Source organism: Rhinopithecus bieti, unplaced genomic scaffold (assembly GCF_001698545.2).
Source record: "Rhinopithecus bieti isolate Rb0 unplaced genomic scaffold, ASM169854v2 scaffold_2524, whole genome shotgun sequence".
In the NCBI taxonomy this organism is placed as follows: Eukaryota; Metazoa; Chordata; class Mammalia; order Primates; family Cercopithecidae; genus Rhinopithecus; species Rhinopithecus bieti.
The window spans coordinates 271,231-332,301 of NW_016803991.1; the positions used below are offsets into that span (position 1 = coordinate 271,231).

A 61,071-nucleotide genomic window follows, 5' to 3' on the forward strand; every position below is an offset into this window, starting at 1 on the left:
GAGGGTGTGTGGGGAGAGGGTGTGTGGGGAGAGGGTGTGTGGGGAGAGGGTGTGTGAGGAGAGGGTGTGTGGGAGAGGGTGTGGGAAGAAGGGTGTGTGGGGAGGGTGTGTAGGGAGAGGGTGTGTAGGGAGAGGGTGTGTGAGGAGAGGGTGTATGGGGAGAAGGGTGTGTGGAGAAGGGTGTATGGGGAGAAGGGTGTGTGGAGAAGGGTGTATGGGGAGAAGGGTGTGTGGAGACAGGGTGTGTGGGGAGAAGGGTGTGTGGGGAGAGGGTGTGTGTGGAGAAGGGTGTGTAGTGTGGAGAGAGGGTGTGTGGGGAGAGGGTATGTTGAGAAGGGTGTGGGAGAGGGTGTGTAGGGAGAAGGGTTTGGGGAGAGGGTGTGTGAGGAGAAGGGTGTGTGGGGAGAGGGTGTGTGTGGAGAAGGGTGTATAGTGTGTGGAGAGGGTGTGAGGGGAGAGGGTGTGTGTGGAGAAGGGTGTGTAGTGTGGAGAGGGTGTGTGGGGTGCCCTCTCCTCTAGATCAATCCTAGTGTGTCGGATGTTTCCTTCCACATGTTCCCCACACAGGTGGCTAATCTGGAATCCTGGTCAACCAAGTCTGCAGCCCTGCAGCCCACTGCGATGTTTGCTGAGCAGCAGAGACAGGTGAAGAGTTGTTCTGATAACCCCCTAATCGGCTGCAGCTGTAGGTGAAGGAGCAGCTTAGGATAGAAATCAAGATAAGAGCAACAAACCCAGGCTCCCGCGAGAAGCCAGCGGGTGTCCAACTTGAGGGCGGAGGAAGGCCTGCGCTGCCTGTAGCAAATTCACCCCAGGGCTGGGGGTCCACGTCCAGCCAGAACGCAGAACTTGCCAGGGTGCGCTGCTCACACAGGCCCTACTGTCCCCGCCATGAGGATGCTCAGCTCTGCATGGTCTGACTGTGGGCCCTCAGGTGTCCTTGTCCAGGGCTCAGCCTCCCCATCCTCTGCAGCGGGGGCATTCTAAGCAAGTGTCTTGTTGAAAAAACAAAGGTAGTAGAAAGTGGAGTGTGAGGGGTTAACACACTGGCTCCTCCTTTACTGTGGGGGATCCCTGGCAGCTCCTCTGTTGAAGGACGCAAGGGGCATCTGTGCTGCTCCCGCAGGGAGGTTTCCAGGGCCCCATGTGCACTTGTGAGCGGAGCAGCCAGGGAGACCGTTTGTGGGGTTTTCCAACCACAAACCATGGGGTCTCTGGAGTCTGATGTGCCCCTCAGCATGGCCACATGTGCCTTTTTCTCCACTCCTGACCATCAGCTGTCACCAAGAAGTCAGCCACCCCCGCAGATGGACAATGAGTGCCCAAAGCAGGAAGGAAGGGCTTTGTGGGGGGAGCTTGGTGTAGGTGTCTGCTTCGTCAGGGCCTCAGCTCTTTCCTGGTGAGTCCTGTGGGCCGATGTGCCCATCACGGGGCACAGAATGGGACCCGTGCCATTCCCGTCCTCCCTGCAAACCACAGCCAATGTTCAGGCCCCGCCTTTCACTTGAAACTCAGTCCTTGTTCTGGCTGGGGGAATCTGGTGCATCCTGCTGTGTCCAAGGTCCTTGCTATGGTCCCTGGAGTGGTCTCAGGGGCTGCACCGCACCGCAGGGACCTCGGATGGCCCCCATGTCTCACTGAGCAGACAACCTATTTTCAGTATGTAAGTGACAAGCAGGAAGTGGTGTCACCCCTAAACCTTGAATTTCTTTGCCAAGCAGGAAGTGGTATCACCCCTAAACCTTGAAGTTCTCCCGTCCTGGTCATCCCAACTGCCTCCTTCAGGGTCACAAAGATAGGGAAAGACCCGGAGACTCCAACGTATCCTCCAGGACCTGCAGATGGGCAGAGGCAAGTCCAGCACCCATACTATGCACTGGAGACCCAGAGATCAGGCCAGGTGCCTGCATCTGTGCCGGCCACGCCACTGCAGCAGTGCTGTCCCCAGACACCTGGAACCGTCCGTGTGCACAGCCCGTGGCTGCCCTGGCGGAGGTGTCCCATGCACCCCCTTGTCTGATGTCAGTTACGCTCCTGCCCCAGGCCAGTGCTGTTGCAAAGCTGGAGTTTGTGTTCAGACTGAGTATCTTGAACTTGGCTTTATGTCCCATGAAGAGAGTCTCTATTATCTGATTCATTAATAAAGGGCCCATTTATGGCTCCCTGGTCAATGGGACCCACTTGTGCCTGGGATGAGCCCTGTCCACTGTGGGTGAGGGAAGGCCCTGTGTGCTGTGAACACAGGGGCCTGGGCAGGAGCAGGGGGCAGGAAAGCAGGGGAGCCCCGGGAGCACAGCCATACACAGAGAGCCCTCACCTGCCCCCTGGGAGCCTGCAGGCTGCATTGAGCTCCTAGGCTCTGAGGCTGGGAGTGCAGTGGCGGGGCCCTAGAGGAGGGTGAGCTGGCAGGCGTCATTCCCTCTCCTGGACTGTCTGAAACAGGAGGGTGGTGCATGTGAGCACCTGGGGGCTTCATTCCGGAGAGCAGCAGCCTCTGGGGAAGAGCAAGCTCGGGTCCCAGCACTGGGGGGCCCAGAATGGCTGAGCTCCCGGGCACCGGTCCAGGGCTGCCTGCTGACACCTGGTCCCACATGGGGTGGGGCAACTCCACCATCCTTTCCCCCAAAAAATGAAATAGGCCCAGGGTCCTCTGTAGGTGCAGGCCTCTGATGGTTCCTTCCAGCCCACTCTGAGCCTGCAGGAGGCTGTACAAAGAGCTGTGCATGTGTGTGGGTGCATGCACGTGTGTGTGTTTTGCATGCACATGTGAGTGTGTGTCCCTGCCCTGAGTGCTGCATGTATTCCCACACATGTCCTATGCGCTGCATGTGGTTAGTTTTGGTGTATGTGCATGAGAAAATGGAAAGGGACACATGGAAAACAAAGGGAGAGAGAAGGGGAGTGTTAGTGTGAGTGCATGTGTATCTGTGAGTGTGTCAGTGTGAGGTGCATGCATGTGAGTGTGAGTGTATTATGAGTGTAGTGCATGCAAGCCTGTGTGTGTGAGTGCATGCCTGTGTGAGTGCATGTTGCCCCCTTTTGGGGTGAATGTGTGAGTGCATGCGTGCCTGTGTGAGTACATGTGTGCCTGTGAGTATAGAGTGATGTGGTTCCTAGATGTGGAAGTGCCATTGTGGCCTGTGTGGTGATGTGAGTGCATGTGTACCTGTGTCAGTGTGTGTGAATGTGAGTGCATGCATGCCGTAGTGTATGTGTGCCTTATGTGAGTCATGCATGCCTGTAAATGTGTGAGTGTGAGTGCATGCGTGCTGTGTATGTGAGTTGCATGCATGCCTGTGAGTTGAGTGCTGCGGTGCATGTGAGTGCATGCGTGTCTCTGAGTGTGAGTGCATGTGTGCCCTGTGTGAATGCATGCATGCCTGTGAATGTGTGAGTGCATGTGGCCCTGAAGTGAGTGCCTGCATGGCCTGTGTGTGGTGAGTGCATGCGTGCCTGTGTGACTGCATGCATGCCTGTGAGTGTGAGTGCCCTGTGTGCCTGATGTGTGAGCACATGCGTGCCTGTAATGAGTGCATGCATGCATGCCTGTGTGTGTGTGTGAGGTGTGGGGTGTATGCATGCTGTGAGTGTGTGCATGTGGTGCCAGTGAGTGTTGTGAGTGCCTCTGCGTGCCTGAGTGTGGTGTTGAGTGCCTGCATGCCTGTGTGTGCATGCGTCCTGTGAGTGCCGAGTGCGCATGTGTGCTGTGAGTGTGTGTGAGTGCCTGCGTGCCTGTGTGTGCATGCGTGCCTGTAGGTGAATGCAATGTGTGCCTGTGTGGTGTGTGTGAGTGCCTGCGTGCCTGTGGTGTGAGTACCTGCCAATGCCTGTGAGTGCATGCGTGCCTGTGAGTGTGGAATGCATGTGTGCCTGGTGTGTGATGCCTGCATGCCGTGAGTGCATGGCGTGCCTGTGAGTGCATGTGTGCCTGTGGTGTGGTGAGACATGCGTGCCTGTGTGAGTGCATGTGTGGGCCTGTGGAGTGCATGCGTGCCTGCAGTGGTGTGTGGGTGAGTGACTGCCCGTGCCTGTGTGTACCTGCATGCCTGGTGAGGCATGCGTGCCTTGAGTGTGAGTGTGTGGTGCCTGTGGGTGTTGTGAATACATGCATGCCTGTAATGTGAGTCATGTGTGCCTGTGAGTGTGAGTGCATGCGGCCTGTGAGTGTGGTGTGTGTGTGCATCTGTTCAAGGGGTGTTGCACATACAGACAGTGAGAAAGGCATCCTCTGCAACTCGAGCCCTCCCTGGTGGGCCAAAGGGGCTGGGGCTGCTGCCTTGTCTAGCTCTTTCCTGCCCACTCCTCTGTGCCTCTCCCCCTCCTGCCATCTGCCCTGGGGGACAGCAACTGCGCCTGGGGACCTTGATAACTAAGGAGAACTTCGCCCTTCCCGGCGCCTTCAGATGCAGAATCTCACCTCACTCCCATGCCTACTCCCTTCAGCTGGGCCACCCTAAGAGCAGCACAGAGCCTACAGGGGCCCCTGGCCCGTCACCCGTGGTGTGGTCAGGAGGCCCGAGACGCACCTGGCTCCATGCTGGTGCCCTGTGTCTCCTCTGACCACACACCGATCTGGTGCTCAGGAAGGCAGGGCACACACTGCCGAAGCCACAGGAGAGCGAGACCTGCCCAAGGGCACCCGCATGCCAACACACATAGTGGTCTCTGTTTCGTTGTGACCACGGACACCCCCACATTTATTAGCTTAGCTCTGAGGCTTCCTGACACAAAAACATAACAGGTTTCTCCTTGCCACATCCAGTTAGGTGCCTAAGGGGTGTTAAATATCACAGGATCACGAGGTTAGGAGATCAAGACCATCCTGGCTAACACGGTGAAACCTCATCTGTACTAAAAAATACAAAAAACTAGCCGGGCGAGGTGGCGGGCACCTATAGTCCCAGCTACTCGGGAGGCTGAGGCAGGAGAATGGTGTAAACCCGGGAAGCGGAGCTTACCGTGAGCTGAGATCCGGCCACTGCACTCTAGCCTGGGCGACAGAGAGACTCCGTCTCAAAAAAAAAAAAAAAAAAAAAAAAACAAGAAAGCAACCTTTCCTCTGTCTTTTTGCTCCTTCTAACTTCACACAAGTGGATTATTGGATATTTTCTTTCAACCTCTCGCTACCCCATGCCAGGGGAACCTCGCCCGTTTGAGCCAGCCACCTCTGCCTGCTGCAGCAGCCCTGACCGGGGGGCCTGGGAACCTCACTCCAGGGGCTGTAGCCAAGTGCTTCCTCCTGGAGACCTGAGCCGGCCCAGGCCCCCTTCCAAGTGTGCCCATTCCTTAGATGCCTTTCCTTCACTCTGGGGTCTCCTTAAGGCTCCCTCCAGCCCTGTCACTGGATGGCAATTGTCTACACTGCAGACTGTTCCACAGGCAAGCAAGTTGATGCTAACCCCACCTACAGGATCTCCCCAACTCCAGCCTACATGACTTCCTCAGGGCCCCTGTCTCCCCTCATCCCTGTGCTCCAGTTAAAGTAAGCCTTGCCCTTCCCAGTGGCCTGGCCCCTGCTCTGGGCTCCGCCCACCCCCCCACCCTTGGATGACCTCCCTCCTCTTGCTCTGTTGGTCAAAATCTTACCTGACCACCAAGACTCAAGCCTGGGGCCATCTGCAGTGCCGCCCTGCTTACCACAGCCTGGGGCATGGTTTCAGCAAGGACTAGTGGGGGTGGGTGGGGATGACACAAAGGCAGGGCCTGTGTGGTGTGCTTGACTGGCTCCGGTTTCCTGGAAATGCTTCCAGAATCCCACAGGGACGTTCTGGTGCTCCTGCCAGCCTGGAGGTCGTATCCTCAGCACACCCTGCCCTGCTGCCTGCTGGGCCAGGGGCAGGGACAGCTCAGCCTTGCTCAGGGGCTGGACCAGCACCTGCAGGCCCTGGATGGAGCCCAGAGAAGGAAGGACATGGTCCAGTGGAAATGGGGCCTCACACACACGCAGATGCACACATAGGGTTCATCTGCTCTATCCTTCGCCGGCCTGAGGATGCTATACATGTTATGAACACGCATCTTAAAATCATGCAACACGCTGAAAAAAAAGGACTTAAAATGAGCTCAGCTGATGTCCTTGCCAGGACACCACTCCTCTTTGGAAGGTCCCACCTCTCCACCTATCATTGTCATTAATGATTTCTCCATGAGCTGACGGTCTGTGGTCATGTGGCCAATGCTTCTGAGCCCAGGTCTGCGCCAGAGCAGTGAGTGGAAATCCGACGGGGGCCTTGAAATGACCACGTCACTGTCACAAAGACAGAAGGAGCAAGGGGTGCTCTGAGCTGCCTGAGCGTCTCACCTGGGGAGAGTTCAGACAGAACTTAGAAAACCCCTCATTCTTCCATTCAATTATTTGGGCATTTGGTGCCTTCCTACACTTTGGAGGGTTCAGTTCAAATCATGAAGGCTTTTAGGGAGAGGTAGCTGCCTCCAGAACCCACTCTTGTTTTTTTGATGTTGTTGGAAGGAGCAGTGGCTCTCAGGGACTCCCCCTTCTTAAAGCCCAGAGCGGGTCTGGCCGATGCCCAGGAATCTTTGGGGAAAGTCCACTTCCTTCCTTCCCTAGCAGGAAACTGGAGCGAAAGCTCCTGCTCAGGGCTGGGCCAATGGGCAGAGTGTGGGCTCAGTGGGAGAGCTCCGGTGCCTGTTCCCCGTCTGCTCTGGTGTCCTGCAGGATCCTGCCTCCAGAATCCTCTTGGGAAAAGACATTTTGCTCCCAAGTATTTCTTCATAAAGCTGAGGCCCTGCATCTTGGAAGACGGTGCCCCTGCCACCTACCACTAGGTCTCTCCTCCCCTTAGCCTCCCCTTCTCCCCTGGCCTCTCCCCATCTGTCCCCCCTGCCCCTCAAATTGCCCTCCCCTCCCCCACTTCTCCTTCCCTCTACCCCACTGTTCAAGGTCCCTTCCAGCTGGGACTTCCCCAGGGGTAAATTAAAGGGTGTGGTGGTTCCCTCTCTGGGCCTGGCTGCCTTTCACAGCATGACCCTGGGTAAAGGGCTTTCTGGTTCCCTCCGTTTGGTGGCTCCAATGGGAAAAAATTCCCAGGTGGGCATCACCTCCATGGAGGTGATAGTAGGAAAGGGATGTGACTGCTCCCAGAGCAAGGGTTTCCCTAGAGGGACCCCAAAAAGCTGGCAAGAAGGTGGCAAGGGTAAGGAAGTGGTGGGGAGCCCCCGCCTCAATCACACCAAGTGGAGGGGTTCAGTGCAGCTCCCAGCTTCTCTGTTGTTAACTGTTTCCCCCGCCCCATCCCCACTTCACCCTCTCCCGTCTGCTCTGTCCCCAAGCTGGAGGCCTGGGAGCAAGGCCTGAACCCAGTGAGAGACCACTGTGGGGGTGCCTAGGTAATGGAGAAACTGCGGGCCAGCGAGATGTCCATGGGGTGGGGGGTTGAGGCTCAATTTCCCTTAATCTGCCATTCTTCTGATGGGGCAGGTTGCCCATCTATCAGGAAACCTGCAGGGTCCTTGCACGGGGAGGGGATGGAGCAGGGGGGACCTGGCTACTTCTCTGCCTTCTGCTATTCCCTTTATGGAGGGTGGGGGGAGAGACAGAGAGGGAGGAAGAGAGACAGAGAGATTATTCTAGACAGAGAGTAAGGGAGAAGGGGAGAAAGAGGGGAGGGAGAGAGGGGAGCAGTGGAGTTGGGGGGAGACGGTGAGGGACTGAGAGAGGGAGACCGGGATGGGGAGAGAGCGGGAGGCAGGGCTGTCTCCTCAGCAGCAGGCGTGCCCAGAGAAACGCAGGTGGCATACATCGCATGCATAATCTCAGGAGACGGCCACTTTAAATCTTAATTGGTTGCCTTTTAAATATCATTTAAGGGCTGGCTTCCCTGCCTCTCTCTGTAGTTAAGAAGGTGTCGTGTCAAACTCTGTTACCTTGCTGGACGTCTCTCCCTTAAGTTAAAAAAAAAAAAAAAAAAGGAAAAGAAAAAAGAAAAAAAAAATGGAATCATCAGCCGCGGTTTGAGAGGTCGATAAAGCTTTTAGATTTGGAGACGTTTTCCGGGAGCCCATTTCCTGCGGCTAAGAGTTGTTAATGGAGCTTAAGGAATTATCTTAGGCCGGGCGGCAGGGAGAGCCGTATATTTCCCGCGCCTGTTCCCTTGTCGAGCCTGAATATGCTGCTGTCAGACTCGCTTAATGAAAAGTAACGCACCGCTGATTACAGTTTTATTTGGGCTCTATGTAAAGAGCGCCGTTAATTTAGCATCCCCTCCTTGGTGTGTTTGAATTCGCCACGCCTGAATAACTGAGCGCGCCGGCCCTGCCGGCCTCCCGGCGCCTTCCCAGCCCTTCTCTGACAATCTCCCTGGGAGCGCAGTCGCCCGCCCCGACCCTTCCCTGTCACGACCCCGCCCCACTGACAGCGACCTCCCTGGCGCGTCCACTCAGACACCTAAAATTCACCCCCTACGTGTCACCTCTTTGCAGACGCCCCCACCCCCACCCGCGCCCCGACTTCGGGACTGACCTGCCGGACACCTCCCCACCCCACAAGATCAGCCAGAGGGTGTCTGGGGGTGCCTAAGGCAAACCTGCCGGACTGTGCCCCAAGGGAAGGGTTTGGGGGAAGAGCCCAGCTCCAGCGAGGGGGTGCCATTTCCTGCGCGTCCCCTTGGAATGTGGCTGAATCGGCCTCCCCACCTGACGTCTTTATTTCACACAATCTCGCAGCTTATTCAAATAAGCCAGCTTTGTCAGCCAGTTCCACCAAGACCCGGGGGCTCCAGGGAGACGGCATTTCGATGGCCAGGGCCTTGGGAGGGGCTGGGGTACCGAGGGCAGCAAGCTTGGCTGGCGGCAGGAGCCCTGGGTCCTCCCCAGGAGAGGGACCCAGAGTCCAGACCAAGTCCGACCCGCCAACCTGCGCCACCCATGCGCGCTCTGGGGGCTGCAGAGCCCCGCCAGGCTGCCCGCAGCCGGGAGTGTAAGGCCGGGGTCCAAGCCTGGATTTTCAGAGTCCGCAGCCCCTACCCCGCCTATCTGCGACGCAAGGCCAAACCTTGTTTTTGCGGAAAATGCCTGGCTTTGTCTAGGGCTGGGGTGGGGGCGCCTGGGCAGCCGCCCTCGGCCACATTAAAATTCCTGGCGCCCCAGTCTAGGGCCTCAACGCTCTCCCCCGAGACTCCACTTTCGCTATTACTGTCAAGTACCCTTGACTCTTTATTTTTGCCCTTTTATCTATTACAACTAATTCGAGTTCTTTTGCCCTTTTCAGTCTAAGACGTGGGCTTTCTGCAAAGCCTCCCCCTGCCAGCGAGCTCTCGGAGCGCGGAGCCTTTAGAAATTGAGGGGTTTACTGTCAAAATGAAAATTTCACTTCAAATTATCTTGGCTGATGCTCGCTCGCCAGGCCGGGGGCTCCCGCCGCAGCCTTTTGACAGGCACATCAGCGGCGAGCTTCCGAACCTCGATAATATCATCTCGAGCGCGAAAGTCAATACGGTGACAGCGCGCGGCCGGATACAATCCAATTACGCGCGGCTGCCCGGGCGGGCCTGGGGCTCGGGGTCCGGCGGCCGAGGTTCCCCCTCAGGGCCCGGTCCAGGTCCTGCTGCCAGGGTTCAGGGCAGGCCCCACCACGCGGGGGACCTTGGTGGCCCAGGGGTCCCGGTTCCTCTCCCTCGGAGGCGCGAACTCTCTCCAGCGCTCCTGTAAGGCCCCTGGGGCCCCCGTTCCAGGGCCTTTCCCGGGGTTAGGACCCCACGAGGCCGCAGTCCAGGCCCGTTCAGCCCCAGGCTCCTAGAGGAAAGCCCAGCCTTAGTGAGTCCCTCGAAGGCCGCCCGCCTGCAAGACAGTCCCGCGCCTCCGGCTGGGGTCTCCGGCTATCCGGCTATCCTGTCCCAGGCAAGGGCCTGTGATCGCCTCCTCGCCGCCCCCGGGCCGCTCCCATAGTCCTTGGGACACCTGGGCCTTTGATGAGCCCAGCAGGGCTTCGGGCGGAGGGTTGGCGGCGGGGAGTGGGGAGCGAGAGGAGAGTCCTCAAGTCGGCCAGGCGCCTGCTGGGGATGCGGAGCCGCCGCCGCCGCCGCCGCCGCGGAGATGGGGAGGGGAGCCGGGGTTTCTGAGCGTAGCCACGGCTCGGCCGGGCACCCCTAGCTCCGGATCGCTCCGCGGGTTCCTTCCACACTCCCTTCCCGCCCTGCCCCGAGGCCCTTCCTCCCAGTCCCGCCTCCAGTCGGCGGCCTATGAAGCTCTTAGCATTTGCCCCCGCGGAGCCGCGGCTCGCCAGCTTTCGGAGCAGAGCTGATTGCGGAGCTGCGGGTCCCTGCAAAGAGAAGAGCCGAGGTTAGGAGGCGACAGAGACGGCAGAGGGGTGGAGGCCGCCCAAACTCCTGCTTAGGATGGGCAGAGGCCACTAACAGAGAAAAGCAACGATGGGCTCCCACGCCCCCCGCCCACCCCAGGACACGGTTCTGCGAATCTATAAAGTTTAAAATCTAATCAAAGATATCTCTATTTTTTCACACTTCTGGAGCTGGGTGATGGAAAGTATGATTTTTGGGTCTCACACCCACTTCTATTAGGGAGCTCAGCAGAACCGTCAAACTCTACAACCACGGTTCTTTTAAAAGTGGTTTGAAGTCTTGGGTTGAGCCAGCTGCTTTTGGGGAGTGGAGTCTGGGTCAGTTCCTGCTCCCCACTCCTTCCCTCCCGGATTAGCATCGCTTTCCCTCGGGAATTCTCAACTCCCCTGGTTTTAAATGTGTTCATTTTGCAATACAAACACCGTCACTCGGTTTTATTGGTTTTGTTATATTAGCCTCTGTAGCAGGCAATTATTGGTGTGAACATACATCTTAAAAAGCATCATATTATGGAGTCAAGAGTGTGCAAGAGTCAACTCAGTGCAAGTGCTGTTGGTGAGCATTATGTGCTGAGGATGAAATCGGAGGCCCGACAGGCCCAGGAGGCCTCCCAACCAACACCGCATGCCTCACGCCCAGGGGACAGCAGACCACGCTTCAGAACGGAACCGCCTTCTCCATGTAAACTTTTGACGTAAACTTTACGCTTCAGGGTGGCTGGCCTCTTCTGCTCCGAAAGCCTCTCCTTCCGCGTCCCAAATTTGAGAATGCCCCAGCCGGGCTCAGGCTCAGGCCCAGGCGGTGGAGGCCCCGGCGTGGAAGCCCTGGGCTTGTCCATGTTCCCAGGAGTCCGAGTTCAGAAACTCCTTCTCCGGGAGATTGGCGGCTTCGCGGTGGCCGCGCTAGTTGTCCTCTGGAAACTCAGTAAAAAAAGAGTCGGCGCCGTCCGCCTGAGCGCGGCTTCCCCCCTGGGCTCGGGCCCGCTCGCCTCAGGCGCAGAAGGGTTTGCCGCCGGCCTTGGGCAGGGCGAGCAGCTCCCTGGAGGCGCCCGCAGCCGGGGCGTCCTGGGGCGCGGTAGGCGGAAAGGCGCGGGCCAGGGGTGCAGTCAGCACGTTCGCGCCCGCCCCCAGCGAGCGTCCCAGAGGCCCGGGGTCCAGGAGGGCGCCCTTGGCGGTGGCCCAGGCCTGGTTCAAAGTGCTGTGCCTGAGGATGGGGTCGTGGAAGACCCCGTCCACCCAGTTTCTGAGACTGGTTACCGGGGAGTCCTGGTGCCTGTCCAGGGCACCAGAGCGGGCAGGGGCCACAGACGGGGACGTGGCGGACGCGGAGGACACAGCCGCAGGGGCCGCGGGACCCTGGCGCTTGAGCATGCACGACGGAAACTCAGTCTGACTCAGGGCGGTGGCGGCGGCGGCGGTGGCTGTGTGGGCCAGGGACCAGATGCGCGGCTTAGCCTCCAGGCCTGCCGACGCCCCCGCCGGCCCAAACCCCAGCTTGGCCTCGCAGACCTGTGGGCCGCCCTCTGCGCTCGGCAGTGGCTCCGGCCCGGCCGCCGCGCTGCGGAGACAGCTCCTGGCCCTCTCCAGGTCCTCGTCCAGAGCAGCTCGGCCACCCGCGGCCAGAGGCATCCGGAGCGCGCCTGAGGCCTCCTTGACCCGGTCGTCAGGTGCGGCGGGGACGCGCTCCAGACCGCTGTCCAGGGACTGGAAGGGCGGCTTCAGGTCGCACCCCGGGGGATCTGCTTCCAGCGGGTCGAAGTCATCCAAGTCACTAAGCTCCAGCTCCTTCTCCTCTTTGCCCACGGGCTCTGCGGGAGAGAATGCGTGGTCAGTGGAGGGAGAGGGGTGGCAGGTGAATCAGACCCCCTGTCCCTGTCCACCATTATGAGGCCTGATCCCGACGCTAGGAAAAGCACTCGGGGCCTTTCTTCGAGTCTCCCATTTCCTCCAGAGGCCACGAGGCCATAAACTGGCAACACAGGGGCCTCCAATGGGGGAGGGAGCCATCTAATTTTTTTTTTTTTTTTTGAGACGGAGTCTTGCTGTAGTCCAGGCTTGAGTGCAGTGGCGCTATCTCGGCTCACTGCAAGCTCCGCCTCCAGGGTTCACGCCATTCTCCTGCCTCAACCTCTGGAGTAGCTGGGACGACAGGAGCCCGCCACCACTCCAGGCTAATTTTTTGTATTTTTAGTAGAGATGAGGTTTCACCATGTTAGCCAGGGTGGTCTCGATCTCCTGACCTCGTGATCCACCCGCCTCTGCCTCCCAAAGTCCAGGGATTACAGGCGTGAGCCACCACACCCGGCCTAATATTTTCAAAGGTGATTTGAGTTCCTTTAAATGCTCAGGGGTCACCACCACAGTCCACACTTTGGTAGTCTGAGTCGGAACCAGTTTGCATGGTGACCTCCTTGGCATGGGGCTCAGCGTTTGGGACCCCCAAGACGTCCTAGAACTGCAGAGAAAGCAAAGGAAGGCCCCAGCCTGCACCCTAGGGCCTCAGCCCCCAGAGACAACCTCCCAACCCACCTGCGTTCTTGGAGTTCTTTAGGGGCTCCTCCCGCGCCTCCTCCTCGCCCCCTTCCTCCTCCTCGCCCTCCGTGTAGGGCCGCTTCTCGTCTGCGCACTTGTTCCGCGGCGGCCACGTCATCTTGTTCTCCTTCTTGAGGCGACGGCGCGCGTTGGCGAACCAGGTGGAGACCTGCGTGAGGGTCATCTTGGTGATGATGGCCAGCATGATCTTCTCGCCCTTGGTGGGGTAGGGGTTCTTGCGGTGCTCCTGCAGCCAGGCCTTGAGCGTGCTGGTGGTCTCTCGCGTGGCGTTCTTGCGCCGCGTGCCGCTGTCCATGGTTCCATACCTGGAGACAGGCTCTGCAATGGGCTCAGGCTGGGCCCTCTGGGCCCCGGGCATCGCAGGCATAGGGGAGGGGGTTGGCCAGGGGCACGCCAGGATAGGCTTTGCTTCCCCGTCGGGGTTGTGGTCATGGTCATAAGGCCTAGGTAGGGCCCAAGCCCCAACCGGGTGCTGCTGCCCGCTGGCACTTGTCTTCTGTGGCCAAAGGGCAAATATTATATTTGACTAAACTTACAGGGAGCCTGGACTCCTTCCGAAGCCAGAGAGGTCCAGGCCAATTCCTTTATAGGGATGACCACCTACCCCTTTGATCCCCAAACCATAAAAAGGTATAGACATGTGAGCCCACACCCTGATATGTAACACCTGTGGCAGGAAGGGTCATTGCTGCTCAGGAGGAGAAAGCGCCCAAGGGGCCTAAGTGTACTTTCTTTGGATAAATTTGTAATGGTTGCATCGAGGAAGGTGGGGCATGCTGTTCAAAAGTGGGCCAGGAGAGCCAGGAGGGCCACCAGGGGCTCCCCGCTGTTCCCACTGTAGGGGCAGTGTGCACACTCGGAAGAAGGTGCCCAGAGTTTGCAGAGCAGGCTGCCCCGTGAACTAGGCCTTCCAGATTCCACTTCCCTGAAAGCTGCCGCACATCGAGGACTTCTGGGGCCCAACAACGTGGGGGACAGGGGAGACTGGAGAGCATTTTAATCATGGCTGTGCAGGAGCAGGTTCCACAGGAGGCTGGACCTGATAGACCAGAGTCAGGTCAGGCCTGACCTAGGAGTGTCTCTCTTCCTGCCTCCTGCCTTCCAGAAAGGGGGCGTGATGGTGGAGGGGAGTTGGTGGCTGACAATGCAGAGGGCCCCTGGGGCTAGCGCTGGTTAGGAGGGGTGGCTCCTCACCTGTCATAGGGGTATTGGCCCAGAGCCGGCTCATAAGGGTAGTAGGCTGCTGGCGCCAGGCCCGCATGCGCAGATCCCGAACCGTCCTTGGAGTCAAAGCTGTTCTGTAGGAGCCAAGGATCTGGGGTCGCAGTTTCTGGGGAGGCGACCCCACTCCAGCCTCTCTCCTAGGAGCTCCCCAACTCCCAAAGGCTTGGCACGGATTCCTGGGCAGCCCTATGCCCCGGCAGGAAGGAGCTGATTTCCCCCTCGCTTTAAAATCTGATCTCCCAAACGTGAAGTGGGGACGTTCTGAGTTGCCGAAGCAGTGTGGGGGGAGGGGGAGGAGGGGCGGAGCCGGGGTGTGGAGTAGAAGGAAGGTGGAGGGAAGGGAGAAGGACTGGGGCCGGCAATAGGGGCAGCTGGGAGAAGGAGTGGGGTTGAAAGGGCTGGGGTGCCCTGGGGAGGTACTCAAGGGGAGGAAAAGGGGTGGGGAAAGGGGAGGGACTGCTGAGGGAGGGGATGGAAGCCAGGAGGGGAGGAAGGAGGAGAGAAATGGGAGGAGCAAGGGTGGGGGAGGAGCAAGGATGGGGAGGAGCAAGGAGGGGGAGGAATGAGGAGGGGGGCGAAAGCAGGGGAGAGGGAGGAAGAGGGAAATAGGAGGAGTGAGTCAGAGAGGGGCTGGGAGGACAGGAAGAGGGAGGCCAGGAGCCTGAAGGAGGCGGGAAGAGGAGAATGGGGTCGTGGAATGAGGGAGGGAAATCTACCAGGAGGGAAGAAGCGGGGAACACACGCAGACTGAATCTGCCAGCTGAGGAGGATTTAGCAGGGAACCAAAAACAAGAAACGCAGTGGCCACCTGCCGGGTCATCCCGTCCCAGTGGGTGGGAGTGGGGTTCTGAGGGTCCCGGCTGGGAGGCGCAAAGTTGAAGGGAGCCAAGGTGAGCGCCTCCCCGCTGTGACAGTCCGGGGACCGGACTGGTGCGCCTACTGGGGGAAAAGTGGGCTTGGCAAATCGAGGGCCAGGGGCAGGGCAAGGGCTAGGGATGCCCCCCTTACCAGCGAGTAGAAGGCGGACGCCTCTGAGCCGTAGGTCACGTAGTTGCCATAGCCCTGCGATCCTCCATAGGGACCCCCGTAGACGCCCAGCGCCGCAGCCGAGTTGAGCTCGTGGCGCGCGGTGGCCAGCAGCCGGCTCTCGTAGACCGGGCAGTAGACCGGCGCTTGGGCCGAGGCGGCGGGCCCGGAGTCTGCCAGCGTGCGGCCGCTGGACTCGCAGCACGTGCTCAGAGAGTTGGTGGCCATCAAGAACTGCAGAGAGAGGCCGCGAGGAAGGGCGGGAAACCGGGCTGCAGGCTGGGGCCCTGGGCCTTGACAATCCCGTGCACCGCCCACGAGGGCGTGCCCTGAGTCCCCAGCGGCCTCCTGTAGGCCACACCAGGCCCCTTTTCACGAGCTTGCGCGCGTCTGGCCTTCTCCACCACGTGGGGCCCAGCCGAGCACCGACACTTCCCGGGAGGATTTCCAAGTCCTCTGACGCCATTTGCTCGCCAAGCCTCCTTCCCCAAGGGCTCCTTGGGGTCCTAGGACTCCCCTGGGGCACAGCCTGAGCCTTGTGGGTCAAACATCAGGGAACCCGGGCCTGGCCCGTCGGATCTTCTTAGCGCCTCGGCCTTCCCCCGGGGGTTTGGGGAGCAGGGGTTGGGCGTGAGGGGCGCGCGACCCAGGCCTTGCTAGCTCGGAAGCCGCAGGCAGTCGTAGGTCGAACACCCTCCCCCCGCCCCGCCTCCGCCCGCGCCGCATCTGCCCTGCAGGCACCTGCGAGGGCCTGGGCGGGGCGGGGCTCCGCTTACCTGGGGAGCCGAGGAGTAGGGGTATCCAAACTGCGGGTAGGACATGGCGGGCGCGCCCCGGGGCGGACGGGCGGGGCCTGCAGGGTTCTGCGCGCTGGGGCCGGCGTGGCGCGGCCACTGCTCCGGGGCTGCAGGCTTTTAGGTGCTGGGAGGGCGAAGCAGGAGAGCTGGTTAGTCCATCCCTACGCTTCGCAAACTTTCCTAACCGGGTAACAAAGTGAGCCGCGGTGGCAGCAGCGATTCTTTTAACTTCACATTCCGGAGGCTCGAGGGGGCTCTGGGACCGAGTGGCCTCGCAGCGGCGACAGAAATACATATTTTACGGAAAAGAAAAAAAAAAAAAAAAAACGAGTCGCGCGAACCCGTCAAGTCAGATGTACGCGGCTTGAAGCGGCGGAGGCTCTGACGTCAGCCCCACCTCGCGCAGCCCGGCCTGGCCGCAGACTGGCCGGTCACTCGCCGGCGGCTCAGGCCGGAAGGGGCCGGGACAGTCCCGGCCGCGCGGTGGACGGAGGGGCCATTCCTCGGGGCGTTAGCAAATGAATTCCATCCGAGTCAATATCGCCCAGCGAACGGCGTTTCTCTTTAGTCACCCGAGAACGAGAGGCACTTTTAATTAGAAATTAATTAATGAGCAGCTGCTCCTTCCTGCCCCACTGTAATCATTCGTCTCAATTACAAATGAGACCTATGAAAGGACACGCTGAAGATGTAATCAACAGTTAAAATTAGCCCGGCGCTGCGCAGGCGGCCGGCCCGGCCTTTCGCTGGTGCGCTCTGCTCCGAGTGGCAGGAAGGGGCACGCAGGCGCCCCGCGCGTCTCGTCACTATTGTTTAATCGGGAATCTGCAACGCCTCCTTCGGTTTCCACCCTACGCCGGAATGGACTTTCAGAACCCACTGCGGCCGCAAGAGAGCCCGCAAGAGCCGGTCAAAATGCCCTCAGGTGCGTGGGGCTTCGGGGCCTTAGTCAGAGCCCGACACCCTGAGACTGGTGGCCCGAGGGCTGTAGGGCCGCCCCGGGCGCGCGCCCACCGGCTTCGCACCTCTGGACAGCCAAGTGTCGCGGAGAACGCCCCATCCTCTCCACCCGGATCGTTTAAGTTCCCCGCTCAGCCCACCGCCCCCGCCTCGCCTCCTCGACTTTCCTCCCCCCATCCCCTTTCCGCCCGCCGCGCTCCGCCGGCCTCCCCCTGCCCCTCGCGGCTAAGCCGGGGACTGCCGGGCGGCCCTGCACGCTCGGAAGAGCAGGTTCCTCAACCCAGGCCCCGGCCCCTCCCGCTACGCTCGCCCCTCCCGGCGCCCCGCAGGGCTGGCTGCGAGGGAGGGGGCGTTGGGTGCCTGGCCGAGGCGCCCTACCCCGTCCGTTTTGCCCAGCTTTCTGCCTGGGGCGCACGGAGCAATCGGGAGAGGGGACCCAGCGTCCGCCCCAGGACTCCCCCAGCCAGTGCCCTCCCTGGGACCTTGCCCAAATTTAAAGCAGAGGCCAGTGAGCAGGCGGCAACCGGCTCCCGCCTTCTGTGCCACAGCCCTGCGGGACCTGCGCTCGCCCCTGTTGCCCTCGCCCCCTGGGCCGGCCTCCCGTGGTAAGTTGGGAAGGAAGCCGTGCAGGGCAGCGTTGTGCAGACTTGCTCAGAAAGATTCCTGGGTTCAGACCTGTGAATCGCCCCAGGGTCACCCTCTAATTAATGATGACGTCCTCGCCCTCTCCCCAGCTGCAAGCCTGCCTCCCAGAAACGAAATCTGCCCGCTCTTTTGACAGCTCCGTTGAAGGTGATTGATGACTATCTGGAGACCACAGTACACATCATATAATATCTGCTGCGTAATTGCTTTAATTTACAGACGAAAATACGAGTTCTCCGATCGCGTTGGACCGGAGCGGGCCAGGTCCGAGCTGCTTGCAGAGGGAAACCATCGGAAATAATGAATAGCCGCTCCATGCAAATTATTCAGACAGTTTAGCGTCGGTAGCCGCGAGAAATATATAAAGAACACGAGTCAAATGACATTAATAATTGTTTCTGAATTCTGTATTGATTTCGCGGCAGACCGTGTTTATTTCTTTCTCACCTGAATCGCTAATATCACCTTCCTGTAAATAATAAGAAACTAGCCACCGGGGCTTCTCGCTAGAAATGAATCTCTCAACCCCTTTCCCTCTCCTCCAGCTCCTCCCCTCCCCCACCCTCCTTCCTCCCCTCTCCCACCCTCGCTCCTCCTCACTCCTTCCAGTTTTCTGGCTTCTCCCGGAGCATCCTCCTACTTCCCATTATTTATTGTTTACAAACAACTCGCTCTCTCCAGGTAATGAGGCCCGGCTGAAGGAAGGGCGCGAACCCAGACGGGCCAAGGGCTCCGAAGGGGAGTCCAGACCCCCAGAGGGGAGGCATTCAGCGGCGGCTTGTCTTTTCCACCTACTCGTCACCCATTCCCGGGGACCTGGCCTCGGCGAGTGTGAGCGCTCAGCCGGCTGAAGAGGAGAGCCAAGGCCCCCGGGCCCAGCCACCTACGCCCAGCACCTCTGGGCTCTAGTGGAATGGCTCAGCCCACCCAGACCTGAGGCTGGTGCATTTCCTTCCTTCCAGACCAGGCGGGGCTCAAGCGGAGCCGAAGCCCCAGAACAGGCGCCATTCATCTTCTGAGCAGAGTCTGGGAGAAGCAGCCTCCACTTCCCAGTGCAGCCAGTCCGTGGGGGCCCGTGCGGGAGGGTTTTCGGGGGCTTCTTTTGAGCACCACCGCCAACTTCTCCTGTTCTCTTTTGCCTTTCAAGCCTGTGTGCATAAATCGACGCTCTAGTCCCCACCAGCGGGCGACCCTTTCTCCCTGACCCAGAAACCTGGCCTCTGAATCGACTTTCCCAGCCCGCTGCACACCCACGCTCCACTTACCGCCCGCCAGCAGGCCCCAGAGCCTGGGGTCTGGGCCCAGTCACAGTCACCCTGCCTCAGGAAGCTCGCAACTGCCCAGGAGGCCTCCTGACCTGCGCAGCCTCACCCAGGCCCCACCACTCATTCCGGGACACAGGGTCAGTCCAGCCTGTCTCCTGCAGGCCACCACCGGGACATCTCGCTGAAACCCTGTAGCCTGGCCTAGGCCCGCCTGCCCAAACTGGGGATTCTCACTGGGCCACCCTTCTCCCATAGATAATACTGGAATACTGTTTAAGTGCCTTTACCAAAAGGCCAAGCCTGGAGCGGAGGCACCCAATGTCCCTTTCACCAGCAATAGGACTGTCAGCATCTCAGGTATCAGCTGAACGCGTTTGCATAGACCCGGAGTGCTGAGCCTTCCTCCCTCTAGGGACCCCCGGTACTAAATACACCCGTGTGCAGGTGGGCCAGAAGTCACCCGGCTCCCGGCCTACACAGCACCAGCTCAGCTTCAGGGAGGTGAGGTGCTCCCGCTGGCCTGGAGCGCTCCAAAGCAGCGGAGGACCAGGGCTGGAGCAGGCCGCAGGGGAGGCGGGGGATGGTCAGCCCCTAACGCGAAGCACAGGCGGGCCACCTATTTTGACGGGGTTACTGTTGGCTGTCGCAACCATGGAAGGCCTCCGGGGAGACAGGCCGGGCCCTGGCTCTTCCTCGGCCAGCCTAGCCCTGGTGCTTCAGGAGTTACCCTAGGGGCCACCAGTTCCCCGCAACAAGAGCTCGTCCGGAGGGAGCTCCTTCCATCCCAGAGGAGTTGACACCAGCCAAAGGCGAAGCCGGGAGCCCGGGGCACCGGGCAAGGGCCTTTCTGAGACCTGGGGCCAGAAACCTTGGGGACGCCTGTGCCTGCTCACTGCTCGGGACACCCGGGTGGGGTGTGGGGCTGAGAGGCCCCACGGTCGCTGACGCCGCATTGGCGAACCTCGAGGTTGGCAGGTCGTTTCTTCACGGCCCATCCCGAGACCCCCTCGAAGCCAGTGGTAGGAGTAGGAGCCACAGGCACAAGCTTTGAATCTCTGGATTCCCAACCGCCCTCCACTGGAGCCCGCAGCCCTCTCCCTCCGCTCTCCCCCTGCGCCCCCGCCGCTTGCTCCCTGGGCACTGCCTGAGGCTGGAGGGAGCGCAGTAGGGGCGTCCAGGACTCAGACCTGGCCACTCCGAGCCCCTCATCCCCCGCCCCGCGCCGGCCCGCGCATCCTGTTTCCCGAAACTTGCGGCAAACGCAGCGGCCTCTGGAGAGCCCACCGGCGGGTAGCAAACTTTGTCCCCTCCAGCGCAAGAGCAATCCTCGCAAAGTTTGTGCGGAGCCCACTCCCTACCTGAGCTGGGGAAGCTCCGGCCCGCGCCGTGTGGCTGCCAGGGCCGCGGGGAGCAGAGCAGAGCGCAGCACGGGACGCACCGGAGTAAACCCGCAGCGCCGCACAGCCCCGCGCCCTCGGCGGCCGCGCGGAGCTCCCTCTCGAAGAGGGGAGGGGTCTCGGAAACCCCGGGGCGGGGGCGGGAGCGGGGACCTCACCTACCTGCGGTGGCGCTGGGCCACTCCCGGCAGCCCGCGAGGGCTCCGTGCGGAAGCTCGGTGCGCGCGCTCCAGCGGGGAGCCGGCGACAACTAATGGAGACATTTCCAGGCGGAGCACCTGGCGAGCGGAGCGCGCCGGCGTCCCCAGGCGCCGCGGTCGTCAGCCGAGCCCGCACCGGCGTGACGTGGGCGAGCGAGCGCGCTGCTCCCACCCGGCCGCCCATTAACGCTTTCTCCCGCGGGGTCCGCGCTCTTGCCAACTTTCCCCTCCGTCCGGCCGGCGCGCGGCGCACCGGGTGCAGGAGCTGGGGTGAGGGCACCCCGGGTGCCAGCAGTGGCGCTGGGCGCTGTTTGGGCGGGGACGCAGGGCTCCGAGAGGTCACTCAGCCCTAACAGGACAGTGGGAAGGCGCGCGAGCCAGATTTGGCCAAACGCTAAGCTCGCTGCGGCCTCGGGCCCTCGGCCCACGGGGACCCTCTCCGCGTTTGGGCTGCCCCACCCAGGGACGCTTGTACCCGGCGCGAAGAGCCGCGCCCGGAAATGGCCACGCTTGTCGTCGGCCTGGTTTCCCTGAGTCCCTCCGAGGTCTTAGTATTTCCCCCCTCCCCCACCCCCCCAGGGCCTGTGGAGGGCGAGGCTGCTGCTCCGGCCTGAGCCACCCTCGGAATTGGCTGCGGGGAGCTCAGGTCCTGCCTTTCTCCCCCGCCCCTCCCCCCAACCCCTCTGTGCTAAGCGGCGCAGTTCTGGGTTCTCTCCTGGTGCCCACACTAGTCCCTACCTGGCTCACTTTCAGAACAGCAGGAGGTGGCAGGGGCGGAGCCTAGGTGCGGGCACCAGGACCCCGACAAGTGGGCGTGAATGGACCACAGTGATAAGCCGCCTGGGGGCCCATGAGTCTGTGACTTGCCCGGGTTGAGGAGGGGCATGCCCTGGTGGGGAGCCTGGTCCCAGTCGCCAGGGTTGGGGGAGGGCATGGGGGCTGGACCTCTGGCCTGGGGTCAGGCTGGGGCTGGACAGTCTTCTGCTTCTGCAGCCTGAGGCCGGGACCCAGTCAGGGAAGGTGGGCCTGAGTGCCACTCGCCCTGCCCCTCCCTCGGGGAGCTGGGAGCCCCCTACCCTGCCCGCGCTCCCCCGACCCCGCAGCGGGGCACAGGTCTGTTTGTCATCCACAGAGCTGCTGCTCTGCAGAGGTCAAGACAGGCCCCGAAGGGAAGCTGGAGCAGCAGGTGACAAGCTGCCCAGGTCAGAGCCAGAAGGGACTGGAGGATGATGCAGCCGCAGGGCTCCTGGGGGATGAAGGAACTAGGGCCACTCTCCCAGGCACTGGCCAGGTCGGGCCTGCAGATGACCCTCCTGGTTCCCATGCTGCCCCCATTAGTGGCAATGTGCGGGACGGGGCAGCCTCACTCCTACCTGGAGGATGTCCTTTTGGGCAGTGCCATGGGGTATTTGGGGCAATCCTCACATATATTTACTTTCTCCCTTTATTCTACCCTCCTCCCCCATCATTTTTACTTCAAAGAACCATGAACTTGTTTCTTGTCATCTGTGGTCATGAGATGACATTTGAGATTTGTTGACTTGGACAATCTCTGAAAAAGTTATTTGCATTGTTTTCTTCAGCCCTCTCTGCAGCTGCGGGAAAGGGAACAGGCATCTGCTTGCCTCCGCATTGTACAGGGAACCGTCCTTGTCTGCAAGCCTAGCTCATCCTTCTTTTCCTCCACCCGTGGGGCTTCCACGGGGAAAGAAGAGGGCTCAGAGCATCCAGCTCAGGTGCTTCATCCAGAGATCCAGGGGCTCCCCTGGGAAGGATGAGGCTTTGGTCTCTGGCCTGCTCTGACAGCGGGGAGGTGGAGTGGGCTGTGAGGCATGGCGTGGACCGTGCATGTGAGTGGCCAGTGCAGCCCATGGGCGGACCCGGCCACAGGGAAGGGGGCTCTGGTTCTAGGTCTCTTCCCCCCAGCTTGCTTCAAAGCTTGCGGGACAGATGGGCAGAAGCGGGAGTGCGCTCCATGTCATATGGAATCATCCTCCTTGGGAAGTGGGGAGAGCGTCTTCGATTCCAACCAGAAGGAAGTTGAGGCCCAGCAGGCTGCACCCCAGCAGGGAGAGGAGGCCCCTCCGTGCCGCACGGGTGATCTTGGCAGGCCTTCGGGACCAACAGGGACAGTGCATCAGGACTGCCTGCAAGCTCGTGTGGACTTACGTTCTTGTTAAGGCTCAGTGTAAGCAAAGAGTATGTGCCTTCCCAACCTGACTTCACGCAGTGAACTCCTTTCATAGGTGCTGTGGCCTCTTCAACAGCAGCAACAGTGGCTGAGAGACCCTGAGGCCCACAGATGAGGAGCTCAGGGTCACGGCCCGCCAGCAAGGGCTCCACTGCTAGGATCTTCATAGCTCAGAGACTGTCAGGCGTCCTCTGAAACAACCTCGCCTCCCACCCATAGTGAGGCTTCATGAATGACTTTGTCCCCTTCCCTGGAGGGCAGGGCCACCTGTGTCTTCCTCCACCATGGTGCTCCATCCTCAGCACAGGTCCTCTGCACACTGCCAGGCCTGTCCTTACCCTGATTTCCTGACTCAAGGGACCGTGGGCATCAGCAGCTGCCCTCTGCCCCTCAGCCCTTGACCTTGTGGGCAGGGGAGCTGCTCCCACCCCTCTGCTGCGTTTCCAGGCCCTCCTGGGCTGGCGCTCTGAGGAAAGCATGGAAATTCCCAGGTCTTGGCCAGGTGGCCTGGCAGGGAACATCTGTCTGGGGCCTCCAAGCAAGCAAGCAATCCAGAAAGCCTGTCTGCAGCCTGGGCCACCCCTGCAGGGGAGTGTCCTCCAGGGCCAGCTGTGCCTGGCCTCTGCTCCGTATCCCGCTTCCCCCGTGGATCCTCTTTCAATCCCTCTTTTGTTCTTCCTGCTGGCAGGGCCCCCAGAGTGCAATCTGAAATAGAAGTCTTTGTGCCCCCAGGGCTTGGCCATGCTGCTGCCTCCACCTCCTTACCTGGATGGTGCTGTAACATGCATAGGCATCTGGGGTGGAGAATACCAGGCTGGATTGTCCTGAGGCCTGGTCCTAATGTGGCCCCCGGTGCCTGTTGTCATCCAGGGCCCCACAACCTCGTCCTCTCCACCCTTTCCAGAGACCCTGGAGGGGAGGGAGGCCCTTCCTCAGGCCAAGGAGGAGGCCTAGGAAACCTGTCTGAAGTGATGATGGTCCCCAAAGCATCCCTGGGCACTGGTTCCCAGAGATGCTCTTGTCCTTGGAAGGCTATTCCTGACGTAGCAGAAGGGCAATGTTTGCAGGGCGCAGCTCCCTAGGGGTGTGGCATGCACTACAGTGTCTTTCATCTCCAGAAGCTTCCTGAGCTCCTGGCTGCTTCAGGGGGTCCCCAGCCTTGGGTCCCAGCCAGCGCTACAGGGGCAGCCTCCCTTGTACGGCACAAGGGCAGACACAGTGAGTTTCTTTCCCAAGCACAGTGGCGTCTGGGTGGACACAGCGCTGTGTGGCCCAGGATCAGTGGTGCACGTGGCTGCTCCAGAGTGGCCACCAGTGGCTAGCCAGGAGTGGAAGCTAGAGCCCCTTTCACTCTCTTTCTCCTGCTGTCCTGTCCTCCTGAGGCTGGAATGAGGCCAATGGAGCAAAAGTTGGAAAGTTATTTGTTTTTCCTCATTTCAGGATGACGAAACTGTGTCCATAATACTGAAATGCAGCAGCACATTTTAAGAAGACCTCATTATTAAAAGCGAAAGGCTGTTAGTTCCAGCAATGTCTGTAGTCTGTATATTCTAATTTGAAATGTTTACCTGGCACAACCTCACATCATGAGAGCCCCGGCTAGAAGAGACATCCACATGAGATTAAGTTATTCTAAATTGCGGGAAAAGGCAGCAGTATGCACGACTGCCAAGGGACTTGAATATTGTTTTGAATTATTTGAGGTAGCATTAAGAAAATCTTCAGTAGGTAGAGAAGAAATGTAAAAGTGTATCTTAAATGCAGTTACTATTTGCGTATTGCTATATGTGGTAGGAACCTCAAAAATACCGAACTATATATGCAGGAGAGGCCCTGAAACCTGGGAGCTCGTGGGGTCTCCTGCCTGGAATTTGCAGGGAGGATACATTGCGGAAATGAGAATGTATGAGAAACAGCAGAAATGAGAAACAGCATCACTGCTTCCTGAGGGCTCTTACTGACATGAATGATTCTCTAGTATTTGGATGCAAAATGTACTTTAATAAATAGAAGGTGACAAGACACCACGCAGCGTCTTCATGGGTCAGTACGTAAATAGGCGAGAAGAAGAGGCAGAGCCCTCCTTAGGGTGACCTCCGTCAGCCCCAGGAACACAGGTCTGGGTACCGCCCTCAGGCCGAGTTCTCTGATACTAGTCCTGTCCTGCCACGGCAAGGCATTGTGACCTCTTCCCTATACTCCCCAGCAGGGCTTTGCGGGGGGTCCATGAAACTCACCTCCACTTCCGTGATGCCGGGAAAGAGACAGGAAGTGAGGGAACAGGAGTGCAGGTCAATGCACCACGTTTTGTCATTTGTGGTGAGGAGATGGCCTCTGTCTGCACCTGGCTGCCCTTTGAGCATGGGCGTGCTGCCTTTAAGGGCTCATCCAGGAACATGCGCCAGCGACCCAAAGACAGTCCTAAAAATTAAAGCGTTTTCCCTGGTCTCACAGTCATCTGGGGAGCATTCCAAATCCTGAAGTTAAACCTCGGTGCTGGTGGTGGCAGTGCGCCTGCAGTGACCAGTGTAATGCACCCAGCATTTAATTACCGTGGCAGTAAATCTTGCACGAATGTCCTCCAGGAGTTAGCTGATTTTTATATAAAAAAATTTCAGAGTATTTTTTGACATTCAATTAATTGAAGGCCCCAGATAAAAGGAACACATTGTTAATGGCTACAAAATAACCCTGAGGGAGGAGAAGGAGCGCAGAGCCTGACTTCAAAGTGTGGCAGACATACTTACTGTCTTACTTTAAAAGTATTCAGATCAATGAATCAGTTAAAATTGCTTATATGCTTAGCAACCTTTTCATTGACTGTTTGAAAATGACAGAAAGAGAAGCTCTTATTGTCCGTGATATGAAAGCTTCGGAGGAGAAACTGTAATTTTACCAGTTGGTCGGGAGCAGCTTCAGGACCAGACCTGGAGGCTCAGGGCTCTGTGAAGTGGGCATGCCTCTTCCCTTTCCTGCTAGGACGTTGTAGGAGAGTCCTAGGGCTGTCACAACGAAGAATCACAACTGGAGACTTCAGCAACAGAGCCTCATGGTCTCCCAGGCCTGGTGGCCAGAGGTCTGAGATCCAGGTGTGGGGAGGGCTGGTGCCTCTGAGTCTAAGGCTGGGACAGAGCCTCGGTTCCAGCCTCACTTCTGCCATGGTGGCTGCCGGCAGACTGTGGAGTTCCTAGTGGGTGCATCGCCCCAGCCCCTGCCTGCGTCGTCGCAGGGCGTTCCCCCTGCGTGCATCTCTGTGACCACACTTCCCTATTTCATAAGGACCCCGGTCATCTTGGATTGAGGCCCGTTCTTCTGCAGTAGGACCCCATCCTAACGGATGACATCTGCAGTGACCTTGTCTCCAAATAAGGTCTCATTCTGATGAAATGGGGTTAGGACTTCAACACATGAGTTTTTTGGGGGACACAATTCAACTCAGAACAGAGAGATCCCCTGTGATGACACCTCTGGGGCAGAGTCCATTTTTTTTGGCTTGAACTCCCTTTGTCCCTGACTTCCTGAGGGCTTCCAGGTTCCTGGCATGCCCTGCACAGCCCTGTGGGTAGTGAGGCCCAGCATGCTTTTCTCCTTCCTTCCTTTCTGTTTTATCTCTGGCCGACATGCTGCATGGTTGATTGGCTGTCCTCGCCTCCCTCCTCCGCTGGAATGAATGCTCCCTGAGGGCTGTGTGTTGCATTTCCCTGGGACAGTGCCCTGCACCACCCACTAAGTGGGCTCTTAGTGACCATCGCACGAGGGAAGAAGCGTATGTGGCATCTCCAGGAAATGAGACCAAGAAAGAAGGAAGCAGCCACACCTCCTTAAGGCAGAGACTCTCGGGAGTCATGGATGGGAGCCCGAGACTGTTCATTCAACAGGTGTCTATGGAGTGCGTGCATGTCCTGGGCACTCCCACTGCCTCTTGGATACATCGACGAAGGGACAGGAAGCAGGAACTCATGGGCTCTCAAGAGAGACACATAACACTATCAGCACCATGAGCGAGTGAATGGGCTGAGCAACTCAGCGACTGGATGAACGGGTGATGCCTGGCACCAGTTGTCTATGGCTGCACAGCTATCCAGCCTCACCACACATAGCATCGGCACAGCCACCTGTGTCCTGCATGATGTCCTGAGCCCCGTGCTCTCCACCCGGTCTGTTCTCTAGATTCTGTCCATCCCTGCACAAGCTGGTGGGATTTTTGCTGAAATTACTTTCTGGAGAAGTCTGCGCCACTTCTGTGGCTTTCGCTGGGGTTCACTCCATTAGATTACATACATACTGCAGGTCTTTCTGAGATGAGCCTTCTGTCTTAACCTCCTGCTGAGATGGCTGAGAAACAACAGACGCTTTGTGTGACCAAAATTCTCTGACCTTGGCTGTTTCTGAGGTCTTCTTAGCTGCACCTTGCCTTTTTCACCAGATGATGTTTCCTGACGATGCTTTAAAGTCATCTCTGAGCTTGAGTCTTTTGCCATCTGGGGGCACTGAACGTGTTCTGTTGCCAGTCCTGGCTCTGTTTTGCCCTCCCCTCTGGCATTTCACCAGAAGCAGCAGGAGGAACCACGTGGCGCCTTTCACATCTCAGAAGTCACCTGTGATGCTGCTTCCTGCATCATTGCAGGAGGTGCTGCAGCTGCCACCCCGTGAGGATCCCAGCACCACGCTCCCCATTCCTGCGGCATGCCCACGTCTGCATTTTTGTCTACATTCTGCTTGAGGTTCTTCTGGCTTTCTCCATCCTGGGCCTCAACCTTTTCTGGCTTCTGCCTGCTGCTAGCTCCCAAAGCCACTCCCGTAGCTCTGGGATTTGTTACAGCAGCAGACCACTTCTGGGTGGTGCATTGGTTGTCTATTGCTGCATGACAGTATTACAAGAAGCTTGGCTGAGAAGAGCACACATTACACATCTGATTTTTGTGGGTCAGGGATGCAGGCATGGCTTTGCTTGATCCTCCCCTCATGCCTCTAAGGCAGCAATCGCCACATTAGCCAGGGCTGGGCTCTCAGCTGGGAGCTTGACAGGGGAAGGGCTCCTGATATGGTTTGACTCTGTGTCCCCACCCAGATCTCATTTTGAATTGTACTCCGATAATTCCTACATGTTGTGGGAGGGACCTGGTGGGAGATAATTGAATCATGGGGGTGTTTCCCCCATACTACTCTCGTGGTAGTGAACAAGTCTCAGGAGATCTGATGGTTCTGCTTGGCTCTCATTCTCTGTCTTGCTGCTGCCATGTGAGATGTGCCTTTCACCTTCCACCATGATTGTGAGACCTCCCCAGCCACGTGGAACTGTAAGTTGAATAAACCTTCCTTTTGTAAATTGCCCAGTCTCGGGTATGTCTTTATCAGCAGTATGAAAATGGACTAATATAGTAAATTGGTACCAGTAGAGTGGGGCGCTGATGAAAAGATACATGAAAATGTGGAAGTGACTTTGGAACTGGGTAATAGGCAGAGACTGGAACAGTTTGGAGGGCTCAGAAGAAGACAGGAATATGTGGGAAAGTTTGGAACCTCCTAGAGAATTGTTGAGTGACTTTGGCCAAAAGCCTGATAGCGATATGGACAATAAGGCCCAGAATGAGGTGGTGTCAGATGGAGATAAGGAACTTGTTGGGAACTGGAGCAAAGGTGACTCTTGTTATGTTTTAGCGAAGAGANATAAACCTTCCTTTTGTAAATTGCCCAGTCTCGGGTATGTCTTTATCAGCAGTATGAAAATGGACTAATATAGTAAATTGGTACCAGTAGAGTGGGGCGCTGATGAAAAGATACATGAAAATGTGGAAGTGACTTTGGAACTGGGTAATAGGCAGAGACTGGAACAGTTTGGAGGGCTCAGAAGAAGACAGGAATATGTGGGAAAGTTTGGAACCTCCTAGAGAATTGTTGAGTGACTTTGGCCAAAAGCCTGATAGCGATATGGACAATAAGGCCCAGAATGAGGTGGTGTCAGATGGAGATAAGGAACTTGTTGGGAACTGGAGCAAAGGTGACTCTTGTTATGTTTTAGCGAAGAGACGGGTGGCATTTTGCCCCTGCCCTAGAGATCTGTGGAACTTTGAACTTGAGAGAGATGACTTAGGGTATCTGATGGAAGAAATTTCTAAGCAGCAAAGCATTCAAGATGGGACTTGGGTGCTGTTAAAGGTGTTCAGTTTTTTTTTTTTTTAACTTTTCTGTATTTTTTAAAAAATATACTTTAAGTTCTGGGGTACATGTGCAGAACGTACAGATTTGTTACATAGGTATACACATGCCATGGTGGTTTGCTGCACCCATCAACCTGTCATCTACATTAGATATTTCTCCTAATGCTATCCCTTGCCTAGCTCCCCATCCCCCAACAGACCCCAGTGTGTGATGTTCCCCTCCCTGTGTCCATGTGTTCTCATTGTTCAACTCCTACTTATGAGTGAGAAAATGCAGTGTTTGGTGTTCTGTCCTTATGATAGTTTCTTGAGAATGATAGTTTCCAGCATCATCCATGTACCTGCAAAGGACATGAACTCATCCTTTTTATGGCTGCATAGTATTCCATGGTGTATATGTGCCACATTTTCTTTATCCAGTCTGTCATTCATGGGCATTTGGGTTGGTTCCAAGTCTTTGCTATTGTGAACAGTGCTGCAAAAAATGTCTTTATAGTAGCATGATTTATAATTCTTTGGGTATATACCCAGTAATAGGATTGCTGGGTCAAATGGTATTTCTAGTTCTAGATCACTGAGGAATTGCCACACTGTTTTCCACAAGGGAAACAGAGCATAACAGTTTAGAAAATACGCAGCTTGACTATGTGATAGAAAAAGAAAAACCCATTTTCTGAGGAGAAATTCAAGCAGGCTGCCGAAGTTTGCATAAGTAACTAGGAACCAAATGTTAATCCCCAAGACAATGGGGAAAATGCCTCCAGGGCATGTCAGAGGACTTCATGGCAGCCTCTCCCATCACAGGCCTGGAGGCCTAGAAGAAAATGGTTCTGTGGGCCATGCCCAGGGTCTCTGTGCTGTGTGCGGCTTAGGGACTTGGTGTCCTGTGTCCCAGCCACCCCAGCCATGGCTGAAAGGGGCCAAAGTAGACTGTGGGCTGTGACTTAAGAGGATGCAATCCTCAAGCCTTGGCAGCTTCCATGTGGTGTTGAGCCTGTGGGTGCACAGAAGTCAGGAAATGGGGTTTGAGAACCTCTGTCTAGATTTCAGAAGATGTATGGAAACACCTGGATGCCCAGGCAGAAGTTTGTTGCAGGTGGGGCCCTCCTGGAGAAACTCTGCTAGGGCAGTGCAGAAGGGAAATGTAGGGCCAGAGCCCCCACACAGAGTTCCCACTGTGGCACTGCCTAGTGGAGCTGTGGGAAGAAAGCCACAGGCCTCCAGACCCCAGAGTGGTAGATCCACTGAGAGCTTGCACTGTGCACCCGGAAAAGCCACAAACACTCAACGCCAGCCCATCAAAGTAGCCGGGAGGGAGGCTGCTTTGTTACTTATACAAATTCCTGCAGCCTGTACCCTGCAAAGCCACAGGGGTGGAGCTGCCCAAGACCATGGGAACTCACCTCTTGCATCAGCATGACCTGGATGTGAGATATGGAGTCAAAGGAGATTATTTTGGAACTTTAAGATTTGACTGCCCTACTGGCTTTTGGACTTGCAAGGGGCCTGTAGTCCCTTTGTTTTGGCCCATTTTTCCCATTTGGAATGGCTGTATTTACCCAATGCCTGTAACCCCCGTTGTATCTAGGAAGTAACTAACTTGTTCTTGATTTTGCAGGTTCATAGGTGGAAGGGACTTGCCTTGTCTCAGATGAGACTTTGGACCTCTGAGTTAATACTGAAATGAGTTAAGACTTTGGGGGACTGTTGGGAAGGCATGAGTGGTTTTGAAATGTGAGGACATGAGATTTGGGAGTGGTGAGGGGCGGAATGATATGATTTACCTCTGCGGCCCCACCCAAATCTTATCTTGAATATACCCCCATAATTCCCACATGTTCTGGGAGGGACACAGTGGGAGATAATTGAGTCATGGGGGCGGTTTCCCCCATACTCTTCTTATGGTAGTGGATATGTCTCAGGAGATCTGAGGACTTCGCTTTTCTCTCATTCTCTCTCTTGCCACCACCATGTGAGATGTGCCTTTTACCTTCTGCCATGATCATGAGGTTTCCCCAGCCACATGGAACTGTTAAGTCCAATAAACCTCTTTCTTTTGTAAATTTCCCAGTCTCAGGTATGTCTTTATCAGCAATGTGAAAACGGACTAATGCACCTCCCTTTCCGGCTCGTGTGTTGTCAGCAGCGTCCATCCCCTTGCAGTTGCAGGGCTGACAGCTTCAGCCTCTTGCTGGCTGTTGGCTGTGGGTGTGCTCAGCTCCCAGAGGCCTCCCCCAGTGCTGGGCTTTGTAAGGCTGAGCATGGCTGCTGGGTCCCTTGCAGCTGGCAGGGGACAGACTCCAGACGGGCTCTCCAGTCTTATGTAACATAACCACACAAACGTGTTTATGTGTAGCTGGTTAGCTTTGTCATATTCTGTTCATCACAAGCAAGTTGCAGGGAGGGGATCATCAAGAGGTGAATGTTGAGAGGCAGCGATCACAGGCCACCCAGAAAGCCTGTCTGTCTCACCGTGAAACAAAGACAGGAGATTACGCGAGGCACGAAGTGCTGTGGGAAAACCGAGGACACAGATGCAGGGCTCGGGCAGAGTTCCCACGGTGGGCACAGCTGGGCCCTTCCTGGTGGTTTCTCTCTGTTTCTTGGTCCCAGCTGGTTCCCCTTGTGGTGTGGCCAGGGACCTGTGGTGACATGGTGGCAGGCCGTGCTGCTCACTGCGTTCAAGGTCTCCTGCTCTAAGCACTGACTGGGACTGCACTTCCCTGCACCTTGGAGCTCCTCTGGCCAACGAGATGTGAACAGAGGTGACGTGTGTGTCAGCTGTAAAGAAGCCTTGAAGACCAGTGAGAATCCCCTTCCCCTTCCACCTTCCATGGCAAACCAGAGCATTTCAGACAGTGGAGACTGGCAGATGAGCTCCCTGAATGAGCTGGTGTGAACCGGAGCCCCGGGACCTGGGCCGACACATCTGAGAGCAGGAGCAGCTGCAGTTTTCAGCCACTGAGAGGTAGAGATTGTTTGTCACAGCCACACGGTCTGTCCTACTGACTGATGCAATGATTCCTTTGCAAGTCAGTTTCATAATATAATTGCATTTTAGGTGATTATACTGTAATATAATAGTAAATTATATAATTATATACTATAATCGTGTATTACGTGATTACACACTGTCATATAATTTTCAACATAGAAAAAGCTACTAGACAGAAACACAACCTTAAAGAGAAAATGTAATGTAAGGACAAAACACACAATGCCAATTAAAGACCCCGTATAGGAACCTGCTGCCCCTGCTTCTACCTGCCGGCTGGCTGGGAAGGGGTGCAAACCAGAGCAGCCTCCTTGGACCCTAGAGCAGAAGCCCTTTGTGGAGCTGGGTGGAAACGCTGTGTGCTGGGCCACCGCCCCTCTACTCTCTTAGTGAGCGAGGAGTGGCTGGGGATGCACAGGAGCTGCTCTGCATTTGGGCTCTGCATTGCAGTAGAGTCTGTGCTTTGCGGTGCGGCAGGGCTGACCTGAGGCAGCTGTGGTGGAGATGGGCCCAGGAGTCGGAGGAGGGACTGAGTGGATTTGGCGAATGGTTGGGTGCGGGGCTTGAAAGGAGATATCAGAGAGGATTCCTGGACTTTTGGCTGCAAGGGTGGGGAGCAGCTGGTGGAGCCACGGACACAGTGAGAGTTCATGAATGGCCACGGGTGCCCTGCCCACCCCGGGAGAGTAGGTGCCATGGCAAGGTGGGGTACCTGCAGCCACGTGCGGCTAAGGGTTCCCAGCCTCGTGCGGGCCTCCGAGATGGCTCACTCAGCATGTTTCACTGTACGTTAAATTTATATAGGAAGGTGGCAGTCGGAACTCTGGTTGGGGCAAGAACAATCTTGTAAAGGTGTCCTAGCGTAGTAAATTGTGGTGAGTTTTCCAAGCAGGTTTATTCCGTGTTCTTTCACATGTCATGCAATGGGATAATGGTGATAACGTCACCATGGATGTTGGTGGGGTGAAGTGGATGACACTTGACTTCCTGGGCACAAAAGCGCACATGCTCCCAGAGACACACATGCCCAGATGCCTGTGCTGTGTGCTGGGCTTCGGGTTTTGGGCCATGGGGACCCCTTGGAGAAGGCACTCCTGCCATGGGAACTCCTTGGAGGAGGCAATCCTGTTTGTGCTGGAGCCTCAGCTGGCAGCCGGCGTCCAGAGCACTTCCTGCCTTTCCTTGCGGAGAAGGTCCACATAGGCCCGTGGAGGCTGGCTGCTTCCTTGGTAAAGGCCGGGCATCCCTGGCACCCTGGACACTGGACACTGTCACACAATTTGCACGTGCTTCCACTCCAGGTCCGAAGAGGCTAGCTCCACGTCCGAAAGTCTTGTGCCTGAGGATTTGTTCAACTTTCTTCATCTGTGAAACGGGCTCCCCATGCGCATGGGGACGTTGTCTTTGGGAATTATTCCTAGTGCCTGCCTGGGCCTTGAGGGCTGAGATGGATCTCTGTGCTCCTCATGTAAAGAAAACCTCAGGCTTGGGACAGCCTTGCTTCTTGTGCAACTGTGGTGCAGGGCCCAGCCTCCAGTGGCCAGGGAGTCCCTGTCTCAATCGATGAGCACCGCTCAGAGCACTCTGTTCCCTTTCCAGACAGGGCGGACTTGCCACAAGGTGAAGGAGCTGCCTGGGATCCTTCCTGCAGGACATTCTGTCACGAGGAGAATGCTAGAGATGAAGCTGGTGAAGACGCTGCTTTGCAGGCAATCTGAAGTTCTGGGTGAGCCACAGGCCCCTGGAGCAGCAGGCTCAGCACCTAGACTGCAGCCCCTTGGGCTGGGCTGTGTGGAAGGGGACTTGTGTGTCTCTGATGTGCCTGTGGGCACTCCATCTGGCCTTAGGCTCCCAGCCTAATCAGGTACTCCAGGTTCTACACGGCCTTAGACCTCCCCAGCCTTCCTCACCAAGGCACTGACGCTCAGGGTCCCTGGACACATATCTGTGGGGCAGGGGGAGGTGGAGTGGTTTCCATCGTGCTCAGGGTGGAAAGGAAGCCCTTCAACCACCAGGAGCTCTAACTCTGGGGTTGGGGCATCAGCTACTTGGCAGAGGAGGCATCTCATTTTGGATCCTCTAGTCTTCATAATTTAGGAGAGCCCCCCGCCCCCTGGCCAAAATTGGGAAAAGCTTGTTGCTTTTCTCTTTAATTCTTAACAGGTTTTTGAGAACTGGGCAGATAGACTGATTTTCTTTGGGCTAAATATTTTGAAAAGCATTGAACTGGTAGTTTGAACACTTGCATTTTGCTGAAATGTCTCCCTGCAGCCACTGTGAGACAGAAGCCCAGAGAGGAGGCAGAAACCTTTATCCACAGCCAAACACACTGTGAAGAGCGGAGACAGGTTATACAGGAGCGGTGTTTTAATAGGAAACCCAGAAATAGAATGTGTTCAGTTTGATAATCGTTTTAAGCTCTTCTTCCCCCTGTAATTCATGGTAACTTGGTTCAATATTGTGAGTCATGGATGGCGAGGAAGAGTGAAGCATTATTGTCAGATAGTGGAGTGAGATCTCTTTATTGGCTGTGGATCCCTGAAGCCTGTGCCCAGCAGGAAATCAATGTCCATCTTTCTGGCTTCACTGCCCCCGGGATCCTCATTTTCCGCTTGTTTGTGTGTGGCTCTGATTTGTTTTTAGGTCTGATGTTGCCCCTTACAGCCTGCTTCCAGAGCTCCATTAAGCTTCGGTGAAATCTCCCCTGGCCCACAGGATCATCTCAGCATTGACAGTGCACCTCACAAGGCTGGAATGCACTTGGCCGTTCCTGGACTGCTGCCTGCAAAGCAAAAATCCCCTCTACCAGGATGTGGTGGGCTTGAAAACTCTTGCTGTCCTCCTGCAATTCCAATTTTGCATGGGTGTCTCTCTAGTCCCCTCCTAGTCAGCCTCTTGTGGACAACGGGCCAACATTGTGGACACCTCTTGAATCAGTGACCCCGAAGCTGCAGTGGGGTCTGGAGTCTGGACCTGGGCATGTTCTCAGGGCAGGTTGAGCCATGCTCTCAGGATGTGAGGAGGGAGCCGTGTCAGGCAGGCTGACAGGCCATGGGGCCTGCTTCTGGGGCCACAGGGCTCTAGGGACCCGTCAGTGAGGTGTGGGGGCACCAACAGACCCAGTCTGGGTGGGCTGCCAGCAGCCCAGAGTCAGATGCAGCTGCACCTGCCTGAGTGCGTGATATGATGCTGAGCCCTGAGATGCATGGGAAGTCAGTTCGGTGTTCCGGAAAAGATTCCTTCACTGATGAAAAGAGACAGGAAAGGAGGACCTCTTTTTTCCCCTGGATATGGTCATATCTCGAAGCGACCTCTGGAACAAGCAGGTGCTATGCCAGCAGGGGCCCCACATTGGCCAGAGGTGCAGGGCTCCCCCCGGGCCCCACACTTTGACTCTTAGTCTAGAAAACAGAAGTGTGGAGCTCAACGGCTGCTAGCATCCCCTCATCTCACCCGCATTTAAAAACCATTTCTCATGGAAAATTTCAAATATTTACAAAAATAAGGAGACCTATTGAATAGGGGGAAGAAATGGGCACCCATCAGTCAGTTTCAGCACTGACATAATTCATAGCCATCTTACCCATTTTCCCAAACCAATTTGCTTTGAAGTGAGTTTGGGATATCATAGCTGTAAAAACAAACACACAGACAAAAACAAAAAACAAACAAACAAAAAAACTTGTATGAATATCATATGTGAAAAGGCAACAATTTTTTTCATATTTTTAAATTTTTAAGTTATTTCATATTATTTTATTTGTGGAGACAGGATCTCACTATGTTACCCAGGCTGGTCTTGAACTCCTGGGCTCAAGCAATCTCCATGCCTCAGCCTCCTGAAATGCTGGGATTACAGCTGTGAGCCACCATGCCTGGCCCAATAATTCTTTAATATCTTCAAATATGCAATGTTTCCATTTCTTTGCTTTCTGACAGTTTGTTTTGTGTTTTATTTTAAATAACAGCTTTCTTGAGAAACAATTTGAATAACATTTACTCTTTTAAACTGTGCAATTGAGTGACTTTTAGTACATTCATGAACTTGTGCAACCATGGCCACTATCTGACTGCAGAACATTTTCGTTACCCCCAAAAAAGAACCCTGTTTCCATGAGCAGTGCCTCCCTGCACATCCCCAGCCCCAGTTTCGGGGTGATGGGACTCAGTTTCGGGGTGATGGGACTGTCGTTCTGTTCGGAGCATTCTGTGTGAGGCGGGAAGCCTTGGTTCTCTCCGCCTCTCCGAGTTCTGTGTGAGGGGTGAGACCCTGGTCCTCTCTGCCTCTCCGAGTCTGCATAATCATTTCCAGTTTGTGTGAATCTTCAGGATCCTGTGACAGTGACATGTTGAGCTCAGTTGATGTATCCCTTAAGCTTCTGAGGCCTTCAGGTTTCCCATCCACCTTTCATCAGTTTGTGTACTGTCTTGCGGTTGTTGCTTCCTGATAATCTATGGAACCACCGTCCCATCCGTGGACACTTGTTTCCAGAAACGTCGCGATGTGGTGCATAATTGTGTGCATAACCCAGCGGAAGAGCTCTCTGAGACCTAGAGCCAGTAGAGCAGCCTCAAAACCCAGGGGCGCAGGAGCCATTTGCTGGCTTGTCTTCTCCTTCTGTTGCTCATTCCTTGAATCTCTTTATTAAGAATTTGTAGCAAACTTCCCTGGAACAATAAGCTTTCTCTTATAAACTCAGCTAATTTTATGGTACTCAGAAATGTTTTTCATAAGCACCTCATTGGAAAAATATTCTTCAGCAGTCTCTGCCAGTAAATTGACATGAAAAAAGAATAGAATTCACTCGACAACTTTTCCATGGTTTAATCCATTGCCCCGATGTTGAGACTTTAGGAAGAGCCAGCCAATAACACGAATCACAGTGTGTCATCTAAAAGGCTCTAAATCATAGTGCAGCAGGATGCCAAGCATGAGACAAACAATGGTCCTCTTGCCAGGAAGCAACCACCACCAGCCATTCCCAAGGGCCCAGACTCACGAATTCCACCCAGGCACTGATGAACACTTTCTTCATTGCTTAGGCCTGCAAGAGTGGTAGACCCTTAGCAAATGAGTCGGATTGAAGAAATGAATGAATTTGTGCACTCACAGTGGCTCCCATCCCAACCAGTGTGGCTCTAATGGGATCTTCCCTAGCCCTGTTTGTTCAGGTGCCTGCCTTCCCTGCTCATGGCCTCCAGAAAGAGTGACTATATCCTCAGCTCCAAGGGTCAGTCCAGTTGGCTCAAGGCAGTCACTATGGTCTCACCCCGACCCCAGTGATCGCTCCAGTTTGTATTAGTTATCTCTTGCTACCCAACCAGTTGACTTAAGCTTTGGCAGCTTAAAACAACACACCATTATCTCTCAGAGATTCTGTGGGCTGTGGACGTGGGCAGAATTTACATGGTTCCTCTGCTTCTGTATCTTCTTACAAGGCCACAGAGTGTCAGACAGGGCTACAGTCTCATCTGAAGGGTCTACTGGGGAAGGAACTGCTCCCAAGGTTACTTCTGAGGCTGCAGTCAGAATTCAGTTCCTTGAGGAAGTTTGGACTGAGAGTTTCAGGACCTTGCTGGCTGCTGCCTGAGTGTGTGATGTGATGCTGAGCTGAGATGCATGGGAAGTCAGTTCAGTGTTCTGGAAAAGAGTCCTTCACTGATAAAAAGACACAGAAAGGGAGGGCCCCTTTTTCCCCTGGACATGGTCATATCTCAAAGTGATCTCTGGAACAAGCAGATGTTATGCTAGGCTGAAGATGAAGCAAACAGGGAAGGGTGGAGCTGGGGTTAGTAGAGGAGTGGAACCATGCTGGGCAGGGGAGGGGAACTGCAGTGAACAAGGGAAAGGAACCGAACTGAGCAAGGGAGGGGAACCGCACTGAGCATGGGAGGGGAACTGCACTGAGCAAGGGAGGGGAACCGTGCTGGGCAGGGGAGGGAAACCATGCTGGGCAGAAGAGGGGAACCGTGCTGGGCAGTTCCCCCTACCTGTAGGCTTCCAGTGCGGGTGGGAAAATAGGTCTATGTTGGGTGGAACAAATTTGAGTCATGGCCTCCTGTTGCTTGCAGCCAAAAAAGCCTAACTGCTATATCTTGTGACCATGTTCTCAATCTTCCTTATGTACCATTTTGGTGGGGTTTGAATCCTGTTAACCAACCAAACTTACCAGCAGCACATGGGACAGCTTCTGGGCTCCTTGGGATGGAGTTTGATCACCACCACTATATCAAATTAGTCAAGAATGGGTTAATAGTTTCCCTTACAATTAAATAGCTACATTTGGTTCTTAGACTCCATTTTTCTTCCATGTTTAGTTGACCATCTTCTGCTGTGCTCTACAACATAGCTAGGTACAGACAGGAAGGTGGTTGAGAGGATAGTGAGTATTTTTTGTTGTTGGTTTTTTTTTTTTTTTTGCGAGACGGAATCTCACTCTGTTGCCCAGGCTGGAGTGCAGTGGCGCGATCTGGGCTCACTGCAAGCTCCACCTCCCATGTTCACGTGATTCTCCTGCCTCAGCCTTCCGGGTAGCTGGGACTGCAGGCACCTGCCACCACGCCCGGCTAATTTTTTGTATTTTTAGCAGAGATGGGGTTTCACCATGGTCTCGATCTCCTGACCTCGTGATCTGCCCGCCTCGTCCTCCCAAAGTGCTGGGATTATAGGCATGAGCCACCACACCTGGCCGAGTAGTTTTATATAAGAGGAGAGAGTGGGAGAAACAGAGAGAGGAGATAGAGTGACAGAGAGAGAAAGAAAGGGAGGTCACCTATCTGTATCACCTGCTGAACTGCATTGGCAATAGGCTGTGTGACTTGGATATTTCAGTCCCAGAAATATCTCTTTAAATATATTGATCCAGTTTTCCTGTGAGGTAATAGCTGCAGGGAAATGGAATGCTTCTTGGAGCTCAGGATTTGAACGCAGTTTGGTCTGGGGTCAAAGCCTGTGCTCTCAGGCACTACCACAGCTTCCCCTTCTATGAGCTCCCTGTGCACATTTAGAGCACCATGCAAGTGAAAGGCCCACCGGCAGGGATTCTGCCAATGTGTGTATGTGTTTGTGTGTGTGTATGTGTGTGTGTATATGTACGTATATATATATATTAATATAAACATATGCATCTTATGAAAAATACCCCTGAATATTGTATTAGGGTTCTTCAGAGAGGCAGAACCTATATATATATACACACACACATACATATACATATACATATACATATACATATACATATATGTAAATAGATATAGACAGATAGATAGATGTAGATGTATGAGAAGGGGGTTTCTTAGGAGAATTAGCTTGTGTGGTTCTGGAAGCTGAGAAGTCCCATGATAGGGACAGGTCCTCGGCAAGTGGAGATCCAGGGATGCCAATGGTGCAACTCCATCCCAGTCTGAAGACTCCAGAACCAGAGAAGCTGAAGAGGTGATTTTCAATTTGAGGCCAAAGGCCAGAGAACCTGGGAGGCCACTGGCACAAGTGGGATTATAAAGGCCAGAGAATGAGGAGTTCTGATGTCTGAGGGAAGAAGTTGGGTGTCCCAGCTCTAGAAGAAAGAGTAAATTCATCTCTCCTCTGATTTTTTGTTCTCCCTAGGCCCTCTGCTGACTGAATGATGTCCCTCAGCACTGGGTCTTCCTTACTCAGTCCACTGATTCAAATGCTCATCTCCTTTGGAAGTGCCTCACAGGCACACCCATAAACAATGCCTTACCAGCTATCTGGGCATCCTTTAACCCAGCCAAGGTGGCACTTAAAATTAACCTTTACAAGTGTCACAAAAAATAAGGTGTGTTAGTTTAGAAACATTTCCCCATCTGCATGTGTTTTATGTCTGAACTACTGAGTGGCCAACACAGGGAAGACCCTGTCCACATGGAGCTTACGTTCTAAAGGGCAGTGACATCGCCAGTCCAGGATGGAGAGGAATGAGGAGGCTGCCTGAGACAGGTAGTTGGAGATCTCCCTGGAGGAGACTATATTTGAACCAAAATCTAAAGGACAAGATTGAGCCAGAGGGTGGAGAGGGCAGAGTCTTGGGGATGGTGAGGAGCTGGGTTTCATTCCAAGAACTATGAGGAGTCACTAAAAGTTTTAAAAATACGGACATTTGGAATTTCTGAAAAAGATGAGTTGATTCTCACGACTTTGTGATGAAGGGATGGGAGATGAGCTAGACTAGGAGAGGGGAGGACCTTCAAGGGGCAGCTGCCTTCATCCAGGACAATAAAGGGTGGGCCTGGGGCTGGTGGGGGAGAATACTAATGCTCAGGTTGCCACTTCCACCATCAACGGCTCAAATTTCTATGCTTTTTCCAGCTTTAGAAAGATGATCCACAAATTGCCCTTCTTATATCTCGCGTCTTAACTCACAAGAGAAAGAACTATTCATTTTGAATGGATGCCCCAACCCAGCAGACACATAGAAGACCCGTACCTTGCCCAGGCCCTGGGGATCCTGCTGAGGATACCAAGACAAATGAGATGTTCCTACCCTGGCACAACTCACCATCCAGAGCAGGAGTATCAGGGCCAGTTAGTAGGTAATTTAATTTAGGGTTGGGGTTCCAGTGAAGCCAGATATAAGGAGCCAATGAACCCTGAAGCCATTTATGCGCTTAGGTAGAGGCATACTCACCATACGCTATTGATATGACTAGAGTGTTTGCCAATAACCAGGCATTCTTTGTGCCAGAGTACATTCCCATCCACCTTGGGGAATGACTAGGAGGCTGGTTCTGGGGTGTACTTGGTGTCATTACTGGGCAGAGATGGTGAACAGCCCTTGGACAATTCTCCAGGTTTTCTCTCCCTAGCCTCGGAGGCTGTGGAGGCCTCATGTTGAGTTGAAGGAACCACAGGTTAGAAGCACTGGAATCCTTGAGTCGCAGCATGGAGGACAGCTGCCTTCATGAGCTGTTACTGCTGACCCAGACCCACGCTAAACTTTGCTTGAATGACAAATCCAACTTTGTTGAGGTAAATCCATAGATGGGGGGATTAATTATTAAAGCAATTACTCTAGGTTATCTGGACAAGTACACCATAGACAAAGCCCTGCCTTGGTACCAGAACATTAAACAGAGATACAAAATGGCTGTGAGGAAAAGGCATATGCGTGTGTCCCCCAGGGAAGCCACAGGCTCAATCTATCAGTTTTTATTAATCTCCAGGTTATTATATTAGCTGTCATTTTCTTAATTAAGTCTACTTTATCAAGTTCTCCCTACATTTATTTAAATCTATTTATCCTGAAATTAAAGTACTTGAAATCCAATAGTAAGTTTTAGTATACTAATTCAAAAATTAAAGGTCTGAGTGGATTTATTACTAAGACCTATGTATTTGTGAGTGTCATGTAAAAATCAACAGTAATTTAATGTCTGTCAAAACAAAAGTCAACATTCTTTAGAGGAAGATAACAGAATCCAGAGTGTCTACGAAATATAATTTACAGTGCCTGGTATACAAACAGAAATTACTAGACATTCTTTAAAGATAAAAATGTGAATGACCCAGATGTTGAATTAGCAGACAAAGATATTAAAACAGCTTTTATAATATGTTAAAGAATTTATACGAAAATTATGGCAATGGAGAATGCTAGCAAAAAAAAAAAAGAAAAAAAAAAAAAAAAAAAAAAAAAAAAAAAAAAAAAAAAAAAAAGGAAGAAGTGAAAAAAGAGAAAGAGACTGAAGGAAAAACTCAGAAATAAAAAGTACAATGTACAAGTCTTTTTTTTTTTTTTTTTTTTTTTTTTTTTTTTTTTTTTTTTTTTTTTTTTTTTTTTTCTGAGAGGGAGTCTCACTCTCTCACTCAGGCTGGAGTACTGTGATGTAATCTTGGCTCATTGAAACCTCTGCCTCCAGGGTTCAAGCGATTCTCGTGCCTCAGCCTTCTGAGTAGCTGGAATTACAGGCACACATCACCACATCCAGGTAATATTTTGTATTTTTAGTAGAGACAGGGTTTTACCATGTTGGCCAGGCTGTTCTCAAAATCCTGACCTCAAGTGATCCTCCCGCTTTGGCCTCCCAAAGAGCTGCTGGGACTACAGGCATAAGACACTGTGCCTGGCAAAAAGTACAACTGCTTACATAAAAATTTTTGAAAACTTTAAAAGCAAACTGGACATAGCAGAAGGAAGGATAAATGACCTCAAAGATAGATCAATAGAAATGATTCAAACTAAAGCATAGAGAGGAAAATGAAAGGAAGGAAAAAACAAACAAACATGCAAGCACAACACAGCAACCACCTAAGTGGGACAACATCACTTAGTCTAATAGGTGCGTAAATTGGAGACCCAGGAGGAAAGGGGATACAAGGGACAGAAGAAATAGCTAAAGATACATTGGATCGAACTTTCCCAAATTTGATAAAAGATTCAACCCCACATTTCCTACAAGCTAAATGAACCTCCAACAGGAAAAAATAATAACAAAAAAGGACAACAAAGGGGATACCACAGGAACACTATGAAACCCCAGAATGAAGAGAAAATCTAAAAACAGCCAGAGAAGAATGAAAAGCTCTATTCAGGGAACAACAATAAGAATGATGACTGACTTTTCATCAGAAATAATAGATGTAAAGATGAAAGAAGATGTTTTCTACTAGAATTCTATATTCACTGAAAATATCACAAACTACAAGGTTAAATAAATATATTTTTAGATAAACAAAAGCTAAGGCAATCATTTACCATGAGACCCATATACTAGAAAGGCGAAGTGATTGTAAAAAGAATGAAGAGCAGTGAAAATGATAAATATCAGATAAATAAAACACTAGTTTTTTTTTTTTTTTTTTGCCAGTTTTCTTAATGAGAATCTACTGAATAAACAAAAATTATTTAAAAATTTATCGTGAGTTTTATAACACACATAGAAATATATGACAAGAGTAGTACCCAGGTCTCAAAGGGAGGAAGACAGTGTCATACAGGAAGTGATATGATATTAGACACACTGGGATAAGTTAGCAATGCATGATGTGAGTATTAGAGCAACTGCTAAAATTTGAAAGAAGCACAGCTGCAAAACAAATGGGCATTTGATAAAACACATCAAAGTTTATGAGATTCAACTAAAACAATGGGTAGGAAGAAACACAGCATTTTAGTATGTGTAAAAACAGAACATATCAGAATCTGTTGGGTGTACTTAAAACAGTACTTCGAGGGACATTTATAGTATTAGATGGATATAGCAAAGAAAAAGAAAAGTGAAATCAGTTATATTTTCTCTTTAGGAGGTTAGAAGAAAAAAAGGAATGTAAATCTAAGAAAATAGAAGAAAATAATAAAAATAAGAGAAAAAAATCAATAAAATAGAAACCAGAGAGGAAATAGAAAGAGATAAACAAAGCTATAAGTTGATCGCTTGAAAAGTTAATAAAATTGATATGCTCCCAGAGACTCAAAAAATGTTAGAAGGCACAAATTACTAATTTCAGGAAGCAAGAAGGGGAATATTCCTACAGATCCTCCAGACGTTAAAAATAATAATTAACATATATATGTTGTGTCCATTTTCAAACGTGTACACGTCACATTCAGCATGCTCAAAACCAAACTCATACTATCCTCATTTTCTTTTCATATTAGTCCTCTCCCCTGAGATTGTTTTTACTCTTTCATTGTCCTTCTCTTATATTTACACATACATTTATTTACTTATGTATTCTTGGACCCTAATAGCCAGCAAATATCTAAATAGTGGTGAGTGTGTTTGGTGATAGTCCCTACAGAACACAAAAATGACTAACATACAGAGTCTGGTTTTGCACAAACATCTAGTTGCTGCTAAGATGGTGAAGTTGCACAGGCTTCTGGTTCCATCCCTCAAAATAAACCCTGAAAATAGACAGAACATAGAGAGCAGCATGCACTCCAGTGTGGCAGACAGCATCCAAGTGGCCACAGCGTTCCACACCTCTTCCCACTTGGAAGTAGAGTTCGTGTCTGTATCCTGGAGGCTGGCTTGGCCACCTGACCTGCTTTTCCTAAGGGAGCTTTAGTAGATGTGACTTAAGCAAATGCTTGAAATGTGCTTGCACCTGGGGCTTTCACTTCCTGGCCAATGGGGACTCCTTTGCCACTGTGTGAATAAGCCTGGGCTGGCCTACCAGGGACACGTAGTCCAGCCAACTGGCAGCACCACTGCTAGACATCGAGGTAAGCCATCCTGGACCCTGGAGAGATGCCAATGGACCCCTGGATGAGCCCACTCAAATTGCCAGTCTGTGAAATCATGAGTAATTTGGAGGAGCTTTGTTATACAACAATATGTAACTGATAAATCCATTAAAAAGCCACGATAATTTAAAAATCAGAGATAAAACTCTGGGGATATTAAAGTCTCTCTTGAAGTGGAGTATGTGGGGAGGTGGGTGCTTGCAGCCTGCTTTTAAAAAACTACCAAGCAGGGCCGGGTGCGGTGGCTCAAGCCTGTAATCCCAGCACTTTGGGAGGCCGAGACGGGTGGATCACGAGGTCAGGAGATCGAGACCATCCTGGCTCACCCGGTGAAACCCCGTCTCTACTAAAAATACAAAAAACTAGCCGGGAGAGGTGGCGGGCGCCTGTAGTCCCAGCTACTGGGGAGGCTGAGGCAGGAGAATGGTATGAACCCGAAAGGCGGAGCTTGCAGTGAGCTGAGATCCAGCCACTGCACTCCAGCCTAGGCGACAGAGCGAGACTCTGTCTCAAAAAAAAAAAAAAAAAAAAAACAAAACCACCAAGCAAATCACATTTTAACTGCCAGTTTGATGATTGTATCCTAGAATGCCAGGAACAACCTTACCAACTGAATTAGGAATTATATTCAGATGCCTATGAAGAAAACCCAGACAAAAATGGCTTACTTATATAAGCCAGTCTGGAGGTACAAAGTCCAAGGCAAGTCTCTCTACCAGACGAAGTCATTGGAAAACCAAGCTGCTTCTATCCTCCCGTTCTAGGATCCTGGTGCATGGGTGTTATGTTCAAGATCACCCTGTGGTCCAAGATGGTTACTGGAGTGCCAGCCATTACATCTGTATTCCAGGCAGTGGGAAAGTGAGGTGAGGCCTCAGGGGTACACCTTCCAGCTATGGAGACCTCCTTTTTACCACCACATTGTATTTATATTAATATAACATCTTGGTCTTTATTTTTTATCATAATCTCCTATTTATTTTCTATATAAACAAGTAAAGTCTTTCCTTTGGGTATTTGCTGGTTACTGTTTCTCTTGTTTTCCTTTTGGTAAGTTTTTGCCTTCTTGTTATGTACACACACATGCACATGCACACGCACATGCATGCTCACACGTGCAAATGCACACATGCATACACACAAGCACATTTGGGAACTGAGTTCTAAAGTACAATGTCTTTGCCTCCAAGAGCAGAGAAATTAAACTTTTCCCTTAAAGATGAGAAAGTAAGTCAGCGTTGTGAGACCCAGCCTTCCCTGGGTCATACAGGGTTCTGTTTCCTCCAGCCTAGGGGATGTCCAGGTAGTGGTCACAGAATGGTCAATGCCTGTGAAGAGGGGCTGGTCCCACTGGATGGGGCCTCAGCAGAGCGAATGCCTGAGGCTGCCAGTGGCACAGCAGGGCTGACGGGGGCAGCAGGGCACTGGGCTTCCCTTTGGCCCCAGCAGAGATGAGTGCCTCCAGGTCAGTATCCTTTGGACTTACCTTCTCCCTCCTGTCTATCACCAGGACCACTCACACATCACTCTGCCAACACATGGCCCTTGCCTTTCCTCCCACTGTCCAGGAACATGGGTCTCGGCATCTTACACCAGTGTCCTAATTGCTGACCCTTCGCCTGTCCCTGGTTTGGCGTAGGCTCACCTGCTTAGCGCTGGCAGTTCTCCATGGTTTTATCCACTAATGGGCACTCACATGCAGTGAACATCTGGAAAATGAAGTGGACATTGTCTGGAATCATTATGTGGCTTTCTTTGGGGTCGGCAGATCTGGGTGTGGACCCAAGACCTGATGCTTTAGTCATTCAGTATTCACCAGCCCCTCCCTCATGCTTGGACCCAGCAGGAGCTGGGCAGCATCGTGAGCCTCAGTTTCCCCTCTGTGAAGTGCAGATTGTCAGCAGGTCCATCTAAGAGGTCTGTTCTGAGGATGACCAGAGCTACCCATGTGGAGCCCAGCAGGCAGAGACCACATGTGACACACGCTTCTTACTGCAATAATCGCTGGGGAGGATCTGGCCCCAGCAAGCGCTTTAAGCCTCCATCCATGAGCCTGAAGATCATGCATTCCCCAGAGCAAGGCTCTGCCAGCCTGAGGGACCCCTTTCCTTCCAGCGACCTGGTGTCCTCACTAGTGTCCTTCCTGCAGGTGACACCTTCTCCTTGGGCCTGCTTGTCTTTCTCTGCAATGGTGTCCAGCAGCTCAGCTCCCCATCCTGACGGCTGCTGCATTTCTTTCCCTTCTCTAGGCTGGCCCCTGCCTCTCTGATCCACACTGCCCATTGAGGTCCCCTCACTCCACCTCTGGCTGTTTGGAACGCTTTGCTCTTATGTTCTCTTATTCTCTCTTAGTCACTGTTTTCATATTTTGGCGGAGATCAGAGACCACGTGGGGCATCTAGTAAAACTACAGAGCCATTCTAGAAAAATATACGTCCCTAAGAATTTGCACAAAACTTTTGCACATCACTTCAGAGAGTCTACAGCCTATCAGGGATGTGTCCGTGGGCCTTGGCTGAGGGACCTCTGGCACATGACAACTGAGCCCCATGCTGTGGGTCAGTCCAAGGCTGGGGACACTGCATTGGGCCTGTGTCCCTGTGGATGAGGAAAAATAGCTCTGGGGATAGAGTCTTGGGCCACATGGCTGCTCACTTGCCAACATGTCATGTCACCCAGGTGGGGATCCAGTCACTACCACAGATTGTTCTTGGGCCTCTGTGGAGGAGCCCTGCACCTGCCCAGGCCGGCGTCTGACTCCACATCGTGTGCTCTGTGGGAAGAGCCCAGCAGAGCCCTGCACCTGCCCAGGCCGGCGTCTGACTCCACATCGTATACTCTGTGGGAAAAGCCCAGCCAGCCACACACAGCCTCCTGCCTTGAAATATCTGGGCCTTCCAAAGGAGAGGAGAGGATGCACCATCGGCAGGGTCAGAGGCCAGCGTTGTCTCTGCAGGTCTCCTGTATAGGCTGGAAGGCGTCCTGTGCTGGGTGAACAAGTCTTCTCTGCAGCATGACTTCAGGGGGCAAACAAGGTGCCAGCCAGGCCCACCCCAGCAGCTGGTCTTGCACACGCCTTTGCCCACCATTGCTGAGAATCGGACTTGTGATTGTGAAGGTTCTCCCCAAGCTTGAGCCAGAGGAACAAACATTTAACTTGTGGGAATGTAGATGTAACAGCACTCATTAGAGGGACAGCCACACGGACCTCCTTTCTGGGAGTGGGTGGGGACGGAGGGAAGGGTGGAGACGTGGGAAGCCCTCATGGTGGCCAACCTAGGTCATTCCCAGTCCAGTCTGTTCCCAAAAATGCGCTTGCTATTCCCAAGGCACAGACAGGCCTGGGGCAGCTGCAATTCCCCACGCTCACCTGGAGTGAACGCTCGGAGGGGTCCTTGGCCCCGTAGCCCAGTTAGGTGCCCTGGCCCCCCTGTACCTCTGAGGTCCTGGCAGGGGGAGAAGCTCTGCTGTGCTTCCAGGCCAGGCCGGCAAGGGTGGACACGTGACCCGAGGCCACCTGCTCGTCTTAGGGTCAGTGGCTTCCAGCCCTTAGGATGGGGACCCTGTGGGGTCTTTGCATGATACTGATGGGTTTTCCTCTGTTGTAAATAAATGCACTTAAAGCAATTGCCAGGGGCCCAGCCCAGAACCCGAGCTGATAAAGAGCTGTGATTAGGGCCCATCTGAGGCCCCCTACTTAGGCTGTTTAGACAGGAAAGAAGGTGTCTCCCAGGCCCTCATTCCTCGACCCTCTCCCCACCACCCTGCCTCCCCATCCCATGGAAGGCTGCCTCCCCCTGCACAGTTGACAACATATTCAGCAGTCAGTGTCTGGTGACGTTGCAGAGGGAGAACTGTCTTCAGCTCCTGGTTCCTCCCAGAGCCCCATCTGGCTTTGCTCCTTTCTCTCTAGGCCCAAGAGATGACTGTGGGGTGATGGCAAGAGAACTGCCAGGGCCAGAGCTTGGAGCCCTGAGCCCACTTTGCAAGGTTGGCCACAGGCCTCTGTGCCCCCGTCCAGCTGGGGCTCAGCCTAGTGCTGCCCAAGGACCCCCGGCCTGGCTGTAGCCCCAGGACACCAGCTCTTCCTGTAGATGGAGGAGGATGAGCCTGGGAGAGGGGACAGGAAGGCTGGGGCCTGCTGGGGAATGTCAACGCCATGAATGAGCCGGTCCTGATGTTTGAGGGGACGTGTTCTGGGATGAGAAGGCAGGGAGTGAGGAGGCCCACGGTGTGCTCTCAGGGCGGGGACGAGAATCTGCACATGGGGCAGTGGGGCTCATGTTACGTTGGGTGCATCGTGTAACTTCATTTTAACAGCTGGGCTTCACCACCTCATGGTGCATCGGAGCTCAGTGCCTTCTTGCTGCTGGGGTATTTCCACGTGTGGCCGGGCTGCGCAGTGCTTCTCACTTGCCAGGCGAGGTCACTTGGGTTGTTTGTGCTTTTTGGCTGTTGTGAATTGTGCTGTGGGAACATCTGCGTGCAAGTGAGAGAAGCCATGTGTTGTGACATGGTTTGGCTGTGTCCCCACCCAAATCTCATTTCGAATTGTCCTTCCCATAATCCCCACTTGTCTTGGGAGGGACCCAGTGGCAGGTAATTGAATCATGGCGGCGGCTATCCTCATGCTGTTCTCGTGATAGTGAGTGAATTCTCATGAGGTCTGATGGTTTTATGAGGGGCTTTCTCCCCTTTGCTTGGCACTTCTCCTTGTTGCTACCATGTGAAGAAGGAAGTGTTTGCTTCCCTTTCCGCCATGATTGTAAGTTTCCTAAGGCCTCTCCAGCCACGCTAAACTGTGAGTCAATTACACGGGTTTCCTTTATACGTTACCCACTCTCGAGGATGTCCTCATTAGCAGCATGAGAATGGACCGATACTGTTGTATGACAGCATTTATATGTGGTGTCCAGAACAGACAAATCTACAGAGACAGCCCATAGATAGCGGGAGCCAGGGCAGGGAACAGGGGAATGAGGAGTGACCACAGATGGGCTCAGGGTGATGAAAATGCTCTGAGGTTAGATCCCAGCAATGGTGGTATAACAGAATTGCACGGCACACTTTAAGTGGTGGAATTTCATGTGAGTGAGTTACATCTTAAATCTGTTTTAAATATCGGGCTTGCCCTTTTCAGACCATGTCATTGAGAAATACGAGGCAATGTGGTGTGTGTTGGGTCTGCAAGGTCGCCACTGTTCTACTTCTGGGGAGGGGATGGGTTTTGGTTGAGGCCCATCTGTGTCATCTGAAGCAATGGAGTGAGGGCTGTGTTTTCAGAGGCGATGTCTACTGTAAATAAGCAGCTGGCTTCTGGTGTGTGGACATGGCCAATGACAGGCATGTTGTATTTAAAAGGATGGCCTTGATGACCCTTGGCCCTCGGGAGCTGGGCGATGGCCTTGATGGTCTTTGGCCCTTGGGAGCTGGGCGTGGGAAGGCCGAGGAAGACCAGGGTGCAAGGCCCTTGCTGGCAGCTCTGTAAAACCAAGTGGGTGCTCCCCGGTGGGGCCTGCAGCCACCCCTGCAGGGTGACACTGGTAAGCCTGCTTTGCCACTCTTGAGCTGTGAAACCCAGGTGGGGGTGGCAGGAAGGACTGGGGCAGAGGACAGCATTCCTCACGAGATGCCTCGATGCCTCTGGTGTGAGCTGCAGTAACACACATGTGCGCAGGGAACCAAGACGCTCCCGTGGCCTTCCTGTCCCTCGAGACTCCATTCTCCCGCTCCTGGCAGACAACGGATCCTTAGTGGGAAAGGCCGGCTTGGGCACAGGGCTCAGCAGAAGGGAGACCTGGCTCCTCCCACTTCGACTGTACCTGGATGGCCACCTTGGCTCCCTGGAGCACGGAGACACCTTCTGGGCTTCGTGCCTGGAGCTGCAGCTTGTCGCCTGGTGCCTGGCATCTTCTGGCAAACTCCATGGAAGGAAGAAACTCTTCGTACACTCGGAGACCTTGTTCTATAAGGAGCTCTCTCTTTTCTTTCTTGTGTCTGTGTTCCTGTACCTTTCTGGGTACAACAGTTAGAGACTCCCACAATCTATGAAGCAGCAGTGCCTGCAGAGGTTCTGGGGCCTCTCTCATGGCTGGAGTCATGCAGGGTTTGCCTGGATGGGTCTGGGTTTATTGTGGGGGAGACTGGGGCATCATGACTTCCTCTGAGGCCACCCCTTTACCTGGTTAAAGGTGATGCGTCAACCGTCGACTCAGACCCCTCAGGGCGGCACCGCGTCCACCTGCACATTCCACGGCCACAGCTACACGGACGCGGTCTTTCAGCTCGTGAGAGGGAATTTTCCTCATTCCAGTGGTTTTTCACTTATTAAATCTCATATTTCAGGCAACCCATTGAGTAGAGCCTGGAGAGATGCGATTAAACTGCTAGTCTCCTTCCAGAAGGGGGATTTGTGCTTTTATAGTAAACAAGAGATCTATGATTTCAAAGTGTATTTGACTCCCGAGTATTTCAATTACACAGTAGAATATTAGATGGTAACTCGTGCAGTTAGGATATAGTGTGTGTCACCCACGTTACCGGGAGCGAACACAGCAGTGCCCGCTGTGCGTAGAGGGCTTGCTGCACAGGAGATGCACCAGACTCATCCTCCCAGGTTGACTCCAGGAATGCTTTCAAACAGTCTTTTCCACCCTGACCCCAGAACATAAAGATGATGTATACGCAGCATAAGCCGTTTTCATCACGTATGCACTTATTTTACAAAAAGGGATGTCAGACAAATTAGGCTTTCTTTTCCTTGAGTCCCTTCCTCTGGGAAGATTATTTACAGTCGTTTTTAAATTTCTCTCTGTGCTATTCCTCCAAAGGCAATGGAAAGCAATTCTGAGAACACAGCAGAAAATCAGCTTTTAATCAAGAAAAAACATTCTATGGGAAATAGAGATGTGCTATTCTGCCCCAAAGAGATTCCCACGGCCATGGGACCACCCGCTCCCAATTTGGAGATGCAGGTTTCCCTTCTCCGGCGCCATTTCCTGCCGAGGCTTGGCTGGGGCCTTGGAAATGCTGCCACGTCTGGTAACGTCTGATCGTTGGTTGGGCCAGGAGACTGCTGCGGAATGTGGGGGGCCAGGCCGGTCTACGGACCCTCACTGACGTGTCTCCTTAGTACAAGTGGGCAGGAACTCGGGTCAAGGGACACAGTGACCAATGGAGACAATGTCACAGAACTTGTTTGGATTCCCGACACCACCATGCTGTGAGGAAGCCCAGTCGGCCTGAGAAGAGGACACTCGGTGGGTGTGGAGAGGACACAGCAATAGGTGAGTGAAGCAGGCCCCAAATCCCAAACAGTGAATCCTTCCGAAACCTTTAGAAGTCAGGGATGGGCAGGGATAGCCACAGAGCAAGATGCCAGCATTTCTTTCCATGGATCTCTGTGGCTGTGCCCCTGTTGGACTCTGTGGCACACATTTATGGCTCAGTGGCCCATAGTGCAAGTCACTGAATTTTCTGCCTGATGTCCCTACATCACTGTCACCTCCCCCTGGGGTCCCCGCATCACCCTCACCTCCCCGGGTCCCTGCATTGCTCTCACTGGGGAGGGGTGGACCAGAGGCTTCACACACCACGTGTCAGAATAGGGCTTTCCCTCTTCTGGGTTCCCTCATCATTCTCACCTCCTTTGGGGTCCCTGCATCACTCACACCTCCCCTCGGGTCCCCACATCGCTCTCACCGCCACCTCTGGGTCCCCCTATCACTCTCCCCACCCCCAGGGGTCCTGCAGTCCTGCCATATGTTCTTCTATTTCCAGACCTGACCTGGAAGTAGAGTCATGGCCACACTCCGTGTGCCTGGAACCTCTATTCTGACATGTGGTGTGTGAAGCCTTTGGTCCTCCCTCCCTGGTGCCCACAGGCTGAACGCCTGACAGGATCCACCCCCACTCCCACGGCTGCCCCGAAGTAGTCAGGACAGCAGGGGACGGGTGGGACAGGCCACACAGGAGCAGGAGCTGCACGGGGGCCGTCCCACGTCTGGAGAGCAGCCCTCCTGCCCCGTGTGCTGAGGCCTGTTCTAGCTCTTCGGGCTCTTTGGGCTGGAGGGTTTCGAGGGTACTCACTGCATGGAGCTTCCCCACGGCACGAAGTCCTCAGCGAGGAGAGCGACGGCTCCAGAGCCCCAGACGTAAAGTTGAGTTACGGAGGAGTAAGAGCTTCGGTCTCGGCCCCAATTCATTCAGTGGGGCGGAGTGGGGCAGGGTCCACAGCAGCCTCAGAGCTGCCCCAGCACTCGGCCCACAACTTCCCTCAAGATGGTCTCTGAAGGGTGACGTCCTGCCCCTCCAGAGTGCCAAGGTACTGAAGGCATGATGGTCTTCATGTGGCCTGGCCCTTCCCATCTCCATCAGGCCCAGGGGACATGGAGGGTGCCTTGCAGCTCTCAGGTTGCAAGACCACCCTGTCTGCCCACTGGGGACAAGCAAAGCTGTCACCCACCCATACCTAGTGTGTGGACAGACAACCTGCAGGGCACTTGTGCTTGTGCCCTAGCCACCTGTGCCCTGCTGAGAGGAGGGACTGGTGGGACGTCCCAGGGGCTGGGCCAGGGCTCTCCAGGTGTGGGGTTCTGGGGTGGGGGGTTCCAAAGAGGAAGTGAGTGAGCCCATGCCCACAGCCCTCCCTGCTCCAGGAACCAGAATGAGGTTCTGTGCCACGTGGGGCCACCAGGCAGCATGGGCTGGAGTGAGCAGGCTGATGAGGCTGGGGTGGTCCCAGGCACACAGGAGGGAGCAGCTTCCACTGCAGGGGCATTTCAGAACTAGCTGTGGAGTGGGAGTCCAGGGGGAGCAGTGATGGCTCCCAGGAAAGAGGGGTGTCCCTGCTGTGGGCACCCCCTTCAGCCCCACATCTCCACAGCTGGACACGGGAATGGATCCCACGTGGCCATGGCCCTCTGCTGTCCCTCCTTGGAGGCCTCTTAGAGGTGACACTTTTGAAATATGGTTCATGGAACATTGTCTCGAGGCCAGACTCAGGGATTCCAATGCGGATGCCTGCCCACTGGTTCAGATGGGCGACGCCGTCACAACACAGGCCGGAGACAGAAGGGGCAGATTCTCCCTGAAATGTGGCCTCACGAAGCCAGGGGTGTCCTGGGACCTCTGTCCCTCAGTCCTGCTCTGTCCCCACTGCCTGCTGTCTGGCAGCGTCAGCGGTAAACCTGGCAGCTGCCCCCTCAGGCCTTGTGTTCAAACCCCAGCTGGCCTCTCCTGGCCGAGTGCCCCAGCAAGTTCCTCCATGCTGTGCCTCTACTTCCTCAGCTGCTAGTGCCCTGGAGAGGGAGGGACATGGGCTGCACTTGGCACCGGAGAATCCAGTGGACACCAGCTCTTGTGATTGTTCATCTTGGAGACCCACAGATGCAGCCGCTCTGGGCTGCTTCTCGCTCTCCCTCCTGTCGCCCCCTGTACCTCCCCCTTGCCTCTCTCCCTCTCTCCCCGTCTCTTCTTCCCTCTCTTTCCCTTTCCACCCTTCCTTTCTTCCTCTCTCTGCTCCCTCCTTGCTCTCCCCTGCCCTCTGTCTCCTCCCGACTGCCTGCTCTACAGGGTGCATCCTACAGCTTCTCATCCACCTCGACTCTCCCTTGATCTCCTTACCTGACGCCTTCAAGGAAAGCTCCTGCCTCCTAAGGACAATACGGCAGCACGGGGCAGTTCTAGGTGATGGCAACTGTTATAAATTTTTTTTTAAATAAAATTACAGGCCGGGTGCGGTGGCTCACGCCTGTAATTCCAGCACTTTGGGAGGCCGAAGCAGGTGGATCACCTCAGGTCAGGAGTTTGAGCCTAGTCTGGCCAACATGGTGAAACCCCATCTCTATTGAAAATACAAAAATTAGCTGAGTGTGGTGGCGGGCACCTGTAATCCCAACTACTTGGGAGTCTGAGGCATGAGAATCGCTTGAACCCGGGAGGCAGAGGTTGCGGTGAGCCAAGATTGTGCTACTGCGCTCCAGCCTGGGTGACAGCACAAAACTCCATCTCAAATAAATAAATAAATAAATAAATAAATAAATAAATAAATAACAATGCTCATTGTACAAAGTCTGGAAACTACAGAAAAAAATTCAAGAAAAAATTAAAAGCTCTTCATAATGCAACCATTCAGAGAGAGCCACAGACAAGACTTTTGGACGTGTTATTTAATGACTATGATGTAATGCCATTTACTAGGATGCCACTGTCAGGTGTTCCGAGCTGCGGCTGCCCCACACCTGTGCCACTGTTCTCCTCTCGTTAGTCTGTCATAAGGTTAAGCAAACTTTCTCTATAAAAGGCCAGGTAGTTCACACTTTTGTCCTGGAGAACCATATGGTTCTGTCTAAACTACTTACCTCTGCCGTTGTGGCATAAAAACAGCCAAAGGTCACACATCAGTATGGCTCTGTGCCAATAAAACTTTATTTGCAAAGACAGGAAGTGCAAAAACAAAGATCGGATTCATCTGATCTTTGAAAAGGCAACATTGTCTCTAACTAAAGTCACTGAAATTTAAGTCAGTTAAACTGGACAAACGCGGCTGTTAGGAGTGTCTTCCATCTCTTCCGTAATCCTTACCTCTGTGCTTTCCCAGCGCATCCGAGTGCACGTTCCTCAGGGTTCTCTGCTCATTCTGGGTGTGCTGGCTTCTCAAGGCTGTCTCTGCAGTGTGTCTGGGGTCAGGTGCAGATGGCATCCAGCTGGGCAGACCCTCATCCCTGCAAGGTGGACTCTTTACAACTGATGACTTTTCATGAGAAAAATAATCAATCCCGGAAATAGAGGCTTATAGGCCATCTATGTGATGCCAAGTGGGTAGAGCAGGCCATTTATGGGGAACCCAAAGTTTCTAGGGCTGCTCCTGTGAATGCCCGGCCATGAGGGGGTCCAAGGAGGGTGGGCCCCGGACAGAGAGCCCCGAGGGCACTCTCTAGCTGAGAATCCTGAGTGCTATACTGGGAGCACCAGGGAGGGAGGGTGTCTGGGGACAGCACGTGGTCCTAAGCAGCAGCCCTGGGCACTGGGGAGTCTGCCCCTGCTCCTCAGAGGGAGGACCCCCCACGGAGGGCTGTTAGTCCCACTGCACGCCTCTGGGGGACTGGGGTGCAGACCTGGGGCAAAGCTGCAACTCCCAGATTGAGTGCAGGGAGGCAGCCAGGTCATCGCGGGAGTTCCTGGGGCCCAGCAGCACAGAAGCATCCCTAAACGTGCATGGGGTTGGGTGGATGTGATGAGGGTGCACATGTGCCCTGTGGCCATGTAACAGGTATCACAGACCAGGGGGCTTAAACAGCAGGATCACCTTCCTGTAGTTCTGCAGTCTGCCGGTCTGAAGTCAAGGTGTCGGTGGGCCTCGATCGCCGAAGGCTCCAGGGGAGACTCCTACCTGCCTCTCCCAGGTTCTGGTGGCCCAGGCATCCCTCCGTGTGCCTGCATGTGGCTGCACCTCCTGTCTCTGCCTCTGCCCTCACGTGGTCTCCTCCCTTTCCCGTGTCTGTCCACCTCTACCTCACTCTCCTAAGGATACTTGTCATTGGGTTTAGGGCCCATCCATCTCATCCAGGATACGTTCCTCCTTTCACATCTTCAACTAAAGCACTTCTGTTAAGATGTGGATGTATTTATTGGGGGCCATGGTTCAACCCGACCATGGTGTCTGACCTCTTAGCGCAGGGGCCCGGGGAGCTGCCATTTCAACAGAGAGGGGCACGGCTCTGCTGGAACAGAGTTGCAGCCAGAGAGTCTTCAGGTCTGGTTTTGCCTACAGAGAGCCCTCTGGAAAATGCCAGCACCACTCACACTTCACTTGTCAAGCTGGGAGTGCTGTGGGTGTTGCTTCGCTTGGCATCCAGTGCTGCTCTGAGAAAGAGTGTGGTGACTCAGTACCTTTGGCTGAAGGACAGAGTTACGGCAGTGGGAATCGGTGGGAATTGGTGGAAGTGTGTTCAAAAAGGCTTCTTAATGAGGGTGTGCTGAAATAGGAAAGAGCTACCTTAGAGAGTGATGAATTCCAGGCCTTAGCTCGTTGACTGGCTTCTGAGGATGTACACAGTTTTTGGTGAAGAAATAGACTCCTGTTTGGAGATTTCAGAGGGAAAGCTTGGACTGCCACTAGGCCAGAGGAGAAGAAGTAGAACAGATGTCCACAAAGCCACATCCACAAAGATGAGAGTGTGGCTGCTGGTAAAAGACACCAGAAATGACAGCAGCTTAAATAAAACAGCACACAGCTTCTCCCATGCCAAAGGAAGCTGGAGGTGGACAGCCCAGGGCTACGTGGGAGCTGCAGACTTCTCCAGTGTTGGGGGTCCTCCCATCCTTCCACTCCCCGCGTCATCCAGTGTTTTTCCTAAGTGTGCCTCACAGTCCTGGTTTGGCTGCTGAGGCTGCAGTCACCACCTCTGCATTCCAGGCAAGAGGTGGGAAAAGTGGGAGAAAGACAGAAAAGGCCCTTGTCAAAGCCTCACCCCAGCGGCTTCTTCCCTCTACTCAGCCACTTTCTTTGAGGATGGCACTGATTGGGCGTGGCCACCAGTCCCTGAGGAAGTGCTCATTCATTTGCAACAAAACGAGGCAAATAAGAAAACATGAATTGGTGCTTCTTCACATTAATTTTGTTTTCCAAGTGTTTTGACATTAAAATGTCCTTTTCTTTCGAAATAACAGAGAAAGTTGAGTTGATTGTAATTACTTATTTTGCTTGAAGCCATTGTTTTCCAAAGTAGTTTTATTATTTGAAAACTAATCTGAGCATGGTTAAAAGTCAAACACTACTAAAAGGTTCATAACAAAATCCAATCCAGCCCCTCATCCCAGCCACATCCCCTCAAGTCTTGCTTCCAGCACCACTCTTTTCTGTTACTTGTTTCTTCAGTGACTTGTCTCTGTATTTCTAATAATATAATATCCTACTACTTATTGATTTCTTGTTTTTAGGCAGTATCTATGGACTTCCTCCTGTGGTAGTTGAAATTTAAGTCTCTTACACTCAACATCTTTTTCCTAGCATGACTTTCCTTGTTTCCTCATACTTCTATCACTAGTTTTGGCTAAATAAATTTTATTTACTGCTAAGCTCAGTTATGCCTGTGATTCTTTTTCTTCTGTTATATAACTTTTCGTTATTCCTGGAGTTAATATTTGCGTGATTGTTTTCATTACTTAATTTTCTCTGGAACTTGCAGTATGTTTTCCACACATTTTTATTATCTGTCCACATAATTACTGATGCAGTAACGATTCTAAGTGTCCACACATATTAAATTATCTGATAGCCTCCTAACCACCAGGAACACCGCCCCCTTCCTGCAGTGCTGCCTTGATGGCTCCCTGGAGCTCCCACCGTGGGGGTTTCCATTCTGTACTGGCTCTGCTGTCAGGCTCGATTTAGTATCTTGTTTCATTATTTACTATCTCTCTCTCTCTCTATTTTTTTTTTTTTTTTTGAGATGGAGTCTCACCCTGTTTCCAGGCTGGAGTGCAGTGGCGACATCTCGACTCCCTGCAACCTCCGCCTGCTGGGTTCAAGCAATTCTCCTGCCTCAGCCTCCCAAGTAGCTGGGATTACAGGCACACGCCGCCATGCCCGGCTAATTTTTTGCATTTTCAGTAGAGACGGGGTTTCGTTGGCCAGGTTGGTTGCAGAACTCCTGAGCTCAGGCAATCTGCCCACCTCGGCCTCCCAAAGTGCTGGGATTACAGGCGTGAGTCACCAAACCTGGCCTACTATCTCTTTCTTTCATGTTTTGCTAAAGCATGTCTCTCAGTAGCTGCCTATGAAAGGAGGTATGGGTGCCATTTTTTTTTTTTTAATCTTGGCTGTCTGAAAATAACTTTTTCATGCTTGATGGAAAGTTTGGCGAGATACAGAAGTCCTGTTGGTCAATCGTCCCTCAGTATAGTTTTAAGTCTCATTGCAGTATAATTCACATGCCACACAGTTTTCAGGGATCCATTTGATGGGTTTTAATCAATTTATCACAATCCAGTTTTAGAGCACTCGATTGCACTCCCCTGCAAACCCTCTCCTGTTCACCTCCCAATCCGCGCTCCACGCCCCTAGCTTCAGGCAGCTGCAGATCTGCCGCTGTGGTTTTCTGCTTGTATAATTTTTCCTTTTCTAGAGATTGTATACAGCTGGAGTCATTCAGTTTGGCCTCTTATGGACCTGACTGTTCTCACTTAGCATCATGTTTGGAGGCTTATCCACACAAGGCCTGAATCAGAGCTGTTTCCTTTTTACTGCGGGGCAGTGTTCCACGGGGCGGATGGGCTAAATATTGTTTATTCATCCCCCAGTGGATGGACGTTCGGTTGGCTTCCCATTGTGTCTGTTGTGAATAACGCTGTTATGCGCACTTGTGTGCCGTCTGCGTGTGGCTGCCTTTTCCTGGGCTTTCCCACCCAGAAGAGTGCTGAGGAGTGAGAACCTTCACTTCAGGAAGTCTCAACGTTTACAAAGAGCCAACACTGGCCAAGGAGGCTTCAGAGCCTCCTGTTCCTCCTTGTGTCTTTTGAGTATTTTTTCATGGAAGTTTGGTGGGTTGATGTAGCTGAATTACATTATCCAGAGTTGGTCCCCACCTGTGATCAGCCCTGTGTCGAAATGAAGTCAGGAATCCATCGGAAGTCCAGGCATGGTGGCTCACGCCTCAAATCCCAGCACTTTGAGAGGCTGAGGTGGGTGGATTGCTTGAGGTCAGGAATTGGAGACCAGCCTGGCCAACATGGTGAAACCCCGTCTCTACTAAAAATACAAAAAATTAGCCGGACATGGAGGTGCATGCCTGTAATCCCGGCTCCTCGGGAGGCTGAGGCAGGAGAATCACTTGAGCCTGGGAGGCAGAGGTTGCAGTGAGCCGAGATTGTGTCACTGCACTGCAGCTGAAGGGACAGAGTGAGATTCTGTCCGAAAAAAAAAAAAAAAAAAAAAAAAGAATCCATTGGAAAATGTGCTTAGATTTACACCTGTAATTTTGAAGACCAGAGTTTGGAAGAATAAAAGTTGCTCAGGAAGTTTCCGACCTAGAGGGACTTTGGGCTCACGTGTCCTTCCATTAGCACACCTGGATCCTCAGCGCCAGGTGAGAAAACCCGTGTTACTTCCGTCTGAGCGAGTGCCCGGCCACGGCCCTCTGAGGGACTCACCGCTGCTGCTCAGGGACCCCTCCTCCCGTTCTGGAAACCATCGGCAAAACCTCTGCAGACCACGGGGCAATTATTGTGGGCTCCGGTTTCCAGCCACTGCACTTCCAGATTTTTCTCTTCGGAGCCAGTGGGAATTTAGCAAATGACTGGACGGGGTCTGGGCAGCCAGGCATCACGAGGTGCCTTCTCCTTCTACTCGGCAGAGCAGGGGCTCCAGCGAATGCGGCGTCCACGGCTGCTCGGGGCTCCTGCCAGGGTGGCTGTGCCTGCTGCTGGAGCCTCTGAGAAAACAGCTCCCTCCTCCTCTTCCCACCTCCTCTTTGTCTCTTCTCCGCAGAGACCAGAGTGGGGAGCCTTTTCCTTTGGTCTACGCAAAAACGTGGCATAAATTAAATCATAACTGTAATAAATGAGAATGACCTGAATTGCTCTCCTCTGCCAGCTCTGCCCACGCGTCCCCCAGGCCCTCTCTGGATGTTGGGGCCACGGAGGTATTTCCCTGCAGGACTTAGTGACCTGTGACCTCTTTATCTTTGCAAGAGATGTCAATGGTACAGAGAAGTAAATAACAGCAACAATATTAATGTAAATAGTAAGGAAAATCACCTCAGCCCATCTCCAGAGATGATCAGGGCTACATTTTGGCATCTACTTGTCCAGGCGTTTCCATCTTTATAGCTAAATTATTTTAGCAAAAATGCGTCCATACCAAACATGCTATCTTGGACTTGATGCTTTACTTGTTGGTTTAGTTTTCACGTATTTCTATAAACTTCAATAACACTGTGAGACTGAAAAACCTGTCCCCAGTAACATATATATGGAGACGCCTCATGCCTGTCTGCTGTCCCAGCCCACAGCCTGCTCTCCGGCGTGCTGCGTACGAAGAAGGCATCATCAGAGTTTCTTTCTGAACTGTTGAGTTGCTGTGTCACTTCTGGATTTGCATTGAGGTTTACAGGACACAAATGTCGGAGCATTTCTTCCCTCCCTCCCTCTTCCTTTCCCTGGATTTTATGACAAAGACCCCTGTCCTAGCAGGTAGGATTTTGTTGCAAGTGCTGCTCTGGGACAGGGAGGCCGGGGGAAGGGGCCTCACCACGTCAGCTCAACGCCAAGACCCCACTCCCTGGGTCCCCAGGCATTCCCACAGCTCAGGTCTCTGCTCGGACTAAGACCCTTCCTGCTTCTGAGCAAAGGTATGGCTGCCAAGCGACTGGAACTGCGCACCCAGGTTTCTCCAGAAGCCGGAGTGAGGCACGGGAGACCTCAGCTCTCCTTACGGGTGGGTCTCAGGCGAAATTAAGGACCCCCAGCCAACGATCGCTTTCCTCTGGCACGCTCTGCTCCGCTCAGCACAGTGGATTTGGCTTGAAGCCTCAGGGCTCACCCTGCAGCCTGGGACACATGGGTGTCCCGGAAGCCTGGGGGTTGTCAGTGTAGACTGACCCTGATGAGACCCTATGGACTTGAGTATTCAGAACTGGGGATTTCATGGTGTAGATGTCCAGATGTAGGGAGAAGAGCTGCCTACATTCAAGGTGCTTTGGCTTGAAAGAAAGGATGGCATGTTACACATGCAGTTCCCGGTTTCTAAAACTACCTGATCTGCTCCCTTGAAATAGCAGAGGAAGAGGAACCTCACCCCTAGACCAGAAGCCCAGTGCCTTCTTGGGGAACCGCAAAGCCTTTTAGAATATCTTTTCACGGCGTTAACTTTCCTCAACTGTCAACTCTGTTAATATAAAGAAGGACTTAATTTCCAGTATGTAAGCATTTTTCTTACTAATTAGTCATATCCCTTTGTCCCGACCTGCAGGACAGTCGAACGGGCCCTGGAAGGGGGAGTGGGAATGGAGGAGACAAGAAAACACGAGAAATGGAGACAAGACAAATAGCCTGATCAAGTCTCGTTTATTGAATGTAGGGTCATGCCTTATATAGGCTGGCAGGGGAAGAGGTTGGGCCAGGGTGGTGACG

General features: G+C 53.6%; 1 protein-coding gene and 2 long non-coding RNA genes across 4 annotated transcripts; 2 read left to right on the top strand and 1 right to left on the bottom strand.

Moving 5' to 3' along the window:
• Positions 1 to 10,748: 10,748 nt before the first annotated feature.
• Positions 10,749 to 20,626, bottom strand: IRX4 (iroquois homeobox 4). Of its 2 annotated transcripts, none has more exons than XM_017862237.1 (6): positions 20,345 to 20,626; positions 15,895 to 16,039; positions 15,101 to 15,352; positions 14,063 to 14,166; positions 12,845 to 13,173; positions 10,749 to 12,123 (listed from the first exon to the last, which is right to left on the bottom strand). In XM_017862237.1, the coding sequence occupies exons 2-6, from the start codon at positions 15,937 to 15,939 to the stop codon at positions 11,306 to 11,308; spliced, it is 1,548 nt and encodes a 515-aa protein (XP_017717726.1). In that variant the 5' UTR covers positions 15,940 to 16,039; positions 20,345 to 20,626; the 3' UTR covers positions 10,749 to 11,305. The 2 variants fall into 2 exon arrangements, with proteins under 2 accessions (XP_017717726.1, XP_017717728.1); XM_017862239.1 differs by lacking the exon at positions 20,345 to 20,626 and adding an exon at positions 16,257 to 16,334.
• Positions 16,754 to 17,909, top strand: LOC108522191 (uncharacterized). Its single transcript, XR_001883402.1, has 2 exons — positions 16,754 to 16,840; positions 17,740 to 17,909. It is a non-coding gene; the product is annotated as an uncharacterized LOC108522191 (long non-coding RNA).
• Positions 20,614 to 35,823, top strand: LOC108522198 (uncharacterized). Its single transcript, XR_001883404.1, has 4 exons — positions 20,614 to 20,652; positions 21,515 to 21,584; positions 33,381 to 33,455; positions 34,373 to 35,823. It is a non-coding gene; the product is annotated as an uncharacterized LOC108522198 (long non-coding RNA).
• Positions 35,824 to 61,071: the final 25,248 nt, after the last annotated feature.

What these genes read in the sequence shown, in the direction of transcription:
- IRX4 (XM_017862237.1), bottom strand. Translation starts at nt 15,939, where the DNA reads ATGTCCTACCCGCAGTTTGGATACCCCTACTCCTCGGCTCCCCAG. An exon ending in CCTACTCCTCGGCTCCCCAG is followed by an intron (nt 15,353 to 15,894) that starts GTAAGCGGAGCC and finishes CTCTCTCTGCAG; the next exon opens with TTCTTGATGGCCACCAACTC. An exon ending in CGTCCGCCTTCTACTCGCTG is followed by an intron (nt 14,167 to 15,100) that starts GTAAGGGGGGCA and finishes TGGCTCCTACAG; the next exon opens with AACAGCTTTGACTCCAAGGA.